The sequence below is a fragment of the Microcaecilia unicolor genome, chromosome 3 (assembly GCF_901765095.1).
Source record: "Microcaecilia unicolor chromosome 3, aMicUni1.1, whole genome shotgun sequence".
Classification (NCBI taxonomy): Eukaryota; Metazoa; Chordata; class Amphibia; order Gymnophiona; family Siphonopidae; genus Microcaecilia; species Microcaecilia unicolor.
Window position 1 is genome coordinate 335,708,393 of NC_044033.1, and position 72,089 is coordinate 335,780,481.

General features: G+C 42.6%; 1 protein-coding gene and 1 pseudogene across 1 annotated transcript; both read right to left on the reverse strand.

Annotated features, from left to right (window-relative positions):
- Window positions 1-2,493: 2,493 nt before the first annotated feature.
- LOC115464729 (zinc finger protein 2-like) lies at window positions 2,494-18,394 on the reverse strand (the record flags this gene model as incomplete). The annotated part of the gene is made up of 9 exons (XM_030195086.1): window positions 18,371-18,394; window positions 16,247-16,373; window positions 14,688-14,801; window positions 14,462-14,575; window positions 12,060-12,220; window positions 11,064-11,090; window positions 7,513-7,543; window positions 7,246-7,359; window positions 2,494-3,851 (listed from the first exon to the last, which is right to left on the reverse strand). Coding segments are annotated over exons 1-9 (2,070 nt in total), but the record flags the coding sequence as incomplete, so codon positions are not given.
- A 21,891-nt stretch (window positions 18,395-40,285) lies between these two features.
- LOC115464730 lies at window positions 40,286-48,715 on the reverse strand (annotated as a pseudogene).
- Between the last annotated feature and the right edge of the window lie 23,374 nt (window positions 48,716-72,089).

Consider the following 72,089-nt stretch of genomic DNA (forward strand, 5'->3'; position numbering starts at 1 on the left):
GGGGAAAGAGGTGAGGATAAAGGATAAAGACAGGTAAACAGACAGAACAATTAAGAGTAGGGAATAAAGAGGTGAGGATAAAGGACAGGGCAAGTGAGTTAGGAGTCAAATGCAGTGGTAAAGAGGTGGATTTTGAGTTTGGACTTGAAAACGGCCAAAGACGGGGCTAGACGTATAAGCTCGGGAAGTCTATTCCAGGCGTGAGGTGCAGCAAGATAAAAGGAACAGAGTCTTGAATTAGCAGTAGAGGAGAAAGGGACAGAAAAGAGAGATTTATCTACAGAACGGAGTACTCGAGAGGGGACGTAGGGGGAGACAAGAGTGGAGAGGTACTGGAGAGCGGCAGAGTGAATGCACTTATAGGTCAATAGGAGAAGTTTGAATTGAATACGGAAATGGATAGGGAGCCAGTGAAGTGACTTAAGGAGAGGGCTAATGTGGGCATAGCGACTTTGGCGGAAAATGAGTCACGCAGCAGAGTTTTGGATTGATTGAAGAGGAGAGAGATGGCTAAGAGGGAGGCCGATGAGAAGTAGGCTACAATAATCAAGACGAGAGGTGATAAGAGTGTGAATAAGGGTTCTGGTAGAGTGCTCAGAGATGAAGGGATGAATTTTGTGGATGTTATAGAGAAAGAAATGATAGGTTTTGGCAATCTGCTGAATGTGGGCAGAGAAGGAGAGAGAGGAGTCAAAGATGACCCCAAGGTTATGAGCTGATGAGACAGGGAGAATGAGAGTGCCATCCACCAAAATAGAGAAAGGGGGAAGAGGGGAGGTAGGTTTAGGGGGAAAGATGAGAAGCTCAGTTTTGGCCATGTTAAGTTTCAGATGTCATTGAGACATCCAGGCAGCAATATCAGACAGGCAGGCTGAGACATTGGTCTGGATGCTGGTTGAGATTTCAGGGGTAGAGAGGTAGATTTGGAAGTCATCAGCATAGAGATGGTATTGAAAGCCATGGGATGATATTAGAGAGCCAAGGGAAGAAGTATAGATGGAGAACAGGAGACGACCGAGAACAGAACCCTGAGGTACACCGATTGGTAGAGGGATAGAAGTGGAAGAGGATCCACCAGAGTGTACACTAAAGGTGTGAAGCAAGAGGTAGGAGGAGAACCAGGAAAGAAAAGAGCCCTGGAATCCAAATGAAAACAGCGTATCAAGGAGTAGGCTGTGATCAAGAGTGTCAAAAGCAGCGGATAGATCGAGAAGGATGAGGATAGGATAGAGACCTTTGGATTTGGCCAGGAACAGGTCATTGGAAACTTTTGTAAGTGCAGTTTCAGTTGAATGAAGAGGGCGAAAGCCAGATTGGAGAGGGTCAAGAACAGTATGAGATGAGAGAAAGCCAAGACAGCGGCGGTGAACAGCGCGTTCAAGTAACTTGGAAAGGAAGGGGAGGAGGGAGATGGGTCAATAGTTGGAAGGACAGGTAGGGTCAAGTGAAGGCTTCTTCAGGAGCGGTGTGACCACAGTATGTTTGAAGGTATCGGGAACGGTCGCAGTGGAAAGAGAGAGATTGAGGATATGACAGATAAAAGGGGTGAGAGTAGGAGAGATGGTGTTAAGAAGGTGGGTAGGAATGGGATCAGAGGAACAGGTAGTTCGTTTTGAGGAGGAGAGAAGATGTGATGTTTCTTCATCAGTGATCTCAGGAAAGGAGGAAAAGGACGGAGGGGTTGAAGAAATAGGGGAACGGACAAGGGGATGGACAAGGGGAGGGAGAGGTGGTTTGGTAGAGAATTCGAGGTTTATCTTCTGAACCTTGTCGTGGAAGAACTCAGCTAGGGTCTGGGGAGATAGTGAGGGGGGAGTTGGGGATAGAGGCACCTTGAGGAGAGAGTTTAGTGTGGCGAAGAGAAGTCGAGGGTTTGAGCTGAGAGAATTAGTCAGCTGGATGTAGTAGTCCTGTTTGGCAAGCAAGAGAGCAGATTGGAAGGAGGTCAACATGAATTTGAAGTGTGAAATTAAGATGATTTAGAACATTTAACTGGTTTATTGTATGAGTCATTTCATGTCATTTCAGCTCAATGTTGCTTTTCAAATATTAATGGCATGCAAAAACATTTAAAATGTTTCTTTCTTGTATGATTGATTATATGTCATTTGCATTTTGGTCTTGCTTTTGAAACATTTATCACATTCTGAACTTTTAAATAGTTTCTATCCCATTTGACTCCTTTTGTGCTGTTTCAGCTCGGCCTTTCTTCAGAAACATTTATCATACTCTGAACAGTTAAATAATTTCTCTCAAATATGAAACTTTTCCTCCAGTGTGAGGAAAGCCCTTCCATGTGAAACACTTATGAAATTCTGAATATTCAAAGGGTTTCTCTCCTATATGAGTTATTTTGTGCTTTTTCTAGTAGGCCTTGCTTTTGAAACATTTATCACAGTTGTTTTTTCTCCTGTATGAATTATTTCATGCTGTGTTAAAGCAGCCCTCCTTCTGAAACATTAATCATATTCTGAACATTTAAATAGGTTTCTCTCCTGTATGAGTTCTTCCATGCTGTGTCAGATTATGCTTGCTTCTGAAACATTTATCACATTCTGAGCATTTAAATGGTTTCTCTCTTGTATGAGTGTTTCGATGAAGTTTTAGCTGGGCCTTCCTTTTGAAACATTTTTCACATTCTGAACATTTAAATGGTTTCTCTCCTGTATGCATCATTTTGTGAGAGTTCAACTCAGTCTTGCTTTTGAAACATTTATTACATTCTGAACATTTAAATGGTTTCTCTCCAGTATGATTTCTTTCGTGAATTTTCAGCTTTTCTTTTCTTCTGAAATATTTATCACATTCTGAGCATTTAAATGGTTTCTCTCCTGTATGAACCTTTTCATGCCGTGTCAGCTTCTCCTTCCATGTAAAACATTTATCACATTCTGAACATTTAAATGGTTTCTCTCCAGTATGATTTCTTTCATGAATTTTCAGCTTTTCTTTTCTTTTGAAATATTTATCACATTCTGAGCATTTAAATGGTTTCTCTCCTGTATGAATCCTTTCATGACTTTTCAGCTCATGCTTCTTTCTGAAACATTTCTCACATTCTGAACATTTAAATGGTTTCTCTCTCACATGAATTCCTTCGTGAATTTTCAGCTGGGCTTTGTTTCTGAAATATTTAGCACATTTTGAGCATGTAAATGGTTTCTCTCCTATATGAGTCCATTGGTGAATATCTAGGGTGGCCTTCCTTCTGAAATATTTATCACATTCTGAGCACTGAAATGGTTTCTCTCCAGTATGAATCTTTTCATGCTGTGTAAGATTACTCCTCCTTGTGAAACATTTATCACATTCTGAACAGTTAAATGGTTTGTGTCCTGTGTGAGATATTTTATGCCTTTGAAGGCTCCTTTTTTGACTGAAACTTTTATCACAATTAGAATATTTAAACGGTTTCTTTTTTGTATGAGTCATTTCATGCAATTGCAGATAGACTTTGCTTTTGAAACATGTATCACATTCAGAACTTTTATTTTTGAGTATACCTTGACAATCATGAATGCTAGTCCTTAGTCTGCTTCTGTGGTGTTCAATAGAATTTGAGTCGGTGGTACAGCTCTCCCAAATACCAGCACTTTTAAAATCTCTCTCACCTTTCAGTCTTCCAGATTGTACAAGTTTGGGGCGATAGCTGCAGTTTCTCTTTGGTCTGTCTAATCTTTCTCCTTTCTGGGCTATTGCTTTCACGCTGCTTGGTATTATGCTACCGATACCTTCCTCACTGTCAGCTGAAAGATCTGTATTGTCTCTTGAGGTGTCTTCGTGTTTCGATTCCTCTTTCTGCTGCTCATTGCACATTCCCATTCTTTCACTATCATTCCTAAATCCATCATCTGTTGGATAAAAAGTAAGAGTAAGATCCTTAATTTTACAACTATGGAAAAAGACATTCTTAAGACAGGAAGCCGCAAGGGGCAGGAGCGAGGAGGCTGCGCTCCTATCGCAGAAAACCGACTGGAGCACCTGGAATAGAGGTAGAACCGGGGGAGGGGGTGAGGGAGAATGAAAGGTGGGAGCTTTGTCAGGAAGGCAGCAGGGGGCTCGGGGGGGGGGTGGTCAAATGAAAAAAAAAAAGTTATGTGGGTGCCGACCCAGTATTCAGTAGTTTATGTCCTGTATGAGCCAGCTGGCAACAGCAGAACCCTGGGCTCCTCCCAAATGCCTCCCCCCTGTACCATCTCTGACCTGCCCAATTTTTTTGTGATATTTAAGGGTACTGCCTGCTTTAGTGCCAATGTATATTGGGGGTTAGGCGGCCCCAGGGGATTTAAGTGGGCAGGAATCTCCTCTGCCTGCTTAAATTGCTTTGAATATCAATCCTTAGGTGTTCACAGTTACAAACTCACACCCCACATAAATATTTTGAATGAGATATCCTGAAACTTGTGTGTAAATACCAATATTTTGCCTATGCAATATTCTGAAAATATTTTCTTAAATTACAGAGGGAGAAATTTGGTCTTTCCTCATTTTTAAAATTGCTATACAGTCAAATATTTTATTGTTATACTATACTACTTTATTCTAATGCTATGTATTTGATGTTATCAGAAACTGGGCATGCGGCACCTCAGCACTCTCCTTTCATGCCACACCATACATGACACATTAACACTTGAAAAGTTATCTGAGAAAAGTGGAATTTATTATGGCCGCAGCATTCTAATACTTAATTGCTGAAGACCCATCTCTTTAACAAGGCATACCACAAAGATCAACCAATGTGAACATACACAACTCCTCCACATATATTCAGAACTGTCTTATAATATCTGCTTGTTATACTACTATCATGTTTCATCATTATCATGTTCCCCAATGATCCTTCTGTAACATTAAATGTCTAATTTCTAATATATTTCCACTATTCATGAGTTCACTCGGAGGAGAGAAAGGTGAGTAGTGGAGTGCCTCAGGGATCGGTGCTAGTTGTGAGTGATATTGCAAAAGGGTTAGAAGGTAAAGTTTGCCTTTTTGCGGATGACACCAAGATTTGCAACAGAGTGGACACTCCAGAGGGAGTGGAAAGCATGAAAAAAGATCTGCAGAAGCTAGAAGAATGGTCTAACATTTGGCAATTAAAATTCAATACGAAGAAATGCAAAGTGATGCACTTAGGAAGTAGAAATCCACGGGAGACGTATGTATTAGGCGGTGAGAGTCTGATAGGTACGGACGGGGAGAGGGATCTTGGGGTGATAGTATATGAGGATCTGAAGGCCACGAAACAGTGTGACAAGGCGGTGGCCGTAGCTAGAAGATTTCCCCAGCTGCTTTAACCTTTCCTCATAGGGAAGTCGCCCCATCCCCTTTATCATTTTCGTTGCCCTTCTCTGCACCTTTTCTAATTCCAATAAATCTTTTTTGAGATGCGGTGACCAGAATTGAACACAATATTCGAGGTGCGGTTGCACCATGGAGCGATACAAAGGCATTATAACGTCCTCATTTTTGTTTTCCATTCCTTTCCTAATAATATCTAACATTCTATTTGCTTTCTTAGCCGCCACAGCACACTGAGCGGTTTCAACGTATCAACGACGACACCTAGATCCCTTTCCTAACATGGAACCTTGCATTACGTAGCTATAATTCGGGTTTCTCTTTCTCCAGTTGGAAGGACATTCTGTGAGTTTTTGGGAGGGGATTGGGAGGAAGGGCGGAAGGGATGCAGAGGTCTCTTTTTAGTTTTTTATTGTTGGGGGTGGCAATTCATTTATGTAACAAAATGTACACTCGTTCTTGTTTCTTTTAACAGATGCTGTCAGTTATTTTGCTTGAAAATTAATATAAATTTACAAAAAAAAAAGAAAATGGTGAGTCTGCCTCGGAAAGCAGCAACTGCCATTTTGGAATTGAGAATGGCATCATTACAATTATGTACTGTGATTTGCATTAACCTATCTGCAATACAAAATGTCCATGACTAAGTCAAACAGCACCATGTTCATCAGTCATGTTCTTCCACCTCCACCAACCCTTTCAACAGTACGGATTTCTCAACCCCCAGACACTCTAGGTTGAAGGGTTTTGCAGACCTGATCCCATCCCTGAAATACCCACCTCTATCAATACCTCCTCCATCTCAACAGACAGTTTAATCTGTCCAAAGTAGGGAAATTGACAGTGGGAGAAGAAGAGAAAATGACAGCCTTTTACCCCACCTGCAATGAATACCTGAATGGTCCCAGCTGACTTTAGTAAAGATGTGCAGGAGGATAAGAACTTAAGAATAGCCATACTGGGTCACATCAAGGCCAGTTCCAGCAGTGGCCAATCCAAGTCACAACTACCTGGCAGAAAGCACAATTCCATGCCACCAATCCCAGGGCAAGCAGTGGCTTCCCCTATATCCATCTCAATAACAGGCTATGGACTTTTCCTCCAGAAATTTGTCCAAATCTTTTAAAACCCAGATACGCATCCTCCAGCAATGAGTTCCAGAGCTTAACTATTCTTTGAGTGAGGAAGTACTTCCTCCTATTCGTTTAAAAGTATTTCCATGCAATTTCTAACTTCACTATATCTTTTTTGAGATACGGTGACCAGAATTGAACACAATACTCAGGTGAGGTTGCACCATGGATCAATACAGAGGCATTATTATAATTTTGGTCTTTAACAAACTTGTTTGATGTACTTACCATGTTGGGTAATGTAATGTTTCACATTTAGTGTATACTAAGTTGCGCCATAAAGTGTGGGAATTCTAGTATTGTTGTGGGGTAGATAATAGAGGGGGGGGGGGAGAGGAAGGGGGGGAAAAAAAACAAAAAATGTCTAGTGATCTTAGATCAACAGTTGGAATAATTCTCTTGCTTTTTTCATTGAGAACTGTTGTAATTCTGTTTCTGCCAATAAAAATGATTTAAATATAATTTTGGTCTTATTTTACAACCTTCTCCTAATAATTACTAGCATCCTATTTGCTTTTTTGGCCACCGCAGCACACTGGGCAGAAGGTTTCAGTGTATTGTCTACATTGACACCTAGGGTTTTTTCTTGAGTGCTGACTCCTAAAGTGGATCCTAGCATCAGATAGCTATGATTCAGCTTATTCTTCCCAATATACATCACTTTGCATTTGTCTACATTAAATTTCATCTGTCACTTGGATGCCCAGTCTTCTAGCTTCCTAAGGTCTTCCTGCAATTTTTCACAATCCACAAGTGTTTTGACAACTTTGAATAGTTTCTTATCATCTGCATATTTAATCACCTCACTCACCTGTTACGGAAGGGTGAATGTGTTCAGACATCTCTGATTCAGGATCCTCCATGAAGGGCAGATCTTCCTCTTGTTTAATGCTCAGTGAGAACACAGATGTTACGACTGGAAGGCCTGCAATGAGAAAAAACATTTACAAGGATCCACCAAGGATCTGATAATACTAAATTAGGAAACTGATTTGAAGAGTCCAAATGTTTGATATTAATGACCCATCTCCCGTGATGTAAAAATACAAAGCCCATTAAAACCAAAACGTTTACTTACTATTGGTGGAGTCATTTGGATTTTCTTTTCTCTCCCACTCAGATTGTTGAGTGAAATATTTCTCATCTTCATTTTTAATCTTGAATATAACATCAGGATTAACAATTGAATAACCTGTTAATAAGAAGTCGGAAAATTACATCTAAATTGTATTTGTAGAATCCCTCGGGAGGTTCCATCTGCTTCATGTTTTGATGTGTGATGTGTACATGGAGGTCTGTATATATGTGTATTAATCTTGACGTATGTGTATATGTCTGACAATAATTAGAGAGAAGATTATATCATCAAGGTTTTCTGGTACAGAGAATTGTCTTCACAGCCCTCCTAGGTGGAGGCACTAAAGGTGCCAATCTTCTGGTTATCATTTGGAGAGGTTATCCAGCTCATTTTTGAAGGAGATCGCCGGCCATCTTCCAACACAAACTGGGAGATGGCCGGTGATCTCCCGATCCCAGCCAAATCGGTATAATCGAAAGCCAATTTTGGCCGGCGCCAACTGTTTTCCGTTGCGGAGCAGGCCAACCTTCAAGGCAGGGTACAGAAGGCGGGACAGGGGCGAGGCGTGGTTACGAGATGGCCGGCTTTGCCCGATAATGGAAAAAAGATGGCCGGCTCGGATGAGCATTTCGCCGGCTGCACTTGGTCCATTTATTTTTAGGACCAAGTCTGAAAAAAGTGCCCCAATAGACCAGATGGCCACCGGAGGGAATCTGGGATGACCTCCCCTTACTCCCCCCCCAGTGGTCACCAACTCCCTCCCACCCAAAAAAACATTTAAAAAATGTTTTCCCAGTCTGTATGCCAGCCTGAAATGTCATACCCAGCTCCCTGACAGCAATATGCAGACCCCTGGAGCAGTATTTAGTGGGTGCAGTGCACTTCAGGCAGATGGACCCAGGCCCATCCCCCCCCCCCCCCCCCCCCACCTGTTACACTTATGGTGATAAATGTTGAGCCCTTCAAAAAAAACCAAAACCCACTGTATCCACATGTAGGTGCCCCCTTCACCCCTTAGGGCTATGGTAGTAGTGTAGAGTTGTGGGGAGTGGGTTTTGGGGGGGATTTGGGGGGCTCAGCACCCAAGGTAAGGGAGGTATGCACCTGGGAGCAATTTTTGAAGTCCACTGCAGTGCCCCCTAGGGTGCCCAGCTGGTGTCCTGGCATGTCAGGGGGACCAGTTCACTACAAATGCTGGTTCCTCCCATGACCAAATGCCTTGCATTTCGCCGGGTTTGAGATGGCCGGGCCCGGTTTCGATTATGGCTGAAAACCGAAGCCGGCCATCTCTAAACCCGATGATCTCAACATTTGACCTAAATGTTGAGATTTAGCCGGCCCCAACCGTATTTCGATAATACGGTTGGCTCCGCCCCTTTGCGGAGCCGGCCCCGAAGATGGCCAGCCATATAGATGGCCAGTGCCATTCGATTATGCCCCTCCACGTTGTACAATATAATTGACTAGTGAGAAATCTGAGAGGTAAATCCTCTCTCTAGTCTTCTGTATAGGAATGGGAGAGAGAATCCAGCTGGTGTTGTGTGAAGCCTCTAGTTTAAGCAGGGCTGTGCCTAGGGTCTCTGGTGCCGCCCTGCAGACTATCAGTTGGCGGCGGCGGCGGCGGCGGCCCCCCCCCCCCCCCCCCGTGAAAATGATCGCTCACCACTTGCCACACTGACAGGAATTGTCAGCAATATTCTTAGAAACAAATTGCTATACATTGCAAAATAAGATAGCAGATGTAAATTCTCAAAGTGGACATATTCCAAACACTAAAATGAAAATAAAATGATTTTTTTCTACCTTTGTTGTCTGGTGACTTTCTTTTTCTGATCATGCTGGCCTAGTATCTGATTCTGCTGCTATCTGTCCTCTTAACTCCGTTTCCAGGGCTTCCTTTCCATTTCTTTCTTTCCTTTCCTCCTTTCTTCTTCATTTCTGGTCCTCAGCTTCTGCCTATTTTCTTCATCCACGTGCAGTTTTTCTCCTCTCTTCCTTTTCCCTCATTTCATCTCCTTCATCTCTCTTCCCTCCCCTCTATGTCCAGCAATTTCTCCTCTCTCCCTGAGCCCTGCCCTCCCATCCATGCTCCTCTGTCCCCTGCCCCCTCCATTCATCCTTTTCCAGCAATTCCCCTCTCTCCCTGAGCCCTGCCCTCCCAATCCATGCCCATCCATGCTCCTCTGTCCCCTGCCCCTCCATTCATCCTTTTCCAGCAATTCCCCTCTCTCCCTGAGCCCTGCCCTCCCAATCCATGCCCATCCATGCTCCTCTGTCCCCTGCCCCCTCCATTCATCCCTATCCAGCAATTCCCCTCTCTCCCTGAGCCCTGCCCTCCCAATCCATGCCCATCCATGCTCCTCTGTCCCCTGCCCCCTCCATTCATCCCTATCCAGCAATTCCCCTCTCTCCCTGAGCCCTGTCCTCCCAATCCATGCCCATCCATGCTCCTCTGTCCCCTACCCCCTCCATTCATCCCTTTCCAGCAATTCCCCTCTCTCCCTGAGCCCTGCCCTCCCAATCCATGCCCATCCATGTTCCTCTGTCCCCTGCCCCCTCCATTCATCCTTTTCCAGCAATTCCCCTCTCTCCCTGAGCCCTGCCCCTCCCATCCATGCTCCTCTGTCACCCTCCATTAATCCCTATCCAGCAATTCCCCTCTCTCCCTTCCATGACCCCCCTCGCATCCATGCTCCTCTCTCTCCTCTCGCTCCCATGTCCCATCATGTCCCAGTTGGCCTGGCCTGGCCCGCCCTCTTCTCCCATCCCCCTTCGCATCCATGCTCTCGTCTCTCCCCTGCCCTCCCGCTCCCATTGTTCAACTGCCCGCCCTCTTCTCTCCCCCCAACATCCCTTTTCTTTTTTTTTCTTTTTAAATTTACCTCCGTGGCGGTTCCGGCAGCGCAGCGTCATTGAAGGAGGCGGCGCTCCCGACGTCTCTAGCCTTCCTTTCGCTGTGTTCCGCCTTCTTCTGACGTCAAGGAAATGACATCAGAAGAAGGCGGAACACAGCGAAGGGAAGGCTAGCGATGTCGGGAGCGCCGCCTCCTTCACTGACGCTGCGCTGCCGGAACCGCCACGGAGGTAAATTTAAAAAGGAAAAAAAAAGAAAAGGGATGTTGGGGGGAGAAGAGGGCGGGAAGTTGAACAATGGGAGCGGGAGGGCGAGCGAGGTGAGCATGGTGCAGCGGCGCCCCCCAGAGGGAAGCGCCCCCCTGCCATGCTTACCTCGCTTACCGTGTTGGCACGGCCCTGAGTTTAAGGTATACATTTTATCTTACAACAGAGAGCAGTATCTTTTGCAGAGCCTGTAGCAATGGTGTCTTCACAGGTTCCTATTGAATATGGGATGGCATCAGAAGCCAGGATCTAAATTTCAAGTGTCCATGGTATCTAGTTCCTGTGATTTGTAACGTGCTTGTGTGGTAGATGACAGACAAGACATACTTACCTTGTGACATGAGGATGTCATGAATCTCCTTGACAACCTTCTTGTACAGCTCCTTATGCCATTCTCCCAGAAGGTCCCAGTCCACTTCCGAGAAATAAGCAGCAACATCCTTGAATGTGACCAATGGCTAGAACAGCAAATAGGACACCTTACATCAAAGTTTCATTATTTTTTCATTTCAGTTTGTTTTATTAAATATACACCAACCTATCAAGATACAATAAACATATGCAATGGTTCACAAAAGGAGATACAACAACTTTTAAACTACAACTGGGGGGAAAGACGACAGTCGCACAGGAGCAGATGAATTGGGGTCAGGTATCTATAAAGGATACTATCAGAACAGGGAAGTTGCAACAAAGGCAGAAGTAGACCAGATGCCTTCAAGGAAAGAACAGATGGTGAGAACGGACTGCTGACTATCCCCGTCAACTAGTAAGCAACTGTAAATCCAGACAAAAAACACACTTTGAAATGTCTGTACACAAATCCTAGAAGCTTGAAAAATAAGATGGGAGAGAAAGAGTATACTGCATTTAGGGGCCCTTTTACTAGGCCTCCGTAGGCTATGGGGGCAATGGCACATGGCAAACCAGCAGTAGTTCTGGCTCACACTGCACCATTTCCAGGACACATTTGGGGTTTTTTTTTTGGGGGGGGGGGGGGGATCTGTGAAAGGAAGATAACTAAATGGAACACTGTGATATCACCATGAAAGAGTGCATTAAACTAGAGGGTGATAGCCCAATATGTCAAAGAGGATATTGAGTGGAACAGAATAAAAATTCAGCAGGAAACAGATTGCAAAGTGGATAGACAGAGGTCAGAAAGAGCGAGAGATACAGGGAAAATGATAAAACTTGATACAGGATAAGCAATAGTAGATACTAAAGAAGATAAAGGGAAGAGAAAGAACGACATGGGATAATGGTGGGGTAGAAATAAAAATGAACTGATAATGAAAAGAGAAAAGTAAAAATATAAAAAAATAGAACACATTATCTAAACAATAAAGATTAGAGGTTGTGACTATAACACCTCATTCTCACTATCCCTGTCCAGAGATCTTTCTTATAGGAAAAGTTTGTATCACCTCATTACAAGCTTTAATCGAAGTTTCATCACATGCTTCAGGCAGTTCCTCACATGTGCCTGTGGTGGTCAGATTTCCTCTTTCCTTACACCCCTGAGGCTCAGTCCTGAATGCATCTTGCTCAAACCGGATTAAAATGTCAGGTTTGACACTGTAGGAGCCTATTACAAAAAAGACTTTTTTAAAAGTTACCACAGAGCCAGTAAGTGCCCAGAATTATGTTTTCACAGGCACCTCCACTGGTACAGAACCAAAAAAAAGAGGGGTACCGCTGTATTGATCATCATCAAAAACTTATTGTAGAAATACCCTGATATTTTCATACTGTGGTGAGCAACTCCTTTCTCAACAGCTACAAACAGCTCTGTTGTAGATATCTGCATCAGGAGGGGGTTTTGGTTTTGGGTTTTTTTTTAACACAGACTGTTTTCCATCTAGTTTCTGTAGATTAGAAATCAGATTCTGTTGGACACCAACAATTGGAAAACTATTAAATCATTACAGGGTAGACATTTAGCTTGAGGCAATCTGCGGTTTTTAGCTGTTTATAACCACAGGCTGAATTAACCCCAGAGAGTTAATACCAGGTCAGCATTCAATATACAGGTAAGTGTGTTACACAGAAGTTAGTAGAGCACCGGTCAATATTCAGAGCAGTGCCTGGTAATCTCAGAAGATAAAGTTAGGACAGCCTATTTGTTATCCATGTTCGTAGCTGGTTAGTGAACTGAATATCAATGCTAACAGTGAAGTGCTGGATCTGCCCAAGCTCCACCCTCATACTATCCGGTTAATACACTGTCAGTCAGAGGGGAGGCTATTCAGAGATACTATCCAGTGAAGGGCCACTGAATGTATGAGAATAACCAGCTCAGTGGGGTTTAACTGGTCAGGAGCCTCTCCTGCTCAGTTCAACCCTTTTGAATATCAGGCCCTAAGATTTTATAAGTCAGAGTGGAAGAGGTCTTCACCCCCACTAGAGGGCACCGGTGACAAAGAATTCCTAGAATGGGGGTGATTGAAACAGCAACGATGGCATAAAATGCCCCCATCCCCACATACTAAGAGGCAGGTATCACCAGTTAACCCCCTAGATCAAATTATGCCTCTATTTCAACATTTACACTGGCTTCCTGTGCATTCTCACATCCTGTTTAAAATATTATGTCTAGCACCTAAGGCATTTCCTTTGGGAAAGCCAGCATGTCCTTCTCTGGTTATTCCCTACACAGTTTCTTCAATCTTTGGATACTAGTGGATTCATTTTATCAAGTCTCAAGCAGGCCCATTATGAGACAACACATTCTGCTTTCTATTTTTGCTGCCCTTCAGTTAGATCTGCTCCAAGCCATCTCATTAGAAGTTTAAAATTGTACTCAAGACTCATTTTTTTGAAACTGCTTTTGGCACATGATTTGAGTCGGGTGGCTGGTTCCAGTGCTTGATGTTATCCAGTTTGCAGTCCAATGTTTATATTTATTATAACCACAGCCCTCTGTGTGCCTACAATTTTCAATTTGGACTTATATTTAGGACCTAGTTAGTTATTGTGTAGGCGCAAAGGAAGCACTAAAGATCTTTACGGGCTTATATTAGAAAAGTGTATGGATTACAATTCACAGCAGTGTTCAGCTCTTCTAGCTGACACTTCATATCTCACTGTTAAGGCCTGTGTGTGTGTGAACAGTCAGCAAAAGACTTTACAGATATCTTCAAGGACTGCCAGCCAGCCAAGGACCTTTGAAATCCCCTTGCTGACATAGTGACTAGAGAAAGAGAATACAATGATGTAATGCTTCGGTTCTCTAAATCAGCACTGGAAAGTTCCAGGTTTATTATTCCAATTTAGTGGCACATTTGCACCTCAGCAAGATATCCCGTTGAAACACTGATGTCATGTCTAAGGTGCCCTCTATCGTGGTACCGTTCAGACAGCATCGCGACCCCTACCTCGCAACAATCTGAAACCAGCAAGGTCATTTCATGGAACACGTGAGGTTTGTACCAAATTAAGAGTGACATCATCATCTAAGCTGGGCTCTGTCTCTATAAGAAGGACTGTAAACCAAGCTAAAGGAGGTTCCATCTGAGGAACACACTCTGACGTCTGCTGAATGTCTGCATCAGGTCATATAAATACCATGTACTGATGCTTCATACATGCTGTGGGGGTTACATTAGCTGACTAAAATATGTCTATCCAGGGTGATGTGCATTTACTCTGAGCTGTTTCTATGATAAGACTTTCATTGCCTTTATTCTTTCAATTTTCATATTATCTCTGCTGCTGTTGTAAATAATTAAGCACTCTATTTCCATAATACAGTTTCTTATCCCACCAGCTCTGAATTCCTAAATAATCCCAGCTGAGTTAAGAAGTGCAGGAGGAATTTTAAACTTACTTATTACAGGAGGGTGAGTCTGTTCAGACATCTCTGATTTAGGAGAATCCATCAAGGGGAGATCTTCCTCTTCTTTAACACTCAGTGAGAACACAGACGTTACAATCGGAAGACCTGTTAAGAGAAAACACATCTAGAAGGATTCACCAAGGATTTAAAAATAATAAACTAGTCTGGAGACTTGTTCTAAAAATTCAGAGCCCTTAAATCCAAAACATCTACTTACTCTTCATGAGATCATCTGGGTTTTCTTTTCTCTCCCACTCAAAATGTTGAGTGAAATATTTCTCATCTTCCTTTTTAATCTTGAATATAACATCAGGATTAACAATTGAATAACCTGTAAGTAAGTAGGAAAATGGCATTTAAAATTATATGTAGAACCCCCTGGGAAATTTCCATCTGTTTCCTGTTCTGAACAAGCAGCGTATTGTGCCGGGATCTGCACCCAATTTTAGGTGTGAGGATTTACACTTACTGAAACCTGGTCTAAATTTTCACGCCTAAATTAGGCGTGGATCTCCATTATTCTGTAACACTGTGTGCAAACTCCAGGAACGCCCCTGATCCACCCATGCCCCTCCCAAGTCTGCACCTCCTTTCTAGATCCACATTTTAAGTTTAATGCCAATCAGAGCTGAAAATTGATCATTAGCACTCAAGTATCAGTGCTAATTGGCTCATTATCCAATTAAATTGCTCGCACACAATTTTGAGCGCCATATGTAGAATTAAAGCAACACTGTATATCTTGGGCTGTTTGTATAGGCCTGAGAAGGTTTGGAGAGAAGAGAGAACTGTAGTTTGCTGCCTGATTTATATTAAATATTGCAGGTTTTCTGGTGCCTCATTTCTATTCATGAACTTATAAAACTGAAGACAATGCAGGTGCAACATTTCTCTGTGATTTCTGGTTACCATTTAAAGGGGTTACACACTGTATGGGGTAATTGACTACTGAGCAGCTGACAGTCAGGCCCCTTACACAGAAGTTGTAGTTCTCAGCAAGAAGGGTCAAAATTCTGCTATATAGAAAAGGGAGACAGACTGCAGCTGGTCTTGGATGACTCTCTACTTTAAGGTAAACATTTTATCTCACAGCACAAAGTAGCATCTTTTGCATCCGAAGCCAGGTCTCAATTTCAGATGCCCATGGGATCTGGGATTTTTCCAGCTCTGATAAAATAACAGCACTCATTCCATAATGTGCCATTTTTGCAAAAACTTCATTGGATAACAGTACAATACAGGGCTAAATTTAAAACTTTATATCTGATCTTCAAGGCCCTCAAAGGAAATGGCCCTAAGTACCTGAAGAATAGGATGATCCTCTACACACCTCCAAGGACACTAAGGTCCTCTCAAGGACTATCACTAGCCACACCCTCTCCAAAAGGCATAACACGATATGATACCCGCAAGCGAGCCATCTCCGGAGTAGCCCCCACACTCTGGAATGCACTGCCTGAAAGGCTCCGCTTAACACAAGACTATCTCTACTTCAGGAAGCAGGTGAAAGTTTGGCTCTTCAACCATGCCTTTAATGGAAGAAGTAACGAACTTGGTAGTCTCATAAAATGTCCTATTACATATTGTGTTGACATTGCAAGTAGTATACTATGCCATACCTTGTATTGTTATTTGAATATTTTTACTCCTGTAACTGTCTATTGCTCATGTTTGTTCTATTCTTACTGTACACCGCCTTGAGTGAATTCCTTCAAAAAGGTGGTAAATAAATCCTAATAGATAAATAAATAAAAATCATAGATAAGGCATATTTACCTTTTGATGTGAGGATGTCATGAAACTCCTTGACAACCTTCTTGTAAAGCTCTTTCTGCCACTGTCCCAGAATGATCCACTCCGCTTCCAAGAAATAAGCAGAAACATCCTTGAATGTGACCAATGCCTGGAACAGCAGACAAGACACCATCAGTCACAGTTTCATTATCATCTTTGTGTAATAGACTTCCTTATATGATCTCAGTCAGGAAGATCAAATCCGCAGTATCCGAAGTATACAGTATGAGTTCTGTCTCCTTAACTCTCCAATATTTTGAACTTCCTGGTCCTGAGAGAAACACTGGCAATCTCTCGTGTTGGCTGATTTAGCAGTTGGAAGGAGAAGAGGCAGCAGCAACTGAAGAGGTGGGAGGTAAAGAGGCTGGTGGGTTAGTGCAGGGAGGTTGGAGAAAGAACAGGAGATGGCATGATGTCACAAAGCTGAAGCTGGTTTCTCCCAGCAGCTGCCATATTGTACACACAAAACAAAGCAAGGACGCTATCAGCTGCTATAGCCATGTTGTCATTGTTATTGTTGTTTTATTTCAGTTATATTTATAAACATGCCGGCTTGCGCAGCATACAGAGGTACACAAAGGAACTGTCACAACGGAATGACCTTTCATTGGTTACAGTAGTAGTTTGTCCTAAATTGCTATCATTGTGTCATTTGGAGGGGCTGGTTATAGAGACACTCTAGCAGGCATTGTATTGGTGCTGTTATTTTTTTACCTAGTAAAGGGCCACCAAAACAGACATCATGTTATGAGAATCAGATGCTCAACATTCAAAGTTTTTTATTTTTAAGTGCAAAGGTGAAACCTGGTAGCATTTTTTTTATCTTCTTTCCTGTGTGTAGAAAAAAAGAGAAAGATGTTATGTGGGAACTTGCTCCTTTTGCTTTGTGGAATTCAGTGGCATATTATAAAAATGTACTTGATTTTTTTTTTATAACTACTATTTAAATGAGAGGTATTGAATAATGAAGGAAAAGCTACCTTAATACAGAAGTTCTGATTGGATTTATTTTTATGTTTAAATCATTTTTATTGGTAACAGACTGAATAATTCTTACAATGGATTTATTTTTTAATCTTTGTCTCCAGCTGTGTGTTGTATATAGATGTGTTCTAGGAATAAGCAGCAGTAGAAGAGTTGGATCTGAATGACATTTATATTTTGTAGAAGGTGATGCATAGCTTGATGGGATGCCCTTGTTGTCATAACAGAGTAAATCATTTCTTAGCTATTTTGGCGGGTGGAAACAGTTGGATGGCCTTATATGGAGGGAGCGAGGGAAGAGTGAAAAGGGAAGGGTTCTTGGGGTATGTTTCTCTGTAAATGTTTATATTGTACCATGTTGGATGGTTCACTGGTTTTTCTTATTCTGTATGAGGTTTATCTACCAATAATCATCAAAACATATACAGAATGAAAGAGACAAGTTCAATGCCTTTCAAATACTCTTTCAATATAGACGCTAGTACTTATTAATCTCCCAATACAAGAAACTCAGTGGAATTTCAAACTACGAGAGGAAAAAGCCTCAGGACCCCTCCCACCTGCTTGTTATTATTTCTGACAGCGGTGGGAATTTACAGGGTTCTTTAATCATGTGGATACCATAACGTGACATAAATGCAAAAGGACTTAACTTTCAATCCAGTGTGTGGTTAAGAAACACACAGCTGTGCCAGCACTTTACCCTCAAAGCACTTCCTTGGGCTGTGCCTTTCACTCTCCCTGTCCAGCCCACTGACACTGCTCTCCCTCCCTCTCTTCCCCCCCCCCCCCTCCCCTCCCCCCCCCCCCCCCAGTGACTCTGGAGTTCTACTGCAGTCTAATAATCCCCAATAAAATGCAGGATTACACTAGAGGTAGTTCAGCATATAAAATTTTAATAAAATAAAATAATCTTTTATTGGAGTTATTTTCTAATTTTCTGTGTGTTTTAAGTTTACTGTAACGTAACCTGTTTGATCTTATGCGGAACTTGACCTACTGCTTCACTCCAACAGGGACAAATAAGGAAAGAGAAGAGAAAGCTGGAAAAGCTGTGCACAGAAATGTTTTCCTTTTAGTGCTGGCACCCTGTGTATAAGAGGTGAGAGATTAATTTCTTACCTGATCAGAAACCAGGGCAGACATTTTCCTGCTATTTTTGCTGCTACTGGGATTGATTCGGGCTGGAGAGTTCCCTTTTCCTGGACAGATGAATACAACAGGAAGAGGTTGAGCTGATTCCGGGTCTCAGATAAATTCCCTCCTCTCCCCCTCTGTAGATCTGAGACTGGGACTTGCAGGGATTTCTTTCTGCTTTTATTTTAGTCTTTTCCCCCTTTGCAACTCTGCAGACACTACTACAACTACACAAAGAAAAGCAGCAAAGCATGCTCATGCTCAGACTAGCTCCAGCTCCTCCCCTCCCCCTTCCTTTGAGCTCCTCCTCCTCCCCTCCCCTCTGCTGAGGTCATTCTGGGATTTCCCATCTACTTAAGGTGGATCTGTGTAGAAAGCAGATAATAGATCGGTCCTCTGGCATCTCTGTCTTTCTGAGACCTGAATCTGTTTACTAAGCAGCACTAAGGGCACACTAGAGTTTTTAGCACATGCTAAATGTTAGCATTTGCAAATGCTAATGACACCCATAGGAATCTGTGGGTGTCTCTAGCATTTAGCGTGTGCTAATTTTAGGCATGCACTAGGATTCCCAATTCAGTTTGGTCTTCTTATTTCTATTTTGTGATCCCTTATTCTGTATTTGGTGAAAGTCTGTCTGTGTTTTGTGTGTGAAGAAGTCATTTAAAGTTTTATTTGTGGAAATAATGGCTAGTTGGAAGATGGGGGAGGGGCAGGGAGAAGAGGGGGATCGGGGAGTGGACCCCCTAATTAATTTCTGCCTTGGGCCCAGTATGTCTAACCAACCCTACCAATTACCCATGTCTTTTTCCCAAATCACCATTATTTGAAAAAGTCCTCAAGTTAATAGCCCACAGATCAGAAGACAAAAACACCAGTAATTCAAACAGGGAATATAAATATGGATCTGTCAGTTGTAGCGGGGCAGAATAGCTCTTGGGTTTTCTTCCCTTAAAGCAGCCAAGTTAATTTTAAATGTAACTAATTACAGTTACTAGTTTTACAACCCATAAGTAACTAGTTACAGTTCTGGTTATACAGTAATACCTCGGTTTTCGTTGACTTCGGTTATCGCCGGTTTCGGGTTTTGCTGATTTTTTTCTGTGAAAAATTTGTCTCGGTTTTCGTCTGTTGCCTCAGATTTTATCGGCATGCCCACGTGACCTCGCTGCTAATTTTGCGAAAACAAAGGGCAACCCACGCGGTCTCCTTCTCAGTGCTAATACTACAATTACATGTTAGGAATCAAGGACCAAGAAAGGGATCTAGGTGTCGTCGTTGATGATATGTTGAAACTTTCTGCTCAGTGTGCTGTGGCAGCTAAGAAAGCAAATAGAATGTTAGGTATTATTAGGAAAGGAATGGAAAACAAAAATGAGGATGTTATAATGCCTTTGTATCGCTCCATGGTGCGACCACACCTCGAATATTGTGTTCAATTCTGGTTGCCGTATCTCAAAAAAGATATAGTGGAATTAGAAAAGGTGCAGAAAAGGGCGACGAAAATGATAAAGGGGATGGGACGACTTCCCTATGAGGAAAGGCTAAAGCGGCTAGGGCTCTTCAGTTTGGAGAAAAGGTGGCTGAGGGGAGATATGATAGAGGTCTATAAAATAATGAGTGGAGTTGAACGGGTAGATGTGAAGCGTCTGTTTACGCTTTCCAAAAATACTAGGACTAGGGGGCATGCGATGAAGCTACAATGTAGTAACATTTAAAACAAATCGAAGAAAAGTTTTCTTCACTCAACGTATAATTAAACTCTGAAATTTGTTGCCAGAGAATGTGGTAAAGGTGGTTAGCTTAACAGAGTTTAAAAAAGGTTTGGATGGCTTCCTAAAGGAAAAGTCCATAGCTCCCGTTATTAAATTGACTTGGGATCTTGCCAGGTATTTGTGACCTGGATTGGCCACTGTTGGAAACGGATGCTGGGCTCGATGGACTTTGGTCTTTCCCAGTATGGTAATACTTATGTACTTATGGTGTAATGTGTTTATTTTGCGTTTTTCAGTTTCCAGAGCCAGCAGCCCTTCGAAGAAGAAGGCCAGGAACATGATCGAGTTGAAGAAGGAAATCATTGAAAAATATGAGAGTGGCATTAAGATTGCTGAAATCGACCGCTTGTACGGGAAGTCGCCATCCACGATAAGTTCCATTGTGGCAATAAAGGAAGCAATAAAGGAGGCTAATATAGCGAAAGGCGTGAATGTGCTAACAAAACAGAGATCGCAAACAATTGAAGATGTCAAACAGTTATTATTAATTTGGATCAATCAAAAACAGTTAGATGGCGATTCTGTTTCGGAGGCCATCATATGTGAAAAGGCCAGACTGTTGTATGCCGATCTCAGTAAGAAAATGCCTAGGACGAGTGCTAGTGTATTTAGAGGCATATTTTCAAAGCACTTTGGGAGGCTAAGTTCCATAGGTTTCTATGGAACTTTGGGAGGCTAAGTGCTTTGAAAATATGCCTCTTTGTGATTTTAAGGCCAGCAGAGGTTGGTTCGAAAAATTCAAGATGCGCACTGGCATACACAGTGTTACTAGGCACGGAGAAGGTGCAAGTTCGGACAAGTCTGGGGCCGAAAGATTTGTGTCCGAATTCAAAGATTACATAGAGGCTGAAGGATTCATCCCCCAACGTCTTCAACTGTGATGAAATTGGCCTCTTTTGGAAGAAAATGCCAAAGAGGACGTTCATTACACAGGAGGAAAAGGCACTGCCAGGACATAAGCTTATGAAAGATAGGCTAACTCTTTTGTTGTGTGGTAATGCTAGTGGTGCTTGTAAAGTGAAGTACTTACTGGTGTACCATTCAGAAACTCCTAGAGTGTTTAGCAGAAACAATGTAATTAAAAGTAAATTGTGGGTGATGTGGAGGGCAAACAAGAAAGCATGGGTCATGAGGCCAATTTTCATTGAGTGGATGAATGAAGTGTTTGGCCCGAGTGTGAAAAAATACCTCCAGGATAATCAGTTGCCCCTTAAGTGCCTCTTGGTAATGGACAATGCTCCTGCACATCCTCCAGGTTTGGAAGACACATTGTTGGAGGAGTTCAGTTTTATCACAGTGAAGTTCTTGCCCCCTAATGCCACACCACTCATCCAGCCCATGGACCAGAATGTCATTTCAAATTTCAAGAAACTGTACACAAAAGCAATGTTTCAAAGGTGCTTTGAGGTGACATCAGATACAGAATTGTCCTTAAGAGAGCTCTGGAAAAAACATTTCAACATTCTCAACTGCAGTAGCCTCATAGATAAGGCTTGGCAGGGAGTGACATCCAGGACGATCAACTCTGTCTGGAAGAAATTATGGCCAGGATGTGTGCATGAGAGAGATTTTGAAGGGTTTGAGCCTTCCCCTGATGAGCCTACACATATGGTGCAGTCAATTGTTGATTTGGGGAAGTCCATGGGTTTGGAGGTGAATGGTGAGGATGTGGAAGAGTTGGTGGATGACCACAGTGAAGAACTCACCACTGAAGAGCTGCAAGACCTTCACCTAGAAGTGCAACAGACGGCAGACGAAGAAGTTGCTTCAGATGAGGAGGAAGAGACAGGGGAGAATGTGTCTTCTTCAGAGATTAAGGACATGTGGAGTAAGGTACAGGGATTTGTGGAGAAAAATCACCCAGACAAAGCTGTTACAGGCCGTGTCTGCAACTTGTTTAATGATAATGTCTTGCCCCATTTTAGGCAGCAGAAACAGACCTCTTTGCACAGCTTTCTTGTGCGACATGGGTCCACTGATTCTGAAGCTGGTCCTAGTGCCAAAAGACCAAGAAGGGAAGTGACCCCAGTTAGTGCCTTGATACCTAAGGTCCTTATGGAGGGGGATTCCCCTTCCAAACAATATCTGCACCTCTCTCTCCCCTCCTCGCCGTCTTCCATACGCCAAGAAGAATCTTCAGACAAGTAAATGCCATATTAAATGTTCATTTATTCTTTACATTAGTCTTTTATATTCATTTTATATTAATTTCTTATTGTTTTTAGTATTAAACACTATATTTATTTGCTATAAAATGTGTTTTTGGTATGTATTTTGGAGAGTCTAGAACGAATTAATTGGATTTACATTGATTCATATGGAAATAATTGCCTCGGTTTTCATCGGTTTTGGATTTCGCCGATTGTTTTCGGACGGATTATCGACTAAAACCGAGGTATCACTGTATTTAAAATTACTTTGTTCTCGGATCCTTTAATGATACATTTAAAATTTTGATTCACTGAGAGCAAAATTACAATTGCAAAAATCAGGGCCAGTCTTAGGGCGAGGCGACTGAGGCGACCGCATAGGGCCTCACACTCAAGGGGGCCCCGCCCGCCCAAGCTCCAGTCCCCCCGCCCTCTGAATGTTAAAAGTTACCTCCTCATCGATGTCGGGTTACAGGCATCGGCCGGCAGGTAGCAGCAGCAGTGAAAAGCATGCGAGCTGCTGGGTGGCGCTTCGGGAGACTTCCTTTCCCTCGCTCAGCTCTGGTCCCGCCCTTGAGGAGCTGGTGGGTGGGATGGAGAGAGAGAGAGACAGGCCTTGGAGCGGGGAGGGAGGGGGGCCTTGGAACTGGGTGGGGGACCTTGGAGCTGGTGGGTGGGAGGGAGAGAGAGAGGCCTTGTAGCGGGGAGGGAGGGGGGTCTTGGAGCTGGTGGGTGGGAGGGAGGGAGAGAGAGAGAGAGAGAGACTGAACAGCCGGCCTTGGAGCTGGGTGGGAGGGAGGCCTTGGAGCTGGGAGGGAGCGAGAGAGAGAGAGACCGGCCTTGGAGCTGGGTGGGAGACCGGGAGTCCTTGGAGCTGGGGAGCCCAGCCCTGGAGCTAGGGAGCCCAGGGGATGGCCCGGGAGGTTGGAGGGAGGGTGGCCGGCCCTGGAGCTAGGGTGGGGGCGGGGCTAGGATAGGGCCCCATCACATTGGTCTGCATAGGGCCCCGCACTTGCTAAGACCAGCCCTGGCAAAAATCATACTGATCTGGTTTGTCTGCTTCTGGCTTTAGTCTGTTTCTTCTATTAAAGAGAAAATAACAGACCATGGGTACGAGGTGGAAAAGGAGAAGGTTCAAGACATTTTATAGGGTTTCAATACAGATATAGACCTATTTGATAAAAGCATGGACGCTCTTCTAAGCAGGTAGTTATGGGACATTTACAGCTGGACAACAGACTCAGACTCAGCAACACCTGAGAGAGACATCACTGGACACCGAATCACTCACATCCAATGTGTATATAATTTTTATGAAAAATAAATGTCCCTGAAATTCCTCTGCAAACAGACTGTAATTCCGCCACACTCTTACTATTTTTCATTTGGCACTTTTATAGCTTTCAGACTATTCCAGATAGAAAGAAAGTCAGTGCTACTTCTTTGGGTCATCCTGCCTCAAGCACTGCCTCCCCTTCCCCCTTCATTCAGTCAGCTCCCTGATTCTTTTCAACAGCCTTTGCACCCATGATTCAGACTCCTCTCTACATAAATAACTCAGATAAAGCTTCCAGCATTTCCTTAAACGGGAACTTTACAGAGATGCTATGGGGGAGCCTTTTTTAGGTGAGAGATTTGGGCCTCATATCCCAACTCAGCTCCTGCTCCATCCATTCTGCCTATGTTTTGTGCTTCAAATCTATGGCTTGCATTTCCTGCCTGTTAATCTCAAAGCAGGATGTGTGGGGTCCTAAGATTTGAACAAGGATGTTTAATAAGACAGGAGATGGCAAATGTTGATGCTGTCTCCCCCCTTGCAACCCTAAACAAACTATCAACTGCACCCTCACCTGCTATCACAGTTTTCAGCCTGATTGGGTTTCCTCATTTTTATGTAATCTCATTCATAGAAACACGCCAGCTTGTGCATCATATGGATGTACACAGAGGAACCACCGAACGGAATAACCTTTCATTGGTTTGACTAGTAAATTTGTCCAACTTTATAAGAGCAATCCCCTATATTATTTAAATGGCATGCATTTTAAATCGCTTTATTTGGCCAACGTAATAATTTGGGCTCTGAAGAAAGTGCTTGGTTAGGTCAGGGCTGAGTTTGAGCAGGAAGGAGTGCAGAGTTGTAGCTTGAGTCGCAGGATTGATGGAGCTATGCATGAGGAGAATGGCTCTCTTTTGATTTTCTTTTAAATATTTAATTAAAATTATTATTACTTGCGGTTTTGGTGATAGTTGGTAGATTGGTTTGGAAGAGTAGTGGTAAGAAAAGAGGGTGGGAGGACAATTATATTGGGTCAGGCTTGAAGCAAGTTTCTGTTTCATTCTGTTGTTTGATTGGAAGACAGTGTTGTGTTTGTTATGAGTCCTAAAAGGGTCACGGAAAAAGAGATGCCTTCTCAGCAATTGCGAAAACCTAGCAAGCCGGTTATCAAGAGACCGAGGTTTGTGGAGCAGAAACAATTGGTGAGATCTGAAAGTTTGTTGGAGCAGGCTGCTGGTGTTAGTAAAAAAAAAAAAAGTGTACACAAAGGATAAATCAAACATGAGCAACAGACAATTACAGCAGTAAAATTAGTATACTACTTACAAAGTCAACACAATACATAATAGAACATTTTAATAGACAGCGTAGGGTATAAGGAACATATAGATAGGTAAGAGAAGTTAGAAAGTAAGGTGACTAATTTAAAGAAAGTTACAGATGAGGTCAGAGAGATGGTTAATATTCAAGTATTTAACTGGGACTTTGGCGGGAGAAGAAGCTGTTATGTATGGAGATGATTGTGTGGCAGGAACTTCTCTGAGGGAAACTGAAGCTGGACAAGGAAGGTCACGGTCTCCTGTTACTAGTGGAGGAAAATATTGCTGAGTTTAGAGGGAGATGCTGCAGGTTCCAGTGTTGCAGCCACAGGTCAGTATCTTGTTGAGGCTGTGAGGGATGTTTCTAAATTAAGTGTTATAAAAAAGAAAAGTTCTGCTAAATTAAAGAAACATTTGAAAGATAAACATTTTTTTTAATTTTTTGAATATTGTAATGAGAATGGATAAGGAAAAAACTGAAGGTCGTTCAAATTTGGGGTCACTGAAGGGGGTTCTCAGAATGTGGTTGTCTTCTGATATGGGTGATTCTGAAGAGCATATATGTAATAGAGATAGGCAGGATGTGTAGATAAGTAGGCAACAAAATGATTTGAATGTGAATTTGTCTGCTGAGGGTAGAGAGATTTTTTGTCCTATTAGTTCTTTAGATAGACAAGTGACTCAAAAGAAGCACAAGAAAATACTAAAAAGAAAACATATAGATATATTTTCTGTATTAGCTAGAAATTAGGATGTTAGTGATAAGAAAAAGTCGGATGACAATAAGGAAGAGGGAAAGAAAAAGCTAAAATTGGTGCCTTGCTTTTAATGTTCTGTCTAGTGTGATAGGCGAAGCAAGGCCTGACCTTTATCCAGGTTTACTAAAGTATTTAGATTTAATTTTGAGGGTCCCACAGGACTTATAGTGGTTGGGCATGGGGAAATTATGATGAATAATTTAGGAAAAGTTTGGCTAAAAAAATTTAGACGCTTGGGGGTACCAAGATATGGCTATTTGGTTGGCAGAAATGACTCCAGTATGGTGTGGGGGGGGGGGGGGGGTGGAGCAGTGTGTTTCTAGGGATGGATCACAGCTGTGCACCCCTCTGGCTTATGACACCCCCCTCAGCACATCATCATCATCCCCCAGGTGCATCATCATAACCCCCACCCCGGTGCATCGCTCTTACCTCTTGGGTGTGCAGGGAGCAGTCGCGTGGCTGTCAGCTCCACTGGTTCCCTGCCCTGGAACAGGAAGTCACCTCAGATAGAGCAGGGAACCGGCAAAACAGAAATCTGCATGGCTGCTCCCTGCACCCCCTTGCAGCGTGCACCCAGGGAGGACCACCCCCACCACCCCACCCTTGGTACGCTACTGGGGGTGGGGTGTTTAGAATGGTATAGGTCAATCGGCAGGTGCTGTAGACAGGCAACCTGGGATTAGCAATTGGAGTCGAATTCCTTTTGGGAATACTGCAATTTTTATGAACTCTCGTGCAATTAGTAATGGAAATTCTGGTCCTTCTATATCAGTGAAAGTTGGTGACCAGTCTAATTTTTGTTTCCATTTTAATTCAGGCCATTAAAATGGTGATGCCCCGGCATATATGTCAGACCTTATAGACTTACCTGCAAGAAATTCAAAAAAAGCTTCTCCATTACCCCAATTGCAAGAGACTCAAATATAAATCGATATATGCATCTAGCTTCTCATACATCTGCACGCAACTATGGAACACATTACCAAGTGCCATAAAAACTATGCATGATTTGTCAGACTTCTGGAAATGACTAAAGACTAACCTTTTCAAGGAGACTTACCATAAAGATCCGTCCCAATTGAACTGACATCTATTATCTTCCATTATAATTCAACATCAAATTCTTTTTATCTGTTTACATAATCACACTGTTATTCTCTAATTCTTGAAATGAATTGTTTAACTAGTTACCTCTAATTTGTATTATACTGTCTGTACCTTAAATGCTATAATCATTCTGTATTAGTGATTGCCTACATGGCATATTGTAAGTCACATTGAGCTTGCAATGAGGTGGGAAAATGTGGGATACAAATGTAGCAAAATAAATAAATAAATAGTTTTTAGAAGCATGTTGACTCAGCCATTGCCCCTTTACGAGCTTGTGGTGAGGGTTGTTTACTGGCAAAAGGTGACACTGAATCTGCCTTTAGACCGTTGCCTATTCACTCAGAATATTTTTATTTACTAGGTTTTTGTTTTCTTGGAAAATATTATGTGGATATTTTGAAGCATTTGCTTCCTTCTTTCATTGGGTAGTGGTACAAGCATTGCAAATTAATTTGATCATTCATTACTTGGATGAATTTTTGTTTGTGGGTCTGGCCGATTCTTCCTTGTGTCAAGATATGGTTGATACATTTGAACACTTGACCAAAATATTTGCAGTTGAAAAACCTGAAGAACCTTGAACAAAATTGACTTTTTTGGGTATCAAGCTTGTTTCTATTGCCTGATGTGAAATTTTAAAAATTAAAGGATTTAGTGGAGACATTTTCCTCTGTGAGATAGATTACTTTAAACTGGCTGCAAAGTTTATTAGGTCATCTTAACTTTGCGTGTTGTGTTATTCCAAAGGGAGGGATATTTACTAGAAGATTGGGGTTGTCATCAAAGGGTGTTAAAAAGCAAACATCATTTTATTCGTTTGAATAGTTGGGTGAAGAAAGCTTTGAGATTTGGAAAGCATTTTTAAAAGACTTTAATGGTGTTTGTATTTGACAATTTCCAGTAGTTTCTAACTTTGATTGAGAACTATTTACTGATGCGTCTAGTAGAGTTGGCTTTGCTATGTACTTTAAAGGAGCTTGATGTGCTGGTAGTTGGCCTGTAGTTTGGTGTGAGAAAGGTTGGTGTAGTAACATTTGTTTCTTTGAGTTATTTCCAGTATTTATGCCTGTATGTATTTGGGGTACTGAAATGTAGAATAAACACATTCTTTTGCATTCTGACAATGAGACAGTGGTTGAGTGTATCAACAAGCAAACTACGCATTCTGCATTGTTAGTGGAATGTATCAGACTGTTAGTTTTACGTTGCTTGAAACTAAATGTAACATTATCTGCTAAACATGTGCCTGGTGTTGATAATTGTATAGCAGAGTCTTTATCTCAGTTTCAGTGGGTGTGTTTTTGTGCATTGGCCCCTGGTGAAGAAGAGTATTCAGCTGTTATTCCACCTGACATTTGGGATGTGATTCCAGCACAATTGCCAAGTTGTTGAAGAACCCTTTATCCAGAAACATGTGAAAGATGTCTGCAGCAAGATGGAGGCATTTTGTGGATGTGGTTGGATCCAAGGATATAGGTCCTTGGAGACCAATTGAAAGTCCTTGAGTGGTACAATTTATTTTCAGAGCATCAGATTAAAAAATTTTCAAGGCTGCTCTGAAGGCTTCCATAGTAAGTATTAGTTTTGTATCGAAACTATTTGGTTTTGCTGATCCTTCAAGAGTTTTTATGGTGCATTAGTAGATTCAAGGTTTTGTTAGAAAAATGAGTAATGAACCTTGTAAATTGCCAAGACAACCTATTTAATATATTGCCAACTATATCTGCTTCTGCTTATGAAGTAGCCTTATTTATTTTTATAATAATCTGACATTCCTGCCTGGATGTCTCTGCGCCATCTGAAACTAAACATGACCAAGACTGAGCTTCTCATCTTTCCCCCTAAATCAACCTCTCCTCCTCCCTCATTCTCTATTTCTGTGGATAACACTCTCATCCTTCCTGTCTCATCAGCTCGTAACCTTGGGGTCATCTTCGACTCCTCCATCTCCTTCTCTGCACATATTCAACAGACTGCTAAAACCTGTCGTTTCTTTCTCTATAATATCAGCAAAATTCGTCCTTTCCTTTCTGAGCACACCACCAGAACCCTCATCCACACTCTTATCACCTCTCACTTAGACTATTGCAACTTGCTTCTCATAGGTCTCCAACTTATCCATCTCTCTCCTCTTCTATCTGTTCAAAATTCTGCTGCACGACTAATATTCCACCAGTGTCATTATGCTCATATTAGCCCTCTCCTCAAGTCACTTCACTGGCTTCTTATCCACTTCCGCATACAGTTCAAACTCCTCTTATTGACCTATAAGTGCATTCACTCTGCAGCTCCTCAGTACCTCTCCACTCTCATCTCTCCCTACATTCCTCCCTGGGAACTCCGTTCACTGGGTAAATCTCTCTTATCTGCACCCTTCTCCTCCACTGCTAACTCCAGACTCCATTCCTTTTATCTTGCTGCACCTTATGCCTGGAATAGACTTCCTGAGCCGGTACGTCAAGCTCCATCTCTGGCCGTCTTCAAATCAAAGCTAAAAGCCCACCTTGTTGATGCTGCTTTTAACTCCTAACCCTTATTCACTTGTTCAGAACCCTTATTTTATTATCCTCACTTTAATATTTCCTTATCTCTTGTTTGTCCTGTTTGTCTGTCCTAATTAGATTGTAAGCTCTGTCGGGCAGGGACTGTCTCTTCATGTTTAAGTGTACAGCGCTGCGTACGTCTAGTAGCGCTTTAGAAATAATAAGTAGTAGTAAGTAGTTAAAGCTGCATTTCTTTTGCATTTTTTGGAGCTCTAAGAATAAGTGAGTTGGTGGCAGCTTCAAAAAGTGCATCTGACAATCTCATGGTTTCTTACATCATTTTCCTGAGTTATCTTGCATTCGTCTATAATTGCATCAAGTTCTTAGTTACTCATGTTTTCACCTTTTATCAGTTTCTTTTGCTTGTAAATAAATAGCCTTTATTTTTATAATAATCTGCTTCTTTCCTTGCTTCTCAGTTCCTGGAGCAATAGCTTGGGTTTGTATAATTTACAGGGAGGGATTTTTAGAGTTATAAATAAGCTACCATTTCACCGACTATCCTCCCCTCTTATAGCGCCTATAAAGCACTATACTGTGGCTAGCTCTGCCTAATTACAGTTAAATTAATAATATACTGACACGCCGTAGTATTGAAAGCACCGAAACTTAAAACCTTAAGGCCGCCCTGCTACAAAGCTGCGTAGCAATGCCAACAGCCCATTCAAAGTGAAGGGACTGTGTCGGGCTGTGTCGGCACTACCGCCCCAGAAGCCGCTAGCCTGGCTTTGCAGAAGGGGGCCTAAGTTCACTCCTAATGCTGTGTTTCTCTGTGCTAGAAGCAAAACAGGCTGCATTCTTTTAATTAACATTCCTTTCTGGCAGCTTAGGCTCAGTCAGCTGAGAGTGTACAGACACAGACCTTCAAGTGACAAGCACATTGTTAGCATAGTTCACTTTTGAATTTCTGTAAGCAGTGGGAGAAAATGCACCGTTAACCCTTTATGTTCATGTTAGTAATATGGTGCTTCTGATGTCTTCATAATGTTCACTGTCTGCTGTAATTAATCTCTACTGACATAAAGTCAAATCTATTTCTTGGCCCTGAATTGCACAGTATTTGCTTATTTTAGTATTAAACAAGTGGGCATTCAGCATGACAGAGACTGCCTTTTGGGTTCATTATTTTCCTGTCACTTTGATCGCTGGTTATGTTAATTATTTCAGGGAGATGTATGCGAATATTGATATAGGAGGTCATAGAACACTTTGACCACAAGGGGCAGGCACTGTTTTTAGAGGCCACAGCAAAACAAGTGATCCTAGGAAGCCTGCATAAGCAATGCTTAGCTGACAGGAGTGTCCAGCCTCTAGGTGTCCAGCAAGACTTACCGACCTTTGAGATAGGGAAGGTGGATCTGGAAAGTGTCTGGGGAAAACAGACAGGGAAATTTATCTCTAAGCAATTCAGAGGGTTTAACATTGAATGCTTTGAATTTAATTCCACACAACATGACTTTGTGCTCCTGTCTAGGCATACTGTTACCTTCCATTTCTCTCTTCCGGGGGTGCAGTCTCCTACTTTAGATTCTGATCAGCAAGCCGACCATTGCTCTGCTCAGAAAACTGATTCTGTTTCCCTGTCCAATGTTCCTAAAAGGAGGGAGGAATACAGTTTTGAGGGGGAAAACATAACTCATGACTTCCCTGCACTTACCGTTACAGGAGTCATGAGACAGCAGAAGACTGGTGCTATTTCTGTGACCTTACCAGAATGTGATACTACTAAGCCAGTCTCTCCTCTAACTGAGGACAGTGACCAGAGCTCCAGTTTTGAAACGGAGCCTCTTCAGATTTGCATCTTAAACAGGGAACTGTTATTTAGTTCACTGTCCGCAGGGCCGGTTTTAGGCAGAAACTGAGGGGGTCCTCCTCCCCCAATCTCCTCACCCACCAGTGCTGCCAAATATGAAATACCTTTAAATGACTTCTTCACACAAAAAACATAGACAGGCCTTCACCAAATACAGAACAAGGGATCAGAAATTAGAAAAATGGAAATATGAACACCAAAATTGAAACATGGCAAGTACTGCAACATTGAGGAAATAAAAACAGAAATGTACTTCCTTTTTGAACTGAACACAATTGGTAGCATCACTCCGGGGGGGGGGGGGGGGGGGGGGCTGAAGTGGACTACATTATGGGTTATAGCCCATTTAGCTATGCTTAAACAAAGAGATCTTATAAAACCACTTGTCCTTGAAACATGTTCAAAAGAGAATAATCAATTTGTGCATCTAAAATGTAAACTTCTACCAAACAGATGCAGATATATCGAAAATGCCCTTCCGTCAAGCAGATCACCAGCACAGACCTCCTTAATTATCTTCAGGGTGTCTGGCTTATCTTCTGCTGCTGAAAGAACTTTCTTCCATGTCTTGTAATGAACATTGCTACTTAAATCCACTGTGACAGCAATTACCACTTTTTGTCCATCTTTGCATGACGTGGACACATGATCGTTGGTTTCACTGCTGTACAAGATGTTTCACTAGAGCGGGCTGCCATACTCAATTTTCAAAGCCTTTAACTTCAACTTTATATTTTCACAAATACGGCATTTCCACTGATCAACAGGTGAATTTCTCAGTATGTCAACACTTGCAGGATGCATCTTGGCAAACTTAGAAAAGCTTATTGTGATATCTGGATGGCACATTTCAAATACTTCATATGCTTCTCTCAAGTACATTACAAGGAAATGTTTGCACATTTTAGTCTTAACATTTTCCAGTTACTTCATCTCTCTTCTTGGGTGGTGAATACATGATATCCCGGCACAAGTAAAACTGCTCAACTGTTTGTACTACCTCCATTTCCAAATCACGCTCAGTTTTGCTCCAACTGGTCATGAATCTTGAGCCCCACTCTCCTTGCTAGTTCCGCCATGACTAGAATTTTCTTTCTTTATATAAGGATGGCAGAGTAGGCACAGTTTCCCAAGCAACCTTACCAAGAGATTGAGGGCTTTTGTATGGAGGTGGTGTTTGTACAGCAGAGGGGGATGGCATCTGAAATTTATCAGCTGACTGTAAATTTCTGGAGCTTTAGCAGCTGGTGACTTCCACTTCTGAAGTTTTGCCACTTCTCAAAACATTCCTTTTCTTTTTCACTTCTTTCTGCACCCTGTTTACACTTTATGTGGCTTATTCTTTCATTCTCTTTCTTCTCCTAATTGGGCTTCAGCTCCTTCTGTCTTGCTCTAAAGCATCGGACCTTCTCTGCATTGGTCAGCGCCTTTCTTAGTTGCCAACAGCAAACAGCCTGCAGACAGTGAGGTGCATTTTTGCAGCTTAAATATTCCCCCCACCCCAAACACAAGACTTATGTTCAAGTACCAGAACGGTTATGTGGTTACTGAGGCAATGAAATGTTCAGAGACAGCTACTTTAAGCTGGTATCATGTCTCATTTGCATTGTGGCACCATCTGTGGAAAGTGCAATGAAGCAAAAACATTTAAATGCAGGTTGTTTTCTGGAGGCTAATTGAGATATCCAAATATATTCAAATAAACTGGCAATTTGATGTATTATTAACTGCATTTTGTGCTGAGAAAACATTAGTTACGTATATGACAGTCAGACATGTAATTGAAAGTTACGTGTATGACTTACATTATATGTATATATCTTCCAAAAGCTACATTGGTGCTAATAATGCTTATACCTAAGTTTATTACTATTTTAAGATATTAACCCCATTTGTTGGCAGGCCTTTCAAACCGGAGTATCACAACTTGTGTCAATTTGTGGTTACGTACATGGTAAATAAACATTGTACTAATCCTTTAAGTAAAAATACACTTATATATGAAGAGATATAGACATTTCAATTGTTTTAAAATGAGAACATATATCCATAGTAATGTTTTATATGCGCATCATCAGTCACTTGTTTCTTCATGTTGATAAAAAAAATCAAACATATAAACGGCGAGTGACCGTACTCAGTCGCAAATGCGCAGTAGAGACTTCCCTGTCTGTCCCGCCCCCCCCCGAGGTCGCCGCCACTGGTACCCCCCCCCCCCCGGAGTCGCCGCTGCTGCCGCCACCCCTCCACCTGGCCGTCTCTTCGCTATTCAACTTACATCTCCGCAGCAGGCAGATCAGCTGAGCTGCTGTTGGCCTTCCTTCCCTGCCTGTGTCCCGCCCTTGCTGACGTTACGTCACACGAGGGCGGGACACAGGCAGAGAAGGAAGGCTGACGGGAGCTCAGCTGATCTCTGCCTGCTGCGGAGATGTAAGTTGAATAGCGAAGAGACGGGCCAGGTGGAGGGGCGGCGGGGGCGGCGAACTCGGGGGGGGGGGGCGACCCACCAGCCTGTTTTAACGGGCTCAATGGCTAGTTAATGAAGAAAACATGATATTAAGAAGCTTAAAATTGTAATAACTTTATACAAGTTTATTTGCTGTGATCATAATGTTTCAGGAGATGTGACACATTTTTGAACCTCAGACTAGTGGGAGAATTGGGAAACAGAAATGACAGCAATCTATGCAACTTCAGTTTTCTAAACAGAACCACTGTGGAGAATGTGCCTCCTAATGAAGTTTGCACAGTTTAATTGGTGTTTGATACATATTTTATATCTAATTTAATAAAATGTCATGGACTCAGGGAGGGTGAGCCCTTGGGATGCTGCCGGACCGGCAGTGGCAGGCGAGTCGCCTGGGCCTGATACAGAACTGGGCAAAGAGTCAGGCAAACAAGGCACAGACAAGAGTCAAGGCAAGTGAGGCTGGAACAGGAGACAGGGCAGATTAGGCTGGATCTAATATCCCAATGGTCTTTCTATTCTAATTTCCTAGTTTCACGTTTTGGAGATTGTTATATGAAAGACCACTTGCAGAGACTCCTAAGGCAGGCCTCTTGCTGAAAAACAGTACTCTGTCGAGTCTTCTGTGAATAAACATCCAAAGTTTCCTCGTTTATCTCTGGACTGCTAGGTCTATTTCCCACTCCTTGACTTTTTCTATGCAAAAGGCTGAGCCAGGGCATCCACATGCTGGACACTGCAACTCAAGCTGCCCATCACCACAGAAGGACTGACTGGAGGTGGAGAGTGAGGCTTGGATTTTCCACTGCCTGCCATACGTGGGTCAAGGCATGGCAGGTCACAACCGCAGTCATTATGAATGTATTATCTGCAACTATTTTGCTGATCCTTCTTTCTGCAGGTTGGCAGACAATGATAAACTGGGTCCAGCCGCAGCTCCAGCACCACCCACTTTAGCCTCCCAAACAGTTGAGCCATCACCGTTCGCCTATGCATTTAATGAAAGAGAGTAGGGGTTCCAGAAGTCAGCCCCTCACATCCCTTTGACTGTTCTTGGGCTGCTTCATAACCTTCTGGTTGGCGGTTAATGAATGGCTGGTATCTGATTAGCTTTGTGTAGTGTGATTCTGGTTTATTGAGACTCAGAGCTTTCTGAGAGGGATCTGGGTTTAATTTCTTACTGAGTGCGAGAAGACCTTATCTTAATGTGATGCTGGATGTCAAACTTTAAATCTGGTTATTGATATCTTGGGTATCAGAGCTGGCTTGAATGTATCTGAATGGGGAGAAGGAAATGAGGTTCTCCCAGCAGGTCTGATTCCTCACCCAAGGCTCCTGATTTTGGGGGATTAAATAAACACAGTTCAGACACATGGGAGAAGCTTTAAGTACTGAGGAAGTGGTGAAGTTTAGAAGTTAGTGAAGAGGATGGGAATAACACTAGTAAGGCTGTAGCTCTTGGTCTGACCTTAAACTAAGGCTGTGTGGTTTTTATGCTTTCCTCCCTCTACCTGTAGAGATCTGATGGACAAGAAAACTTTCCTAGGTAACAATTAGAAAGCTACTGTAACCAGAGGTTAAATTTCTTTTTTTTCACTTCGGGGGGGGGGGGGGGGGGGGGGGGGGGGAGGGATGTCTGAAGTCTCCATGGTGTACTGGCAGTTTGGGGCATTAGGTCTTGTTTGTGAGCCACAACATCTTGTTTTGATGGAGGGCTGCAGCAGGAAAGGCCATGGCAATACCTGTGCCTGGGGTCGGTCTGGGAGTGTGTCATACATTACGAGTGATATCATTGCACATATGCAGTGGAGATGTCATGCGGCAATACAGACACAGTCCATTCAAAGCTGCTAGTGTGTGGCTTAGTAAACAGTTTTTTTTCTTTAATTCAAACTTCTTACTCTAGGTTTTAGATGAACTTGGGTCCAGAAAATTTTTCTATATCAATATAAGCCAACAACTCAATTGCCAATATCTCAAACTCTGAGTCCTTCTCCTGCAATTCTTCTTCCTCTTCGGTTGACTTCTGTCCCTGTCCCTAATTTAACATGCTATCTTATGTTGCTGGGGCGCCTTTCTCCATCTCCACCTTGTCAGCAATCGTTGTCTAGGGTGGTCCCAGGTCCAGCAATAATTTTGACTTCCAGGAATCCTGACACACCTCAGCTATGATCATTTATTGGTTTTATATACAGCTTCTAGTTGCCAAGAAATTCAAAGCAGTTTACAGTTCAGGTAAAATCAATAAAATTAGGCAAGGAACTCCATAAAAATGATAGGAAAGAGATCACACACCCAAAACAGAAACCTTTTCTGTTGCTGCCTCCAAATGCTGTGGGAGTCATTTCATGTCATTAAAATGCAGCTTTTCTTTTTGAAGAATTATCATATTTAGAACATTTAAATGGTTTATGGCCCATGTGACAATTACACAAGATGATGAAATGCACCCACAAAAAAACTAGGAACAAATACACAGAAACTGGAGTGAAGAATACCTTAATTATTACCCTACTTTGAGTTTACAAATCATAATACATACACATCCAAATCAATGCACTTTATCTATGGAAGTGGGGGAAAAACATCTCAGTAGTGATATAAGACCTGAAGATCAGTGGCATAACACACCTTACAGCCCTGTGGTAATTCCAAATTTTCATGCGGGAAGCCTGCAGTAGGCTTGCTGCACTGTAGTAAAAGGGCCACTTTATGCATTTGCAAATGGACATTTTCAGAGAATGTAGCTGGGCTTCACTACTGAAACTTTCATCACATTTAGAACATTTAACTAGTTTATTGTATGAGTCATTTCATGTCATTTCAGCTTAATGTTGCTTTTAAAGTATTAATGGCATGCAAGAACATTTAAAATGTTTCTCTCTTGTATGATTGATTATATGTCATTTGCGTTTTGGTCTTGCTTTTGAAACATTTATCACATTCTGAACTTTTAAATAGTTTCTATCCCATTTGACTCCTTTTGTACTGTTTCAGCTCGGCCTTTCTTCAGAAACATTTATCATACTCTGAACAGTTAAATAATTTCTCTCATATATGAAGGAAGCTATTAGGGCTAAAAGAAATGCCTTCAGAAAATGGAAGAAGGAACCGTCTGAAAATAACAAGAAGCAGCATAAGGAGTGTCAAAGCAAATGTAAGGCACAGATAAAGAAGGCCAAGAGAGATTACGAAAAAAAGATAGCATTAAAGGCAAAAAACATAGTAAAAAATGTTTTCGGTATATTAAAGTACAAAAAACAGAAGAAACCAGTCTTCACAAAAAAACCACAAAAAAGCAAAACAGCAAAGATGACTAACAAAACAAAAATAATAATAATCAAAAAATTAAAAACAAGAAAATATCAAATTTGTATTTAAAAATACAAATAAATAAAAAAATAAAAAATGAAAAGGACGACACTTGTTCATAAAAAAATTAAAACACTTTATTAGCCAAAGGATAGCAGGGAGAAAGGGACTCGACACAGCTGTGTTTCGGCCATACAGGCCTGCGTCAAGAGTCTTCTCACCGTGTGTAGATTTTTAACTCTATCCAATTGTAAAGGGAATATCTGTGTCTCTTTTTGAACTATAGCGTTAAATAATCCTTGAAAACAAAGTCCAGCATAAACCATCAGAGCAGCGTCTCGTCTTTGTATTTCAAGTGGACGAGTCGGAGAAACTTACTGACTTCACGGTAAACCTGGAGGACATAATGGGGCAGTTCAGCAAACTGAAGAGTAGCAAATCTCTTGGACCGGATGGTATTCATCCTAGAGTACTGATAGAATTGAAAAATGAGCTTGCGGAGCTACTGCTAGTGATATGCAATTTATCCTTAAAATCAAGCATGGTACTGGAAGATTGGAGAATGGTCAATATAACACCCATTTTTAAAAAAGGTTCCAGGGGAGATCCGGGAACTTATAGACCGGTGAGCCTGACATCAGTGCCGGGGAAAATGGTAGATGCTATTGTGAAGATGAGGCTTCTGCTCCTACTCTCCGGCAGGCCTCACTGGCCTATGGTCACTGACCAGGACTCCAAACAGTCTCTTCCAAGCATTCTGAGCAATCCAACCTCAAGCTCCAGGGCCCCTTTTGCACTCAGGGTGAGCTGGTTCTCAGTATGTAAATTATATGCAGATTAGCATGTTATCCTTTCACGCTCAGGGTGACCTGGTTCTCCAGCGGCAAAATTAAACAGGTCTTACCAACAGCATATTCAGGCAATTCTTTATTCCAGCCCCTGGGCACAGTTCTTCTAGCTTAAATACTTTATACATTTACATATCTTCCTACTGAAACTCCCCACACAGATTCCTGGGCTCAGCATTAACCTCAATACTTTGGGGACTTCTAACCCCAGGCTTTGCATCCTGCTTCTCAGTACTGGGACTCACAGCCCTACTTCTTCTTTGGACACCCAGTCCTTTCTTTGAACACACAGTTCCTCTAAGTACTAAGGCTACACAGTCCAACACTAATGCTTTAGGGACTTCTTACCCCAGCCTTTTTTCTTCCTTGAGCACACAGTCCACCACAAGTCCAAAGGGTTTAGCCAGTTCTTTCCAGGGGGATTCTCTTTCTTCAGCTACCAGCTCTCTTCTCTTCCTTTCACACTCAGGTGGGGTATAAAGTGGTTAATAGCTAAACAGGACCCAGCCCATAACCGCCTGCACCTGTAGCCATCCCTGGACTCTCCCCAGTCCTAGGGACCTCCACCTATTCTCCTCGCACCCTCTAGTGGTCTATCCTGAACATCCTGGACATTATTAGGGGAACAGCGCCATCTAGTGGCCTGCCCCGGCTAGGACAGCCTCTTATTTATCACACTATTATTAAAAACAAAATTACAGAGCACATCCGAGGACATAGATTATTGAGACCGAGTCAGCACGGCTTTTGTGTGGGGAAATCTTGCCTGACCAATTTGAAGGAGTAAACGAACATGTGGACAAAGGGGAGCCGGTTGATATTGTGTATCTGGATTTTCAAAAGGCGTTTGACAAGGTACCTCATGAAAGGCTACAGAGGAAATTGGAGGGTCATGAGATAGGAGGAAAAGTCCTACTGTGGATGAAAAACTGGTTGAAGGATAGGAAACAGAGAGTGGGGTTAAATCAGCAGTATTCACAATGGAGAAGGGTAGTTAGTGGGGTTCCTCAGGGGTCTGTGCTAGGACCGCTGCTTTTTAATATATTTATAAATGATTTAGAGATGGGAGTAACTAGCGAGGTAATTAAATTTGCTGATGACACAAAGTTATTCAAAGTCGTTAACTCGCGACAGGATTGTGAAAAATTACAGAAGGTCCTTACGAGACTGGGCGGCTAAATGGCAGATGACGTTTAATGTGAGCAAGTGCAAGGTGATGCATGTGGGAAAAAAGAACCCGAATTATAGCTACGTCATGCAAGGTTCCACGTTAGGAGTTACGGACCAAGAAAGGGATCTGGGTGTCGTCGTCGATAATACACTGAAACCTTCTGCTCAGTGTGCTGCTGTGGCTAGGAAAGCGAATAGAATGTTGGGTATTATTAGGAAAGGTATGGAAAACAGGTGTGTGGATGTTATAATGCCGTTATATCGCTCCATGGTGCGACCGCACCTTAAGTATTGTTGCAATTCTGGTTGCTGCATCTCAAGAAAGATATCGTGGAATTGGAAAAGGTGCAGCGAAGGGCGACTAAAATGATAGTGGGGATGGGATGACTTCCCTATGAAGAAAGACTAAGGAGGCTAAGGCTTTTCAGCTTGGAGAAGAGACGGCTAAGGGGAGACATGATAGAGGTATATAAAATAATGAGTGGAGTAGAACATGTGGATGTGAAGCGTCTGTTCATGCTTTCCAAAATACTAGGACTAGGGGGCATGCGATGAAACTACAGTGTAGTAAATTTAAAACAAATCGTAGAAAATTTTTCTTTACCGAACGCGTAATTAAACTCTGGAATTTGTTGCCGGAGAACGTGGTGAAGGCGGTTAGCTTGGCAGAGTTTAAAAAGGGGTTAGATGGTTTCCTAAAGGACAAATCCATAAACCGCTACTAAATGGACTTGGGAAAAATCCACAATTCCAGGAATAACATGGGAAGCTTGCCAGGTGCCCTTGGCCTGGATTGGCCGCTGTCGTGGACAGGATGCTGGGCTCGATGGACCCTTGGTCTTTCCCCAGTGTGGCATTACTTATGTACTTATGTAAACTTTTCCTGCAGTGTGAGAAAGCCCTTCCAATATGAAACACTTACCAGATTCTGAATATTTAAAGGGTTTCTCTCCTGTATGAGTCATTTTGTGCTTTTTCTAGTAGGCCTTGCTTTTGAAACATTTATCACAGTTTGAACAGTTACATGTTTTTTCTCCTGTATGAATTCTTTCATGCTGTGTTAAAGCAGCCCTCCTTCTGAAACATTTACCATATTCTGAACATTTAAATAGGTTTCTCTCCTGCATGAGTTCTTTCGTGCTGTACCAGATTACGCTTGCTTCTGAAACATTTATCACATTCTGAGCATTTAAATGGTTTTTCTCCTGTATGAATCCTTTCATGAAGTTTCAGGTTGTCCTTGCTTCTGAAATATGTATTAAATGCTGAACGTATAAGTGATTTCTCTCCTATGTAAATCCTATTAAAAGGTCAAGGTGAAAAGGCACAAAGCACTTCTTACATTATGAACATTTAAAAGGATTCTCTTGTATGAGTGTTTTGACGACGTTTTAGATGGGCCTTCCTTTTGAAACATTTTTCACATTCTGAACATTTAAATGGTTTCTCTCCTATATGGGTCATTCGATGAAGTTTGAGTTCAATTTTCCTTTTAAAACATTTTTCACATTCTGAACTTTTAAATTGTTTCTCTCTTGTATGCGTCATTTTGTGACAGTTCAACTCACTCTTACTTCTGAAACATTTATCACATTCTGAACATTTAAATGGCTTCTCTCCTGAATGGATTGTTTTGTGAAATTTCAGACCATTACTACCTCTGAAACATTTATCACGTTCTGAACATTTAAACGGTTTCTCTCCTGTATGAATTCTTTCATGAAATTTTAGACCACTCCTGCTTCTGAAACATTTATCACATTCTGAGCATTTAAACAGTTTCTCTCCCGTATGAGTTCTTTTGTGAATTTTCAGGTTAAAATTCCATTTAAAACATTTATCACATTCTGAACATTTAAATGGTTTCTCAACTGCATGAGTCCATTCATGCTGTGCAAGATCTTTTTTTCTTCTGAAATGTTTATCACATTTTGGACATTTAAATGGTTTCTCTACCGTATGACTCCATTCATGCTATGCAAGACCACTTTTGCCTCTAAAACATTTATCACATTCTGAACATTTAAATGGTTTCTCTTCTGTATGACCTCTTTCATGAATTTTCAGGTACATCTTGCTTCTCAAATACTTATTACATTCTGAACATTTAAAAGGTTTCTCTCCTGTATGAGTTATTTCATGAATTTTCAGATTATCTTTGCTTCTGAAATATTTATCACATTCTGAGCATTGAAATGGTTTCTTTCTTGTATGAGATGCTTTGTGAAATTTCAGACCATTCCTGCTTATGAAACATTTACTACATTCTGAGCATTTATATGGTTTCTCTCCTGTATGAATTCTTTCATGAATTTTCAGGTAGGCCTTACGTCTGAAACACTTATCACAATCTGAGCACTTAAATAGTTTCTCTCCTGTATGAATCATTTCGTGCTGTGTCAGATTACCCTTCCTTGTGAAACATTTATCACATTCTGAACATTTAAATGGTTCGTGTCCTGTGTGAGCTATTTTATGCCTTTGCAGGCTCCTTTTTGGACTGAAACTTTTATCACATTGAGAATATTTAAACAGTTTATTTTCTGTGTGAGTCATTTCATGCAAATGCAGATCGGCTTTGCTTTTGAAACATTTATCACATTCAAAACATTTAAATGGTTTATGTTCCATGTGAGCCATTTCATGCAGTTGGAGGTTCCTTTTCTCATTGAAATATTTATCACATTCAGAACTTTTACTTTTGAGTGTACCTTGACAATCATGAACGTCAGTGCTTAGCCTGCTTATGTGGTGTCCAATAAAATTTGAGTCTGTGGTACAGCTCTCCCAAATACCAGCACTTTTAAAATCTCTCTCACCTTTCAGTCTTCCAGATTGTACAAGTTTTGGGCAAAAGCTGCAGTTTCTCTTTGGTCTGTCTAATCTTTCTCCTTTCTGGGCTATTGCTTTCTCGCCGCTTGGTATTATGCTACCGATACCTTCCTCGCAGTCAGCTGAAGGATCTGTGCTGTCTCTGGCGCAGCCTTTCTGTTTCCATTCCTCTTTCTGCTGCTCATCGCACATTCCCACTCTTTCACTATCATTCCTAAATCCATCATCTGTTGGATAAAAATATGATCCTTAATTTTACAGCTATAGAAAATGACATTCTTAAGGCAGGAATCCGCAAGGGGCCTGCGCTCCTACCTCAGAAAACAAACTGGAGCACCTGGGATAGAGGTAGAACCGGCAGGGGTGGGGGGGGGGGAGGGAGGAAGAAAGGAGGGAGCTTTGTGAGGAGGCAGCAGGGGGCTCGTGTGTGGGGGGGGGGGGTGTTAAATGGAAAAAAAAAAAAGGTTAAGCGCATGCCAGCCCACTATTCAGTAGTTCATGTCCTGTGTGAGCCAGGTGGCAACCACGTAATTCTGGGCTCTCCCAAATGCCTCCCCCCTGTACTGCCTCTGCCCTGCCCACTTTTTCTATGAGAGGTCAGAGGCAATATTCATCTGTATTGCCTGTTTTACTGTCAATGAATATTGGGTCATAGGCGGCCCCAGGGGATTTAACTGGGCAGAATTTTCTCATGCCTGATTAAATTGTTTAGGTGTTACTGCACACATAAATATTTTGAATAAGATATCCCCAAATATGTGTGTAAATGCCAATATTCTGCCTATGCACTATTCTGAAAATATACTAGAGGGTGGTGGATATGTGGAATGCCCTCCCACGGGAGGTGGTGGAGATGAAAATGGTAATGGAATTCAAACATGTGTGGGATAAACACAAAGGAATCCTATTTAGAAGGAATGGTTCTGTGGAATCTTAGCAGAGATTGGGTGGTGACGCTAGTAATTGGAAACAAAACGGGAGCTGGGCAGACTTCTACGGTCTACGCCCTGATCATGACTGAATAGATAGGGATGGGCTGGAGTGTAAATTTTAAGGGGCTTCAATGTTAGCTTCAGTAGAGAGGTGCGGTAGCCGTGTTAGTCCACTTTTAAAGGTAATCAATAGAAATAAAACCAAATAAAACATGGAAAAGAAAATATGATACCTTTTTTATTGGACATAATACATTTCTTGATTAGCTTTTGAAGGTTGCCCTTCTTCGTCAGATCGGAACTAAGCAAATGTTGGTAGATGACAGTATATATGAGTGAAACATAAAAGCATTTCAGTGACAGTCTAACAGGATGGGGGTGGATAAGTAAGAGACAGGGGGATATGCATGGAGACAGGAGGGTGACAAAGCAATACACTTACAAATGCACTCAATCTGCTGCTCCACCCTACCTCTCTACCCTCATCTCCCCCTATGTTCCTGCCCGTAACCTCCGCTCACATGACAAATCCCTCCTCTCAGTACCCTTCTCCACCATTGCCAATTCCAGGCTCCGCTCATTTTCCCTTGCCTCACCCTATGCCTGGAACAGTCTTCCTGAATCCCTACGCCAAGCCCCCTCCCTACCCATCTTCAAATCCTTGCTTAAAGCTCACCTCTTCAATGCTGCATTCGGAACCTAACCTTTTGAACATATAGGTTGCCCCAATCTGTCTGACCTATCTGATTAACTGTACATTTGTCTTTTTAGATTGTAAGCTCTTCGAGCAGGGACTGTCCTTCCATGTTAAATTGTACAGCGCTGCGTAACCCTAGTAGCGCTTTAGAAATGTTAAGTAGTAGTAGTAGTAGTAGTAGTAGCTGGATATTGAATCTATGTACCCAACCACTGGCATGTGCCAGAGTTAATGGCAGCTACTCTTCACCATTTGTCTTACACCAGGGTACACGGTAGGGGTGCCCATTGTCACCTCTGTTTGACTTGGTGGTAGAACCTCTGAGGGACTTATAATAGAAGCAAGGAACATAAAGGGTCCTTGTTTGCACATGATCTTTTGATATTGACTCAAGGTACAGAAAAGGGCCCCATTGGTATAACAGGAGCAAATGGCAGAGTATGGAAGCTTATCGGGATTCAGAGTTAACCTCACTAAGACAGAGAGGAATTTATCCTTCAAAGGGCAGGAGATGAATCTTAGGAAACGTTTTCCCTTTTGTTGGGTTTCTGACTCTATTACATATTAGGGTATCAAAGTAGGGGCTGACTGGGAGACACTCTTTAGTTGGAACCGAGATTTAGAGAGGTGGGATAAATTAATACTGTCCTGGATAGGAAGGATGAAGGCAATGAAAATGATCGTTCTCCATAAATTTTTATATTTATTCCAAGTTCTCCCTGTTGAAATACTTTCTATAATGTTTCAACATTGGCATAGAAAGATATTTTAGTTTATATGTTGAAGGAAGAGATCCAGAGTGGCTCGGGAGCCTATGTTCCAATCTTAGGGGAAAGGGGGGATGGGTATACCCAATCTGGAAAAATATTACCAAGCTGCACAACTTAAGGCAATGTTAGAGTGGCAGGTACCCCAACGCAAGCAATGAGTCCTCGCAGAACAAGGGGCTAGTACTTTTCAATTGAAGTTTCTCCCCTGGGCAGCTAGCACACTCAAAGACACTCAAGAGGTCCAAAACCCATTTACGAGGACCACTATGGGTGTGTGGCTCAAGATACATCCCCATTTATTGAGGAATAAAACATGGGCTTATTTTCAACCTCTAGGACGTACGGATATCTTTGTACCTGGGCATGGCAATATCTTGTTTCAAAGATGGGAAATACATGGTCTTCTCTATTCTGGTCAATTTATAGAAGATGGCCAAATTCTACATTTTGGAACATTACAAGATTGCTACCAACTGGCAGCTAGAGACATATTCCTCTACCTTCAAATTAAACATTTCACTCAGGTAGAACAACTAATAGCAGGGGGTGAAGGCCTTAAGTCGGCTTTTGAAATTTTAGTGGGTCAACAAGTTAGTAAGGGTTATATGTCTTTTGTTTATGGGCTCCTCAACACCTTAGATAAATGGAAGGCTACCTACAGGGGGGCATGGGAAAGGGATCTAAAGAGTTATCTGAGGAGGAATGGACAAATGTGATCTCATAAATTGTCAAATGCACCTGATTATTGAGAACAGTCTTAAGGTACTGGTGAGATGGCATTACTCTTCATCTAGATTCCAGGCCTTTATGAGGAAAGGGGATGGTTTATGTTGGAGAGGGTGTGACTGGAGGGGAAGATATACTCACTTCTGGTGGGAATGTTCTAAGGTTTAGAAATTATGGAATGAGGTATTTGAATATGGGCAACAGTTACTCAAGACTCATACTGTGTACTACAGAACAGTGGCGTAGCCAGAAGTCAATTTTTGGGTGGGCCAACAGGTTGGATGGGTGGGCACTAGACAGTGGTGTGCTGGTAAATGTTTAACAACAGGCTCTCTCCCCGGTTCACCTCTGCGCCCCCCCCCCCCCTGTCCACCTGTGCACCTCCCTTCAAAATTGCAGAGCTGGCTATAGCCGGGGAGAGAGCCTGGGGGGTGGAGGAGGCAATGCATTACTCTCTCCAGGAAAAAAAACATTAAATGATCCCAGGTTCCAATTTAATTCATGTTTAATGTGGGATAAAATGCCATAAATAAGTAAATAAATATAAACTTTTAATGTTGAGCACCTGATTCTCAAAGTGGACATATTCCAAACACTATAATGAAAATAAAATGATTTTTTTCTACCTTTGGTGACTGTTTTTCTGATCATGCTGGCCCAGTATCCGATTCTGCTGCTATCTGTCCTCTTAACTCCGTTTCCAGGGCTTCCTTTCCATTTATTTCTTTACTTTCCTCCTTTCTTCTTCATTTCTTGCTCTATATCCATAAGTAAAAGCTGGGTCCTCTGCAGACTTGACTGTCTAGTGGATCCAGCTTCTGCCTATTTTCTTCATCCATGTGCAGTTTTTCTCCTCTCTTCCTTTTCCCTCATCTCATCTCCTTCCTCATTCTTCCATCCCCTCCATCCATGTCCAGCATTTCTTCTCTCTCCCTTCCCTCTCTTCCATCCATGTTCAGCAACCCTCCTCTCCCCTTCCCTCCATCCAGCAACCCTCCTCTCCCCTTCTTCCACCATATCCAGCAACCCTCCTCTCCCCTTCTTCCACCATGTCCAGCAACCCTCCTCTCCCCTTCCCTCCATCCAGCAACCCTCCTCTCCCCTTCTTCCACCATATCCAGCAACCCTCCTCTCCCCTTCCCTCCATCCAGCAACCCTCCTTTCCCCTGCCCTCTCCTCTCCCCTTCTTCCACCATGTCCAGCAACCCTCCTCTCCCCTTCCCTCCATCCAGCAACCCTCCTCTCCCCTTCTTCCACCATATCCAGCAACCCTCCTCTCCCCTTCTTCCACCATGTCCAGCAACCCTCCTCTCCCCTTCCCTCCATCCAGCAACCCTCCTCTCCCCTTCTTCCACCATATCCAGCAACCCTCCTCTCCCCTTCTTCCACCATGTCCAGCAACCCTCCTCTCCCCTTCCCTCCATCCAGCAACCCTCCTCTCCTCTCCCCTTCTTCCACCATGTCCAGCAACCCTCCTCTCCCCTGCCCTCTCCTCTTCTTCCACCATGTGCAGCAACCCTCCTCTTCCCTCCATCCAGCAACCCTCCTCTCCCCTTCTTCCACCATGTCCAGCAACCCTCCTCTTCCCTCCATCCAGTAACCCTCCTCTCCCCTTCTTCCACCATGTGCAGCAACCCTCCTCTCCCGTCTGCCCTGTTTCCTTCCTGCCCCCCCCCCGGCCGTACCTTTAAATATTATAGTTTTGCTGGAGTCGCGGGCAGCCAGTATTGAAGACATCGGCAGGCTTACGCCGGTTCCAGCAGCCTTCCCTTCCCTCGTTGCAAGTCGGATGATGGCTCCGCCCTCGTAGAAACAGGAAATACGTCAGAAGAGGGCGGAGCCATCATCTGACTTGCAACGAGGGAAGGGAAGGCTGCTAGAACCGGCGTAAGCCTGCCGATGTCTTCAATGCCGGCTGCCCGACTCCAGCAAAACTGTAATATTTAAAGGTACGGCGGGGGGCGGGGCAGTGGCGGGCTGGGGAGGCAGATGCGGGATCGGAGCTCAGCCTGCTCCCTCCGCTCCGCTGCCTCCACTGCTGGGTGGGCCTGAACCAAAACTGGGTGGGCATGGGCCCACCCAGGCCCACCCGTGGCTACGCCCCTGCTACAGAAAATGCCCTACTAAGTGGGAGAGTGGTAGGGAGGGATAACGGGAACTATGGATAAATTAATGTTGTTGGTTTTTACAGCAGGCCGACTGCTGAATGCCTCACATTGGCATACATGGCACATGCCAACTATAGAGATTGTGTATTATATGTAAACAATATACATTGATTGCCTTAAAATATACTAAATGGAAATATTATGAAGAAATGTGGGGAAGATTTCTCGTTGGAAGGACATTCTGTGAGTTTTTGGGAGGGGTTTGGGGGAAAGGGCAGAAGGGACGGAAAGGTCTTTTTTTAGTTTTTCATTATTGAGGATGGCAGTTCATTACCTAACAATATTTATACTTGTTCTTAATTGTTTCTTTTAACAGATGCTGTCAGTTATTTTGCATGAAAATTAATATAAAGTTACAAAAAAAAGAAAACAGCGAGACTGCCTTGGAAGGCTGCAGCCGCCATTTTGGAATTGGGAATGGCATCATTACAATAAACTGCATCATGTACTGTGATTTGCATGAACCTATCAGAAATACAAAATATTCATGACTAAGTCAAACTACACCATGTTCATCAGTCATGTTCCTCTACCTCCACCAGCCCTTTCAACAGTGACTTCCCCCATGTCCATCTCAATAACAGGCTATGGACATTTCCTCCAAACCTTTTTTAAACCCAGATACGCATCCTCCAGCAACGAGTTATAAGTACATAAGTTTCACCATGCTGGGACAGACCAAGGGTCCATAGAGCCCAGCACCCTGTCACCGACAGCGGCCAAAAGAACAAGCAATTTGTCCCGCCCATCCTAGAAATACTGTATTATTCCCTCGTCCATTCAATAACATTCCATGGCTTTTTCCTCCAGGAAGCCGTCCAACCCTTTTTTGAAGTCCGCTAAGTTAACCGCCTTAACCACCTTTTCCGGCAGCAAATTCCAGAGCTTAACTATTCTGTGAGTGAAAAACTATTTCCTCCTATTACTTTAAAAGTATTTCCATGCAATTTCTAACTTTTTGAGATAGGGAGACCAGAATTGAACACAACACTCAAGGTGAGGTTGCACCATGGAGCAATACAGAGGCATTATAATACTTTTGGTTTTATTTTGCAACCCTCTCCTAATAATTACTAGCATCCTATTTGCTTTCATGGCCACCGCAGCACACTGGGCAGAAGAGTTCAGTGTATTGTCTACAATGACACCTAGGTTTTTCTCTTGAGTGCTGACTCCTAAAGTGGATCCTAGCATCAGATAACTATGATTCCGATTATTCTTCCCAATATACATCACTTTGCATTTGTCTACATTAAATTTCATCTGTTACTTGGATGCCCAGTCTTCTAGCTTCCTAAGGTCTTCCTGCAATTTTTCACAATCCACAAGTGTTTTGACAACTTTGAATATTTTCATATCATCTGCATATTTAATCACCTCACTCACTTGTTACGGAAGGATGAGTGTGTTCAGATATCTCTGATTCAGGATTATCCAAGAAGGGCAGATCTTCCTCTTGTTTAATGCTCAGTGAGAACACAGATGTTACGACTGGAAGGCCTGTGATGAGAAAAAACATTTACAAGGATCCACCAAGGATCTGATAATACTAAATTAGGAAACTGATTTAAAGTGTCCAAATGTATGATGTTAATGATCAATCTCCCGTGATCTAAAAATGCAAAGCCCATTAAAACCAAAACATTTACTTACTGTTGGAGTCATTTGGATTTTCTTTTCCCTCCCACTCAGATTGTTGAGTGAAATATTTCTCATCTTCATTTTTAATCTTGAATATAACATCAGGATTAACTATTGAATAACCTGTCAATAAGAAGTCGGAAAATTACATCTAAATTGTATTTGTAGAATCCCTCGGGAGGTTCCATCTGCTTCATGTTTTGATGTGTGATGTGTGCATGGAGGTCTGTATATATGTGTATTAATCTTGAGGTATGTGTATTTGTCTGACAATAATTAGAGAGAAGATTATATCATCAAGATTTTCTGGTACAGAGAATTCTCTTCATAGCCCTCCTAGATGGAGGCACTAAAGGTGCCAATCTTCTGGTTATCATTTGGAGAGGTTATATGTTGTACAATATAATTTAATAGCATGCAACTGATACGTCATGACCTTATGCATAAGTCTCAGAAGAAATCTGAGAGGTAAATCCTCTCTCTGGTCTTCCGTACAGGAATGGGAGAGGGAATCCAGCTGGTGTTGTGTGAAGCCTCTAGTTTAAGGTATACATTTTATCTTACAACAGAGAGCAGCATCTTTTGCAGAGCCTGTAGCAATGGTGTTTTCACAGGCTCCTACTGAATATGGGTTGGCATCAGAAGCTAGGATCTAAATTTCATGTGTCCATGGTATCTAGTTCCTGTGATTTTTACACCACTGATTCCATAACGTGCTTGTGTGGTAGATGACGGACAAGATATACTTACCTTGTGACATGAGGATGTCATGAATCTCCTTGACGACCTTCTTGTAAATCACTTTCTGCCATTCTCCCAGAATGTCCCAGTCCACTTCCAAGAAATAAGCAGCAACATCCTTGAATGTGACCAATGGCTAGAACAGCAAACAAGCCACCCTACATCAAAGTTTCATTATTTTTTCATTTGTTTGTTTTCTTACATATACACCAACCTATCAACATACAATAAACATATGCAATACTTCACAAAAGGAGATACAACAACTTTTAAACTACAACTAGGGGAAAAGACAACAGTTGCTCAGGAGCAGTTGGATTGGGATAAGGTATCTTTAAAGAATACTATCAGATCAGGGAAGTTGCAACAAAGGCAGAAGCAGGCCAGATGTCTTCAAGGGAAGAGCAGATTGAGAGTAAAGACTGCTAACTATCCCTCTCAACTACTAAGCATGATGTTAATACAGACAAAAAACACACTTTGAAATGTCTATATACAAATCCTAGAAGTTTGAAAAATAAGACAGGGGGAGAGTATACTGCACTTAGGGGCCCTTTTACTAGGACTCCGTAGGCTAAGGGGGCAAAGGCACACAGTGATCCGGCAGTAGATCTGGCTCACATTGCATGCCATTTATGGGACACATTTTTTTTGGGGGGGGGGAGGGGATCTGTGGAAGGAAGATAACCAAATGGAACACTGTGATAACAGGGTACAAATTATATCACCATGATAGGGTGGAATAAACTGGAGGGAGGTAGCGCAGTATGTTAAAGAGGATATTGAGTGGAACAGAATAAAACTTCAGCAGGAAACAGACTGCAAAGTGGATAGAGAGAGGTCAGAAAGTGCGAGAGATACAGGGAAAATGATAAAACCTTATAAAGGATGAGCGATAGTAGATACTAAAGAAGATAAAGGGAAGAGAAAGAGCGACATGGGATAATAGTGGGGGAGAAAAGAAAATGAACCAATGAAAATAGAAATGGAAAAATATAAAAAAATAGAACAAACACATTATCTACACAACAAAGGTTAGAGGTTGTGATTATAACTCCTCATTCTCACTATCCCCTGTCCAGAGACCTTTCTTATAGGAAAAGTTTGTATCACCTCATTACTAGCTTTAATCCAAGTTTCACCACAAGCTTCAGGCAGTTCCACACATGTGCCTGTGGTGGTCACATTTCCTCTTTCCTCAAATCCCTGAGGCTCAGTCCTGAATCCATCTTGCTCAAACCGGATTAAAATGTCAGGTTTCACACTGTAGGAGCCTATTATAAGAAAAAGAAAGCATTATAAGATTTGTTTTTTTAAAGTTACCACAAAGCCAATAAGTGCTCAGAAATATTCTGTTTTCAAAGGCACCTCTACTGGTACAGAACCAAAAAAGGAGGGGTACCGCTGTGCTGATCATCATCAGAAACTTATTCTAGAAATACCCTGATATTTTCATACTGAGATGAGCAACTCCTTCTCAACAGTTAGAAGCAGCTCTGTAGTAGATATCTGTCATCAGGAGGGGTTTTTGGTTTTGTTTTTTTTTGACACAGGCTGTTTTCCATTTAGTTTCTGTAGATCAGAAATCAGATTTTGCAGGACACCAACAATTGGAAAACTGTTAAATCATTACAGGGTAAATATTCAGCTTGAGGCAGTCAGTGGTTTTTACCCGCTTATAACCACAGGCTGAATTAACCCCCAATAGTCAATGCTGGACAGACATCAGCACTGATACAGGTAAGTGTGGTCACACAGAAGTTAATGGGGCAACGGCCAATATTCAGATCAGTGCCCGGTAATCTCAGAAGATAAAGTTAGGACAGCCTTTTTGTTATCCATATATGTGGCCGGTTAGTGAACTATCAGTGTTAACCAGTGAAGTGCTGGATCTGCCCAAGCTCCACCCTCATACTATCCGGTTAATACACTGTCAGTCAGAGGGATATTCAGTGATACTATCCAGTTAAAGGCCACTGAATGTATGAGAATGACCAGCTCAGTGAGGTTTAACTGGTCAGGAGCCTCTCCTGCTCATTTAGGGGTCCTTTTACTAAGCCGCAGTAAAAAGTGGTTTGTGATAGTGTAGGTGAGGGTTTTGGGCACGCGCAGAAATATTTTTCAGCGCACGTACCAAAAATGCCTTTTTTCAATTTTTGCCGAAAATGGATGTGCAGCAAAATCAAAATTGCTGCATCTCCATTTTGGGAGTCTGACCTTACCAAACAGCCATAGACCTAGCGGTAAGGAATCTGCGCGGTAAAGACCTACTTGCATCAAATGCCACTTGGTGCGTGGCCGCTACGTGCGTCCGAAAATAAAAAACAATTTCCAGATGGGCGTAGCAGACGTGCATTAAAATGAAATTACCGCAAGAGGCACACGGTACTTCGGCGGTAAGTTCATTTTGGCATGATTTGGGTGCGCATAAAGCCTAACGCAACTTACTAAAAGGGGCCCTTCCCTTATGAATATCAGGCCCTAAGATTTTATGTCAGAGTGGAAGAGGAGTTCAGCCCCCACTAGAGGGCACCAGTGACAAAGAATTCCTAGAATGGGGGTGATTGAAATGGCAAGGATGGCATAAAATGCCCCCTCCCCCACATTAAGAGGCAGGTATTGCCAGTTAACCCCCTAGATCACCTTATGCCTCTATTTAAACATTTCCACTGGCTTCCTGTGCATTCTCATATTTATTTATTTATTGCATTGTACCCCACAATTTCCCACCTATTTGCAGATTCAATGTGGCTTACATAGTACCGTCAAAGGCGTTTGCCTAGTCGGTGGATAACAAATACAAAGTTGTATAGCGATCGTATGAGGTATAAGTGGAGGGTCGAAATGGATGAAGATAACGTGTTGTCCTGTGCGATCATAGTCATGCTGTGTTGGTAGGTGAAGAGGGTTACGTGGGGTCGTTGGGGTAGGCCTTTTTGAAGAGGTTGGTTTTTAGTGATTTCCTGAAGTTCAAATGGTCGTGGATTGTTTTCACAGCTTTTGGGAGCCTATTCCATAGTTGTGCGCTTATGTAAGAGAAGCCGGCTGCATAAGTTGTTTTGTATTTCAGTCCTTTACAATTTGGGTAGTGTAGTTTTAGGTAGGATACATTCCGGTTAAAACATTATGTCTAGCAAAAAAGGCATTTCGTTAGGGAAAGCCAGCATGTCTTTCTTTTCTGGTTTATCCCCTTCTCAGTTTCTTTGATCTTTGGAAACTAGTGGATTCATTTTATCCCATCCCAAGAAGGCCCATTATGCGATAACACATTATTCGGCTTTCTATTTTTGCTGCCCTTAAGTTATGGAATGATCTCCCAGGATATATTTCTCATCAGGAGTTTAACATTTTACTCAACTCATTTTTTTTGAAACTTTTTGGCACCTGATTTGAGTCCGGTGGCTTGTTCTGGTGCCTGATATTATCCAGTTTGCAGTTTGATTGTTCCTTGGCATGAAAAGGTTCTTTCCCGTTAAAAATGTTGGCGTTCTTTTCTATATTAATTATTTTATTTGTAAACTGCTTTCATCACAAGTACCCGGTAGAAACCCAATTAGTAGCACTATTCCATGCTACCAATCCCTGGCAAGCAGTGGCTTCCCCCATGTCCATCTCAATAACAGGCTATGGACTTTTCCTCCAGAAACTTGTCCAAATATTTTTTAAACCCAGATACGCTAACCGCCATTAACACATCCTCCAGCAATGAGTTCCAGAGTTTAATTATTCTTTGAATGAAAAAGTATTTCCATGCAATTTCATTGAGTGTCCCCCGGTCTTTGTACTTTTTGAATTATCAATAGAAATCAAACAAAATAAAACATGGAAAAGAAAATAAGATGATACCTTTTTTATTGGACATAATACATTTCTTGATTAGCTTTCGAAGGTTGCCCTTCTTCGTCAGATCGGAAATAAGCAAAGCTAATCAAGAAATGTATTATGTCCAATAAAAAAGGTATCATCTTATTTTCTTTTCCATGTTTTATTTTGTTTGATTTCTATTGATAACCTTAAGAGTGGACTAACATGGCTACCACACTCCTCTACTTTTTGAATGAATGAGAAATCAATAAACCTTCACCCATTCCACATCACTCAGGATTTCATAGACCTTAAGCATATTACTCTCAGCCATCTCTTTTCCAAGCTGAAGAGGCCTAACCTCTTTAGCCTTTCCTTATATGGGAGCAGTTCCATCCCCTCTATCATTTTGGTCGCTATGAAATAGTGGTATGATAAGAAAGACACACAAAAATGGACTGTATATAGGAGTAAATTGAAACATTAAAAAAAACATTAAGAAAAAGAAAAAATAAGAAAAAGGTGCAAGACATGAGGATTTTGGCTAATGAGGAAGTTTGCATAGCAAACTAAAAAATTCATATGGAACAGCCGAGAATCTTAAGTCTTTCCCTCCTTGCTGAATAAAAATTAGAATTGACTAAAATTGAACAAATAAACTTGCTTGATTAGATGTTAGGCATATTTGAAGCAAGAAAGCCGGCAAAACAATCAGTTGGACCACTAAATGATAAAATAGGCACTATGAGAAGACAAGACCATAGTAGACAGATTAAATTAATTCTTTGCTTCAGTCTTTACCAAGGAAGATGTGGAAAATACACCAATGTGTATTCGATGCTGTCTAGACAGAGAAACTGAAACAAATCTCTGTAAACCTTGTAATTGGGCAATTTGATAAACTGAAAAGTAGCAAATTGCCTGGACCAGATGGTATACAAACCAGAGTACTGATAGAATTGAAAAATGAACTTGCAAAGCTACTGTTAGTAATATGTAATTTATCTTTAAAATAACGTATAGTACTAGAAGACTGGAGGATGGCCAATGTAACACCAATTTTTAAAAAGGGTTCCAGAGGTGATCTGGGAAAATATAGCCTGACATCGATGCAGGGCAAAATGTATTATAAAGAATAAAATTACAGAGCATATAGTCAACATGGATTTAGTGAACGGAAACCTTACCTCACCAATCTACTACATTTCTTTTGAAAGGGTGAACAAACATGTGGATAGAGGTGAGCCGCTTGATATTGTGTATCTGGATTTTCAAAAGTACCTCATGAAAGACTACTGAGGAAATGAGAGTCATGGAACAGGAGGTGAAATGAGAGAGTCATGGGATAGGAGGTAGTGATCTCTAGTGGATTAAAAACTGGTTAAAAGATAGAAACAGAGAGTAAAATTACATGATTAGTATTCTCAAGGGAGAAGGGTAGATAGTGGGGTTCCCCATGGGTTGGTGCTGGGACTGCTGCTTTTTAACATATTCACTAATGATCTAGAGATGGGAATAACTAGTGAGGTAATTAAATTTACTGACCACATAAGTTATTCAAATTGCAAGAGAATTGTGAAAACTTGTAAGAGGACATTACGAGACTGGAAGACTGGGAGTCTAAATGGCAGATGATGTTTAATGTGAGCAAGTGCAAAGTGATGCATGTGGGAAAAAGAAAACCAAACTATAGCAACATGATCCAAGGTTCCACATTAGGAGTCATAGCCCAGGAAAAGGATCTAGGTGTCATCGCTGATGATATGTTGAAACCCTCTCTCACTGTGCAACAGTGGCTAAGAAAGCAAATAGAATGTTAGGTATTATTAGGAAAGGAATGGAAAACAAAAATGAGAATGTTATGCCTTTGTATCTCTCCATTGTGCGACTGCACCTCAAATACTGTGTGCAATTTGGTCACCACTACTCTTATGTTCTTATGCACATCTCAAAAAAAGATATAGTGGAATTAGAAAAGGTACAGAGAAGGGTGATGAAAATGATAAAGGGGATGGGATGACTTCCCTATGAGGAAAGGCTAAAGCTGCTAGAGCACTTCAGCTTGGAGAAGAAACAGCAGAGGGGAGATACGATAGATGATTATAAAATAATGAGTGTAGTGGAACAGGTAGACGTGAATCACATGTTTACTCTTTCCAAAACTACTGGGACTAGGGGGCACACAATGAAGTTATTAAACAGAAAATTTATGTCACAACTGTCAGGATGGTGAGCCCTTGGGCCACTACCGATAACCGGCAGCGGCAGGAGAACCACCCAAACACCAGAGACAAGGCAGAATTCTGACAGAAACTGCTAGACTTCACCTGCACTTAACCACCTTTCCCCAGGAGTTGAGCCCCTGGGTGCAGGCGGCCGGCAGGACTTACCGGACAGGGCAGGAACTGGATACCAACTAGGCTGAACAGGGACTGAGGGTCAGAGGGGACAGGAATATACATGGGCAGCAAGGCAGGCGAGCAGGAACCAGGACCAACCGCAGACAGCAAGACACGCCGGGTCTAGGCAGGCAGCAGACAAAATAAACCAGGAGACAAGCCGGGTCTTTGGCAGGTAGCAGACGGTAGAATAAACCAGGAGACAAGCCAGGTCTTTGGCAGGCAGCAGATGGTAGCATAAACCAGGAGACAAGCAGGGTCAAAGCCGGAACCGGAAATAATTCAAAAGTACTGCAACAAACACTCACCAAAGGAAACTCCTCTGAGGACCTCTGATTCCCCACGGGACAGGATATACAATTGTCCCCGGGGAGGGGTCTGTCCGGGCATGAGGTTAATCGCACAATCAAAAGGACGATGAGGAGGCAGCACGTCCGCTTCCTGGGTGTCAAAAATGTCCCGGAACATCTGATACTCAATGGGAAGCTGGGATCTGCAAGCCTTCATGCCTCCCGTTGCTACCCTCACACTACCTCCAGATGAAATCCAGAGTTCAAGGCATGTCTCCTGACACCGAGGGCTCCAACTAGCCACATCGCCGGTCTCCCAGTTTATCTGAGGCATTACTGGGTGAATAGCCTGAGGAAGGACGTACAGCTGGATCGTCTCAACATGGCTCACACCCATGGCTCACACCCAGCCTCATCCGTAAAGGTTTGGTGACTTGCGTGATAGCATGAGGCAAGGTTACCCCCTGTACTGAAGTTACCTGCAGGGGCGATCCACAGGGTACACAAGGGTTACCTAACTTCGTCAGGAGTTCGGCGGCGATGAAATTACCTCCAGCTCCTGAATCAATCAGAGCCGAGGTGGATACTGTGAAAGACCGATATTGCAGAGTTAATGGAATAATAACCAGTTTTTCGGGTAATGGGAATCCTTGTTCAGGCTTTGAGGATACATGACACAGGGCCACCCGCCTCAGTGGTCCTGGGTCCGGTCGTTGCCCGACTTACAAGGGCAGGAAGCTACCATATGACCAGTCTCTCCGCAATAGAAGCAAAGCCGATTCCTTTGGCGAAACACTCGCTCCTTCTTGGAGAGTCGTGATAGGCCCATCACCATAAGTTCTTCCGAACTCTCCGCCGCTGGCTCTGAGGCCCTTTGAGAAACATGACGGGACTGTGAGCCCGAGGCAGAACTTGGTTCCGGACGCTGATTTGCCAGTTCCTAGGCTCTCTCTTGGAACCGGACATCCACTCGGGTACATAGGGAGATTACAGCATCCAAGGATGTAGGTACCTCTCGTCCAGCTAGCTCGTCCTTAATGCGACCATTTAATCCCTGCCAGAACATGGCAGTCAAGGCCTCTTGGTTCCAGCCAAGTTCTGCAGCTAGGGTCCGGAAGCAAATAGCGTATTCCCCCACCGAGTCTGTACCCTGTTGCACCCGCAACAACGCTCCGGCGATGGATGAAGGTCTTCCGGGAACGTCGAACAACATGTGGAATTGGCATAGGAATTCATTGAAATTGGTTAACATGGGAGTCCCTCTGTTCCCAGAGGGGAATAGCCCACACCAGGGCTGAACCAGACATGACGGTCATCATATATGTGATCTTAACTTGGTCATATGGAAAGGCCCTGGGCTGCATTTCGAATATCATTCTGCACTGGTTAATAAAACCTCAGCAGGCCGAGGGTGTACCATCAAAACGTGGCAAGTCGGGCATCCGGAGTCCCAAAGGATATCCCACTGACTCCATCGGGCTAGGAGCAACCTGGCGGCCCGCCTGCATCGTCTGCATCTGGGAGCAGACATTTTGCAATGCCATGGATAAATGATTCAGCTGTCCTTGCTGCTGTTGTACAGTTCGGGTCAACTCAGCAATCTCGGACTTGTCTGACGAGCTCATGGCTTCAGCTTTCTGTCAGGCTTGCCCCGTGGACTTTGTTCTGGACTCAGTTCTCTCTGCTGTTTGCTTCCCGCACCTGGGGGCTCAACCCCTGGGGAACGGAGGGGGACACAGGGGGAACTCGGGGTTGGCCGACAGCTCGGTGAGAAATCCTCCATCGGGCACAAGAGCTCACACCTCCACTGGGCAAGCCTGACAATTTAAAACAATCAGAGAAAATATTTCTTCAATCAACATGTAATGAAACTCTGAAATTCGTTATCAGAGAATGTGGTAAAAACAGTTAGCTCAACAGGGTTTAAAAAAGATTTGGATAATTTCCTAAAAGAAAACAAGACATTATTAAAATGGACTTGGGAAAATCCACTGCTTATTCCTTGGATAAGCAGCATAAAATCTCTTTTACTTTTCTGGGATCATGCCAGGTACTTGTGACCTACATTGGCCACTGTTGGAAACAGGATACTTGGATTGATGGACCCAGTATGGCAACATTTTTCTTAAGACCTGTAGTAAGTTTTAGCCCTCTGCACCTTTCCATCGGGCTCCCCTCAGGAATAAAGGCATAACCATGCCCTGGTCTGACATACAAATTGACTAAGTAGGACCGGTAGTTCTGTCCTCCTGTGGAAATTAATACATGTTTACTGTCATGTCTACATTCACTAAGTAGCATGAGAGTTTACCTGCTCCCAGTTGAACCACTGAAACAACAGCTACTCTTCTCATCAACCATGTGTTTAGTTGATGAGGTCTACCAATGCAAGTAGACTCCAATCACAGGTAAGGTAATTCAGCACATGTGGAAAGTTCTAGGCGTAGAAAATAGATACCATATTGCTTATCATCCTCAGTCTTCAAGTCAGTTGGAAAGATTAAGCAAAACTGTTATAAGCATACTAAAAAAGTATGTTTCCACTTCCGGTACAGACTAGAATATGAAGCTACCATTGGTGTTAATGGCTATCAGGTCCTCACCTCACCGTTTCACAGGACTGTCATCATTTGAAATGATAACAGTTAAGGAAATGACCCTGTCCATCAACTTACTGTACTGATGTCAATCTTACCAGTGCCACCACTGTGCATAAATATATCACCCATTTACACCAACACTTGTGGCCATCGGCTGAATGTCTGAAAAGGTCATATAAATACCATGTATTGATGCTTCATACGTGCTGTGGGGGTTAGAGTAGCTGACTGAATTATGTCTATCCAGGGTGATGTGCATTTACTCTGAGCAGTTTCTACGATCAGACTTTCATTGCCTTTATTCTTGCAATTTTCATATTATCTCTGCTGCTGTTGTAAATAAATAAACACTCTATTTTCATAATACTTGGTTTTGGAGTTAGTTCTTTTATTATTTCGGCATTGTGGGCTTGGATCTAGTCCTGGAACGTGGTAGAGTCCCATTCTTCTGTAACTTATACTAAGTGTCAGGTTTCCCAATAATACCCTGAAAAGTTATCTGTATATGCTCTACAACTGGGCTAGGAAAATGTATGCATGGAGATATCTCCTGACAAAGACAGTGCTAAGGATATGAGGGAACATCAGGTACAAGATAATAGAGGGGGCTTAAAAGTGTTTGTTGTGTCACAGGGAACTTTACAGTATCAAAGAGGGGAAAATAGAAGCCAGTAGGCAGAGAGTGGCAGAACAGCAGAAGCTGGATTTCCAGAAAGCTGAGGTAACCTGAACAAAGGGCCTACACATGCCCTTGCTCAATCCAGGTGCAGACTTGTATATCTCAAAAGCAGGAGTAAGTATCTATGCCTGCAAGTTTGGTACAATTTTTGCTGCTTACACTGGCATTTTATTAAGACATGAGGAGAGGCATTTTAGAAAGGACATCCAACTCAGAATATGGACATCATAGTCTGTACATCACATATGGACATCCGTTTCTCATGCACGTTGAAGAATAATCTGAATCATAGTTACCTGATGCTAGGGTCCGCCTTGGGGGTCAGCACTCGAAAAAGATCTAGGTGTTGTTGTAGATAATATGCTGAACATTTCTGCTCAGTGTGTGGCAGTGGCCAAAAAAGCAAACAAAATGCTAGGAATTATTAGGAAAAGGATGGTGAATAAGAATGAAAATACTATAATGCCTCTGTATCTATAGTGCAACCGCACCTTGAGTATTGCGTTCACTTCTGTTCACTGTATCTCAAAAAAGATATAGCGGAAATAGAAAAGGTTCAAAGAAGAACAACCAAAATGATAGAGGGCATGGAATTCCATTTATATGAAGAAAGCCTAAAGAGGTTAGGGCTCTTCAGCTTGGAAAAGAGACGGGTGAGGATATGATTGAGGTCTACAAAATCTTGAGTGGTGTAGAACAAGTAGAAGTAAATCGATTTTTTGCTCGTTCCAAAAGTATAAAGACTAGGGGACACTTGAGGAAGTTATGTGGAAATACTTTTAAGACAAATAGGAGGAAATATTTTTTAACTCAATGAACAGTTGAGCTCTGGAACTCTTTGCTGGAGGATGTGTTAACAGCAGTTAGCGTATCTGGGTTTAAAATGGTTTGGACAAGTTCCTGGAGAAAAAGTCCATAGTTTGCTATTGAGACAGACATGGGGAAGCAACTGCTTGCCTTGGGATTTGTAGCATGGAATGTTGCCGTGATTTGGGTTTCTGCAAGGTACTTGTGACCTGGCTTGGCCACTGTTGGAAACGAGATACTGGGCTAGATGGACCATTGGTCTGACCCAGTATGGCTACTCTTATGTTCTTATGTATTTTAGAATAGGAGCTGCTGACTAGCCTCAATTTGTCAGGAGACAGAAATCCTTTTAATTCAGGTACAGCCTAAACAGACCACATATGACTGTTATCAGGCTTTCAACAATGCTGGCGTTGTCCATACAGAGCTTCCCTGATTGTAACACTGACTTAACAAGAACAAAATATCCAAACAGGAAGACAAGATTTAGAGTAACCTGCTAAAGATGGTGACAAAGTGGAAAAGAATATGGGACAGATACAGAGAGTGGTGATAGAAGAAGGCTGAGCGGTTAGATTGACATTGAGTTAGCCTGCACTGGTCTGCATTTTACGTGATCACCTACCCAAAATGGTAGAGAACTGACGCAGAAGACAACTGGGCCTTGCAGAACGCATCATATAATTTCTATTCTCCTCCTGCTCTACAATTAGCCCTTTCCCACAATAAATATTAATTCCTTAATACGGACTGTCTCTTACATGTCTGTGTACAGCGCTATGTACGTCTAGTTGTGCTGTAGAAATGTTAAGCAGTAGTAGCGCTGCTGTTTAATCATGCACCCCGACAGTATCTGTTTTACAGAGAGGGTAACAGTTTCTTATCTCACCAGCTCTGAATTCCTAAATAATCTCAGCTGAGTTTATTAAGATGTGCAGGAGGAGTTTTATACTTGTTACAGGAGGGCGAGTCTGTTCAGACACCTCTGATTTAGGAGGATCCATCAGTGGAAAATCTTCCTCTTGTTTAACACTCAGTGAGAACACAGACGTTACAATCGGAAGGCCTGTTAAGAGAAAACACATCTAGAAGGATTTCCCAAGGATTTTAAATCTCCAAATGTCTGGAGACATTGATTTGAAAATTTAGAGCCCTTAAACCCTTCTACTTACACTTCATGGGATCATTTGGAGTTTCTTTTCCCTCCCACTCAAAACGATGAGTGAAATATTTCTCATCTTCCTTTTTTATCTTGAATATAACATCAGGATTAACAATTGAATAACCTGTAAGTAAGTAGGAAAAAGGCATTTAAATATATATGAAGCTGTAGTTCTCAGCAAGAAGGGTCAGAATTTTGTTGTACGGAAAAGGGAGACAGACTGCAGCTGGTCTTAAATGAAGTCTCTACTTTAAGGTAACCATTTTATCTCACAGCACAGAGCAGCATCTTTTGTGTCAGAAACCAGCTCTGAATTTCAGGTGCCCATGGAACCTGGTACCTGGGATCTTTCCAGCTCTGATTCAATAACAGCACCCATTCCATAATGTGCCATTTTTGCAAAATCTTAATTTGCTACCAGTAAAATACAGGGCTAAATTTAAAACTCTATGTCTGATCTTCAAGGCCCTTAAACGAAATGGCTCTGAGTACCTGAACAATAGGCTGATCCTCCACACACCACCAAGGACACTAAGGTCCTCTTAAGGACTATCACTAACTACACTCTCTCCAAAAGACATTACACGATGTGATACCTGCAAGGGAGCCTTCTCTGGAGTAGCCCCCACACTCTGGAATGCACTGCCTAAAAGGCTCTGCTTAGCACAAGACTACCTCTACTTCAGGAAGCTGGTGAAAGCTTGGCTCTTCAACCAGGCCTTTAACTAACTCGTTAAGTCTCACTCTCACACACAAGGAGTACTCAGGCTGCATATACTGCAGCAGGACATGTTTATCCACTTCTACCCTAGCAGAGATAATATTTAACCATTTCTTTGACCTCATGTGCAACTTTCTTTAAATCAGTCACCTTACTTTCTAACTCTTCTTTCTCTCTTATCTATCTATATATTCCATCTTTGCTTATACCCTTCCCTGCCAATTAAAATGTTCTATTCCATATTGTGTTGACATTGTAAGTAGTATACCACGTCATACTTTGTATTGTTATTTGAATATTTTTACTGATGTAATTGTCTATTGCTCATGTTTGATCTATACTTACTGTACACCACCTTGAGTGAATTCCTTCAAAAAGGCGGTAAATAAATCCTAATAAATAGATAAATAAAAATGATAGAGAAGGCACATTTACCTTTTGATGTGATGATGTCATGAATCTCCTTGATGACCTTCTTGTAAAGCTCTTTCTGCCATTCTCCCAGAATATCCCATTCCATTTCCAAGAAATAAGCAGAAACATCTTTGAATGTGACCAATGCCTTGAACAACAGACAGGACATCGTCAGTCACAGTTTCATTATCATGTTTGTGTAATAGACTTTGTTATATGATCTCTGTCAGGAAGATCAGACCCCTCCAGTATATTATATTATGAAGTAAATAGTATGAGATCTGTTCCCTTAACTCTCCAATATTTTGAACAGACTTCCTGGTCCTGAGAGAAACAATGGAAATCTCTCATGTTGGCTGATTTAGCTTGGAAGGAGGAGAAGAGGCAGCAGCAACTGAAGAGGTGGGAGGTAAAGAAGCTGGTGGGCTATTGCAGGGAAGTTGGAGAAAGAACAGGAGACGGCATGGCATCACAAAGCTGAAGCTGGATTCTCCCAGCAACTCCTGTGGAGGGGCATAAAACGGGGTGCCCAAGTTTTCAAGAGGGCGTCCTCGCAGGATGGCCCCGCAAAGGGGCGGGGCAACCCGTAGTATCGAAACAAGATGGGCATCCATCTTTCGTTTCGATAATACGGTTGGGGATGCCCAATTCATCAAATTTAGGTCGACCTTAGAGATGGTCGCCCTTAGGTCGTTTTTGAGATGGTCGTCCCCAGTTTTCGGTGATAATAGAAACCGAGGACGCCTATCTCAAAAGCGGCCAGCCTCAAATGCCATACTCAGGTCCATCGCAGCAGTATGCAGGTACCTGGAGCAGTTGTAGTGGGTGCAGTGTACGTCAGGCAGGTGGACCCAGGCCCATCACCCCCACCTGTTACACTTGTGGTGGTAAATGTGAGCCCTTCAAAACCCACCAGGAACCCACTGTACCCACATCTAGGTGCCCCCCTTCATCCCTAAGGGCTATGGTAGTGGTGTACAGTTGTGGGTTTTGGGGGGGGGGGGGGGGTTGGGGGGCTCAGCACCCAAGGTAAGTGAGCTATGCACCTGGGAGCTTTTTCTGAAGTCCACTGCAGTGCCCCCTAGGGTGCCCGGTTGGTGTCCTGGTATGTCAGGGGGACCAGTGCACTACGAATGCTGGCTCCTGCCACGATCAAAGGGCTTGGATTTGGTCGTTTCTGAGATGGGCTTCCTCAGGTTCCATTATCACCGAAAATTGGAGACGACCATCTCTAGGGACGACCATCTCTAAGGTCGACCTAAATGTGGAGATTTGTGCGTCCCTGACCGTATTATCGAAATGAAAGATGGCCGCCCATCTTGTGTCGATTATACGGGTTTCCCCGTCCCTTCGTGGGGACGTCCTGCGAGGACGCCCTGAGGAAAACTTGGGCGCCCCGTTCGATTATGCCCCTCCATGGCACCTGGTCAAAAGAAACCAGACAAAAAAGCTCCAAACAAAAAAAGTTCCAGACATAAAAGTCCCTGACAAAATAGACTCCTGACAAAAGGGCCTGATGAAATAGATTTATTTTTGAATGGTACGAATTTGAAGGGTACAAAGAAGTGGAGGAGCCATAAATTACTGAGAAAGTCCAGGGCTTGTCACTTGAAAGTCCTGGCACCTTCTTATGGCTTGACTTCACTATCCCCACTTGGTATCTAGTGAGAATCATAAATCTGCTTGAAAACATAATCCAGCTTGATTAAGAATCTATTTTGTCATGGGTTGTTTTGTTGTGGGTTTTTTGGGAAGGTTTTTTTTTTTGTCATGGTCTGTTTTGGTTTTAGTCTGTTTTGTTGGGGGGTTTTTTCCGAGTTTTTTTGTATGGTCTATTATGTCGGGGTGCCCCCCTCCACATGTTTTAATAAACATAAACTAGACCTACTGCTTCATTCCAACACAGACAAATAAGGAGAGAGAAGAGAAAGCTGGAAAAGCTGTGCACAGAAATGTTTTCCTTTTAGTGCTGGAAGTTGAACCCTGTGTACAAGAGGAGAGAGAATAATTTCTTACCTGATCAGAAACCAGGATAGACATTTCTCTGCTGTTTTCCCTCAGAATTTTGCTGCTGCTGGGGTGGATTCAGGCTGTAGATTTCTCTTTTCCTGGAAAGAAGAATAAAACAGGAAGAGGTTGAGCTGATTCCGGGTCTCAGATAAATTCCCTCCTCTTCCCCTCTGCAGATCTGAGACTGGGTCTTGCAGCGATTTCCAAACCCCAGAGACAGAAAGTTTCTGCTATTGTTTTGAGTCCTTTCGCTTTGCAACCCTGCAGACAGACACTAGACAAAGAAAAGGCTCAGAGCTCCAGCTCCTCCCCCTCCCCTCCCCTCTGCTGAGGTCATTCTGGTATTTCTTTACCTACTTAAGGTGGATTTGTGTAGGAAGCAGATACGAGATCAAGGAAATGATTTAGTCCTCAGGTATCTGTTTTCTTGCCGTTCTTGAGACCTGAATCTTTCTGAAAATTCTGGACCTCTCACTATGTAGTATTACATTTATATCTTGTTAGTGTTTATTTGGTCACTTCAATGAATTTGTGTGTGTGCAAAGTACTTCATGAAATTGCATTGACTGCAATTGCAGTGTAGTGATTGGATGATAAATGATCTCAGCTTCTGGATCTGCAGAGCTGCCAAGGGGTCTCAATTTTTGAGAGGGAGATTTTAGTCCACACCCCCAGTCCTGCCCCACTCTGCCTTGGCTCCACCCTCTGGCACAAACCCACAGCCCTTTCTGAAAATATTTTATTTAATAGCCTAATACCCTTTTCAATTAGCTTTCACAGGCCACAACCTTCTGCTTCAGGTCAGGTCAGTATAATGCTGTTATCGTATCCTCTCCTGACCTAAGGAAGGAAGTGCTGGTCTCTGAAAGCTAATCAAAAATGTTATAAAATCAGTGAAGGTATCATCTTAATTTCTATTTTGTGTTTTATTGGCATTTATTAACCATTATTAACACAGCTACCACATTACTTTATCCTTAATTAAAGATAAAATTATTTTCAGTACCTTTGTTGTCTGGCCCTTTACTTTTTCTAAGTGTGTTGTTCCCAGACTCTTGATTCTGCTTTCCTTCATCTTCTCTTAACTCTCTTGCCAGGGTTTCTTGTCCATTTGTCAATTTTCTCTCCATTTTCTTTGTTTTCTTCAATATTATTCTGCCTTTCTCTCTCTGTCCAGATTAAATTCTTACTATCCATTCTTTAATTTCAGTCTTTTAGCTTCATCTATCTATGGCTTGTCATCTTTTCCTCACCTTATTCTCCCCATGCCCCTTCCTCTTATTCTCCAGTGTTTCACTACTCTATCCTTTCCCCCTTTCCATCCACCAGCTCCCCTCTTTTTCTCCCCATCCTTCTAGTGTCTCCCCTCGTTCTTTCTGCATCCTTCTACCCATCTACCCTCTCTCCTGATCCTCTCTCCCCCTCTCCTTCTATCCAGTCTCTCTATTCTACCCTTTTCAGTGTCCCCCCTCTCTCTCCACAACCTTCCAGTCTGTCCCCCTTTCCCTCTGCATCCTTTTATCCACCTCCCCTCTTTCTTTCCCTCTCCTTCTATTCTGCGTCTTCCCTCTTTCTCTCCCTATCCTTCCATCCAGCGTTTTTCTCTTCCCATCCTTCAATCTCTCTTCCCTTTCTCTCCCCATCCTTCCATTTGTCTTCCCTCTTTCTCTCATCCTTCCATCCAATGTCTACCCCCTCTCCCGATCTTTCCATCCAGTGTCTCTCTCTACCCTTTTACATTCATCATGTCCCCTCTCTCTCCCCATCCTTCAGTGTCTCTCCTGTTTCTATCCCTACTCTTCCTTTCAGCATCTTCCCTCCTTCTGCTCTCGTCCTTCTAGCATCTTCCCCCTTTCTCTCCCTCCTTTCACCCAGCATCTCCCCTCTTTCTTTTGTCATCTGTCCAGCTAGGATCCCCCCTTTCTCCCCATCCTTCTCTCCAGCAGCTTCTCTCTCTCTCTCTCCAGCCCTTTTCCATATCCTGTCCTTCTCTCCCCATCTCTCCACTCATCTCTCTCTGTATCCCTCTTCTATTCCACTCATCTCTCTCTCTCTCTCTCTCTCTCTCTCTGCAACCCTCTTCTATCCAGTGTCTTCACTCTATCATTTCCTCCCCACTCTCTCCATTCTACCTCCTGCCTCCCACTTCCCCTTCCATCCGGTATCTGTTTTCTGGCCACAGTTGCTTCTCCTGTTGGGCAGCAGCAGCCATGACAAAAAAAAAAAAAGCTAACAAACAAACAAACAAAAAAAGCAAGCACAGGGCCCCAGCAGCTTTCAAGTATGGGCTGTCGGCTCTGCCGGTCCTCTGTCCTCTCTCTGCCCCCCTGGAGCAGGAAGTTGACGTCAACTTCCTGCTCCAGGGTGGCAGAGAGAGGACAAAGGACCGGCAGAGCCAACAGCGCATGCCTGAAGGCTTGCTTTTTTGTTGTTGTTGTCACGGTCACTAATGCCCATCAGGCGAAGCAGCAGTGACCAGGAAACATGGCCAGAAAATGGATAGGCAGGAGTTGTTTGCTGCCGCCACTTCTCACTGGGAGAAGCAGCAGCAGTGGGGGGGGGGGGGGGGGGGGGGGAATGCAATCTGACCCGTGTGGCTCAGCGGGAGATTTTCCCGCTTTGGCAGGAGTGTGGGAGATGACCCACTGAATGCATCTGTGTTTAACTCCCAGCAAAAGTCTTGCAAGGTCAATGCTTGAACTGTCAGCAGCTATTTTAAATTGGCACCGGGTGCAAGAGAGGTCTACAGCTGGGCCGCTGAGAGACTGAACCAGGCCTGGGGCAGGGCCGCTGCCCCACCCCCGGGTCACTGCCCCACCCCCAACTCCAAATACCTTGGCTACTGGAGATCCCAAGGCACTGCCGGAAGAAGTCTTCCTCCAGTGCTGCTCTTCACTCCACTGCATTGCCTGACCTTCCCCTGCTGCTGCTGCTTTTTCTCTCAAGTCGGTTTCAAAACTGAGCATGCGCGGCCTGAGGGGAAAAGCAGCTGCTTGGCAAGCAATGTGGTAGAGTGAAGAACAGCACTGGAGGAAAACCTCTTCTGCTGGTGGGCTCTGGGGGGACCCTCACCAGACAAACCAGAGGCCCTGGCCCAAAGCCCTGCTGTGTCTGCTTCTCTGCAGCATCCAAGGGGGGCCCAGTGCTGGAGTTTTCTCTCTCCTGCTCCTGTCGGGATGCGATCACCCAAGTTCTGTCAGGAGCAGGAGAGAGAGAGAGACCCTGGCGCCAGGCCCTCCTTGGAGGCTGAGCCAGGAAATCCCCCCCCCCCCCTCAGTGGCCATGGTCTACAGCCACTCCGGGCAGTAAAGAGGGGTCCTGAAGTTCTGGACAGAGCTCAAGACCAAAGTGTGGGGGGGGGGGGGGGGGGGAGACCAGGCCCCCAAGGCCCCCTGTGGCTACACCCCTGGGACTGAAATGATGGAAAAATAAAATGTCCAGACAACAACTAGAATATGTTAGCATAGCAAATTATTATGCTGTTATCAAAATTGTAAATTTTATGTTAAATTGTACCTGCTGTACACTGCCTTGGGTGAATCTTTTCATAAATATGGCTAATAAATCCCAATCAATAAATAAATAAATAAAGATTTTGTGTTTGTGTGTGTGTTCAGTGATATAGCCAGACAGCTATTTTTTTGGGAGGGGGCCTAAAGCCCCCACACAAATGCAAAATATTAATATCTAAGTTTGCGGAGATCCCAGTTTGGCGGCCACCCCCCCTCCCCCCCCCCCCCCCACACACACACACTCATGCTTGGTTTTCATGCATGCATGAGTATGGGCTGGGGGGAGAGGGGGGAGCAGCTTAGGAATACTGCTGCTAGCTGCAGAGTGTTGGAGAGTTCTGGTGCTGGACCAGAGGAGGAGGAATAGGTGGTCTTCAGCAAAGGAGATGGCTACTTTTGGAGGGTCTGATCACAAAGTGGGGAAGCCCATACTCCCCTCCCCCCATGGTTGCATTGTATTTCTGTTTTAATGTCTCTAGGGGTCTGTTTACTAAGCAGCACTAAGGTTGTGCTAGTTTTTAGTGCTTCATAAATGTTAGCGTGTGCTAATGCTAATGACACCCGTATAGGGTTTAGCATGCGCTAATTTTTAGGTGTGCGCTAATAGACAATTACAGCAGTAAAAATATTCAAATAACAATACAAAGTATGGCATAGTTTACTACTTACAATGTCAACACAATACATAATAGAAACATTTTAATTGACAGCATATTATGTGGATACGTGCCTTCCTACAAGATGCTCTGTTGCATGTGAATATTTTGAAGCATTTGCTTCCTTCTTTCATTGGGTAGTGGTACAAGCATTGCAAATTAATTTGATCATTCATTACTTGGATGAATTTTTGTTTGTGGGTCCGGCCGATTCTTCCTTCTGTCAAGATATGGTTGATACTTTTGAACACTTGGCCAAAATATTTGGTATTCCTCTTGAAGTTGAAAAATCTGAAGGTCCTGGAACAAAATTGACTTTTTTGGGTATCAAGCTTGTTTCAACTAAAATAGAATCTCGCTTGCCTGATGTGAAATTTAAAAAAATGAAAGGATTTAGTGGAGACATTTTCCTCTGTGAGAAAGATTACTTTAAATCGGCTGCAAAGTTTATTAGGTCATCTCAACTTTGCATATCAAGTTATTCCAAAGGGAGGGATATTTACTAGAAGATTGGGGTTGTCGTCAAAGGGTGTTAAAAGCAAACATCATTTTATACGTTTGAATAGTTGGGTGAAGAAGCATTTTTAAAAGACTTTAATGGTGTTTGTATTTGGTAATTTCCAGAAATTTCTAACTTTGATTTAGAACTAGTTACTGATGCTTCTAGCAGAGTTGGCTTTGGTATGTACTTTAAAGGAGCTTGATGTGCTGGTAGTTTGACCTGTGGTTTGGTTTGAGAGAGGTTGGTATAGTAACATTTGTTTCTTGCAGTTATTTCCAGTTTTTATGGCTGTATATATTTGGGGTACTGAAATGTAGAGTAGACGCATTCTTTTGCATTCCGACAATGAGACAGCAGTTGAGTATATCAGCAAGCAAACTATGCATTCTGTACATAAGTACATACATAAGTATTGCCATACTGGGAAAGACCAAAGGTCCATCGAGCCCAGCATCCTGTTTCCAACAGTGGCCAATCCAGGTCACAAATACCTGGCAAGATCCCAAAAATGTACAAAACATTTTATACTGCTTATTCCAGAAATAGTGGATTTTCCACAGTCCATTTAATAATGGTCTATGGACTTTTCCTTTAGGAAGCCGTCCAAACCTTTTTTAAACTCCGCTAAGCTAACCACCTTTACCACATTCTCTTGGCAGCTCTATCTCCCCCACAACTATAAGCCTGATCCTAAACTAGGAATCTCTGTTCCCCAGAACATTATTAGTGGAATGTATCAGACTGTTAGTTTTACGTTGCTTGAAACTAAATGTGACATTATCTGCTAAACATATGCCTGGTGTTGATAATTGTATAGCAGAGTCTTTATCTCAGTTTCAGTGGGGGTGTTTTTGTGCGTTGGCCTCTGGTGAAGAAGAGTATCCAGCTGTTATTCCACCTGACATTTGAGATGTGATTCCAGTACAATTGCCAAATTGTTGAAGAGCCCTTTATCCAGAAACATGTGAAAGATGTCTGCAGCGAGATGGAGGCGTCTTGTGAACATGGTTGGATCCAAGGATATAATTCCTTGGAGACCAATTGAAAGTCCTTGAGTGGTACAATTTATTTTCAGAGCATCAGATTTAAAAATTTCCAAGGCTGCTCTGAAGGCTTCCATAGCAAGTGTTAGTTTTGTATCGAAACTATTTGGTTTTGCTGATCCTTCAAGAGTTTTTATGGTGCATTAGTAGATTCAAGATTTTGTTAGAAAAATGAGTAATGAACCTTGTAAATTGCCAAGACAACCTATTTAATATATTGTCAACTATATGTGCTTCTGCTTTTGAAGTAGCCTTATTTAAAGCTGCATTTCTTTTACATTTTTTGGAACTCTAAAAATAGACTTGGTGGCAACTTCAAAAAGTGCATCTGACAATCTCATGGTTTCTTACATCATTTTCCTGAGTTATCTTGCATTCGTCTATAATTGCATCAAGTTCTTAGTTACTCATATTTTCACCTTTTGTCAGTTTCTCTTGCTTGTAAATAAATAGCCTTTATTTTTATAATAATCTGCTTCTTTCCTTGCTTCTCAGTTCCTGGAGCAATAGAACTTGGGTTTGTATAATTTACAGGGAGGGATTTTTAGAGTTATAAATAAACTGCCATTTCACCCACTATCCTCCCTTCTTATAGCGCCTATAAAGCACTATACTGTGGCTAACTCCGCTTAATTACAGTTAAATTAATAATATACTGACACGCAGTAGTATTGAAAGCACAGAAACTTAAAACCTCAAGGCACCTCTGTTACAAAGCCACGTGGCAATGCCAACAGCCTATTCCAAGTGAAGGGAATTGGTTGGGCTATTTCGGCATTACCGCCCCAGAAGCCACTAGCCCAGCTTTGCAGAAGGGGGCCTAAGTTCACTCCTAATGCTGTGTTTCTCTATGCTACAAGCAAAACAGGCTGCATTCTTTTAATTAACATTCCTTTCTGGCATCTTAGGCTCAGTCAGCTGAGAGTGTACAGACACAGACCTTCAAGTGATAAGTACAGTGTTAGCATAGTTCACTTTTGAACTTCTGTAAGCAGTGGGAGAAAATACACCATTAATCTTTTATGTTCATGTTGATAATGCAATGCTTCTGATTGTCTGCTGTAATTAATCTCTACTGGCATAAAGTCAAATTCATTTCTTAGCCCTGAGTTGCAGAATGTTTATTTTAGTATTAAACAAGTGGGCATTCAGCATGACAGAGACTGCCTTTTGGGTTCATTATTTTCCTGTCACTTTGATCCCTGGTTATGTTAATTATTTCAGGGAGATGCATGCGAATATTGATAAAGGAGGTCATAGAACACTTTGACCACAAGGGGCAGGCACTGTTTTTAGAGGCCACAGTAAAACAAGGGATCCTAGGAAACCTGCATAAGGAATGTTTGACTGACAGGAGTGTCCAACCTCTAGGTGTCCAGCGAGCCTTATGGACCTTTGATGTAGGGAAGGTGGATCTGGAAAGCATCTGGGGAAAACAGACAGGGAAATTTATCTCTAAGCAATTCAGAGGGTTTAACATTGAATGCTTTGAACGTCTTAAACCCACAGAACATGACTTTGTGCTCCTGTCTAGGCATACTGTTACCTTCCATTTCTCTCTTCCGGGGCAGCAGTCTCCTAGTTTAGATTCTGATCAGCAAGCTGACCATTGCTCTGCTCAGGAAACTGATTCTCTCCCTGTCCAATGTTCCTAGGGGGAGGAAGGAATGCAGTTCTGAGGGGGAAAACATAACTCATGACTTCCCTGCACTTACCGTTACAGGAATCATGGGACAGTAGAAGACTGGTGCTATTTCTGTGACCTTACCAGAATGTAATGCCACTGAGCCAGTCTCTCCTCTAACTGAGGACAGTGAGGAGAGCTCCAGTTTTGAAACGGAGCTTCTCCAGATTTCAACTTAAGCAGGGAACTGTTATATAGTTCACTGTCCACAGGGCCGCTTTTAGGCAGTCTGGGCAGAAACTGAGGGGTCCTTCTCCCCACCCACTAGTGCTGCAAATTATGAAACAACTTTAAATGACTTCTTCACACACAAAACACAGACAGGCCTTTACCAAATACAGAACAAGGGATCAGAAATTAGAAAAAT